The 60,948-nt window shown below is 39.6% G+C and overlaps 1 protein-coding gene across 1 annotated transcript; it reads right to left on the minus strand.

Annotated features, from left to right (window-relative positions):
* Positions 1-33,251: 33,251 nt before the first annotated feature.
* LOC123234979 (solute carrier family 4 member 1 adaptor protein) lies at positions 33,252-60,398 on the minus strand. The gene is made up of 14 exons (XM_044660986.1): positions 59,718-60,398; positions 59,321-59,516; positions 57,391-57,513; positions 56,382-56,442; positions 53,382-53,521; positions 52,659-52,819; positions 49,759-49,828; positions 45,250-45,436; positions 44,442-44,553; positions 40,961-41,186; positions 37,528-37,620; positions 36,567-36,628; positions 33,947-34,016; positions 33,252-33,667 (listed from the first exon to the last, which is right to left on the minus strand). The coding sequence occupies exons 1-14, from the start codon at positions 60,396-60,398 to the stop codon at positions 33,618-33,620; spliced, it is 2,232 nt and encodes a 743-aa protein (XP_044516921.1). The 3' UTR covers positions 33,252-33,617.
* Between the last annotated feature and the right edge of the window lie 550 nt (positions 60,399-60,948).

Consider the following 60,948-nt stretch of genomic DNA (forward strand, 5'->3'; position numbering starts at 1 on the left):
CCCAGGACTGACAAGCAATTGCACTGGATTATACATGTGTTATCACTTGATACCTATTTCTTTTCAAACCAAAACCCCCAGTCATATAACCAAATAAACAAGTGATAAACCATATGTTTTTCTTCTGCGTTCTACTCCCACAGTTCTTTCTCTCCGTGTGGATAGCTTCTTTCTCACAAGTCCCACAGGGTTGTCCTGGATCGTTGTGATGCTACTAGTAGCAAAGTCTGACTTTGACTATTAATATAAGTGTGACCTTGGGCAAGTCATTCATCTCCAGATGCTGATCTCCATTTCCTCTTATGTAAAATGAGATGGTTGGACTAGATGGCCTTAAGGTTCCTGCCAACTCTATAGCTATGATCCTATGGAAAAAGAAGATGGACTGGCTGCAGGGTGGAAGCAAGGGATCATTCTTTGACCTCCCCTGGTATTCTATATGTGACAAAAGGCTTCAAAGGAAGGCCATCAGCAAGTTGGATGGAACTTGTGGAGAGTTTATGGGAAGATTATGTGGACAAACCAGACAAAGCCAGATTAGCATGGATGGGATGGGATTGGCATTACTGGAGCTAATTTAGGGCTTAGCTGTAATAGGCTTGTTCAGAGTAGCTACTTAATAAATGACTTGGACCCACATCAATGAGCTTGAGAACCACTGGATTTCTGGAAATAAGATACCATGTGTTAAGTTTAGTGAAACATTTTGCATATATGATTTCATTTGACCTACACAAACAACCTTGTGAAGCAGATACTGGGGTTTCCCCCCCCCAACTCAATTTTACTAGTGTAAGTAGGAAATTATTCTTTTGCTAGAAATCAGCATCACTGCAATTTATAGTTTGAGAACATTGATTGGGGCATTAAAAGGCTAAGTGACTTGCCTAGGGTCACACAAACAATAAATGTCAAGAGACAGGATTCAGCCTCAAGTCTTCCTGACACAAAGACCATTATGCCTTCCCACCCACCCACCCACATATACACCCTGCTGCCCAGGGGGCACCTACAAGGGTCTCAGGTTCACATAGTTCTAGTTCAGACCAAGGGGCAAATCTCAACTCAAAGAGAGTACCTTTCTCTCTCTGACTCTGCTCCTACTCTCTTGTCTAGGGTCTCTCCAAAATATGAATGAGTCCCTTCTAGAAATGGTGCTCAATGTAAAAAATGGGTATCAGTTATAAGATGACTATTTTCTCCATTACAAGACACTAGACTCACAAATACAGAAGTGTAAATAATTTCAGATAGCCCATCATTTATACTCAGCTCCTGCCCTCCAAGGTAAAGGCCCTTTGAAGAAATATTGAACAGATATTTCTAATTCACCTGGTACCTCTTCGCTCTGAGCAACTCTTAGGGACTAGGTCCCCTGGTCAAGCAGACATGACTTTCTTTAGTCCTCCAGCTCCTAGATGAACCTGGTGGTGACCAGGCTTCTCTGTCACTTTTCTTAAAAGTCATAACTATGAATGACTTTTTAAAGCTATATGTACAAATTAGCATAGTGTGTACAACAGGATCGATCTTTAGATGGCTAGCTCAAATAGTTGTCCAAGGTCTAGTAAAATGGTCACTGTAGTCATCAGAGTAATCATCAAAATAAGAGCCATGGTGGCACATGTTCAGGCCATGTTGGTTAGAACAGATGTGGCAGAGACCCCTGACCGAATTTTTTCTTAGTCTTCTCTTCCAAAGATGTTAAGGAACTTCTTCTCCTGGCTGACGGATGCTCAAATCCCCAACACAGGAACCCTCAGATCTTGAGGTAACACACCAAGACTGGAAATATCCATTTCTCAGGTTTGCTAGTCACTGGCCTGAAGCCCAGAGAAGGAAACAGGAAGGCCAGAGAAGGCAGCTAAGGTGTGGGAATCCAGTCTCGGCCCTGACAAAGCAAGCACATGCCTCTCACAGATACGGCCTCTACTCCGACTTCAAGCAGCTATTGATTGACCTGGGAGGAAGAGGAGGGAAGAGAAGAAAGGAGGGGGTAGAATTTCTCCCCTCAAACCTGCTTGCCTTGCTATAAATTCAAAAGAAAAAAAAATACTGTAGAAGACTCCCCAACGAGGGTGTTTCAGTTTCTCCTCCAGAGAGTGGGAAGTCCATCGCCAAGACCACCAATCCTCTTTGACACCACCCTGGTTTCTGGGAACCAGCCAGAAGTCCCTCAAGTGCTCTCAGCAAAATTCAAGTCTCTCAGTAAAAAGCCAGAGTTCTTGTCCAGCTCCTTGGGAGGTGCCTCAGCCCAGCAAAATGCTGCTCCTACTCCTTTCCCCTCCAGACCAGCAGAGCTGTAGGAATCTCCTGTGATTTTAAGTTTTATGGATTAGTCTCCAAGGGGTTCACTGATAACATAGATCTGTAAATCTGGGGACCAGAACCTGAACCAGGTAGTGTCTGGCATATAGGGAGAACTCAGTCAAATTTTAATCTCTCTACCAAGGTAAACAGGTGCCCTGTTGGGAGGCAGCCTGCAATTATGGAAAGAAGGCTAGAATTTAATGCTGAGACATCTGGGTTTGAATCCTAGTCGAAGTACTTCGCTTGCCATAGGAATCTGCACAGGTTCTATCTCCTCCATGAACCTGTTTCCTCATCTGTAAACAGAACCTCAGAGTCATGGTGAGAAAAGTACTTTGTAAAGTGCTATTCAGGGGCAGCTAGGTAGCCCAGTGAAAAGGATGCCAGGCCTAGAGTTGGGAGGACCTGGGTTCAAATTTGACCCCATACCCTTCTTAGCTGTGTGTTATTGAGCAAGTCATCTAACCTCAATTGCCTAGCTCTTGCCCATCTTTCTTAGAGTTGCTACTAGGGCAGAAAGTAAGGGTTTTATTTTTTTACATTTTTTTCAACCCTTACCTTCTATCTCAGAATCAATACTACATATTGGTTCAAAGGCAGAAGAGTGGTCACACAGCTAGGAAAAGTCTGAAATCAGATTTGAACCCAGGACCTCCCTTTTTTTTCCCCCTAATTTCTGCATGGCACTTTATTATTATTTTTTAAATATTTATTTCTTAGAAAAGTTAACATGGTTACATGATTCATGCTCTTACTTTCCCCTTCACCTCCCTCACCTCCCCCCCATAGCCACTGCGCTGTTTCCAGGACCTCCCATTTTTAGGCCTCCCTCTGAGTCTCCTGAACCACCTACCTTGCCCCTGAAAGTATGAGTTTTTCAAAAAATAAAGTACTATCTAAGTGTGAGTTCATCATAACACCATTAATAATAATGAAAATAATAATGTTTCTTGACTTTAAAGGAAATAAGACTCTTAGTCCAGGAATCTGAGCAAAAGATGTGTTTCCTGTAAGGAAGTACATTGGGGTGATTAGGGACATTTCCACATTGCCGTATTTTTTCCTGACTTTGCCTGCCCCAGAGGAGGATCCTACCCATTCAACCCTGTTAGGCCTGTGCAGAGGAAACCATCATCCACATACAAAGGTGCTGACTTGGGTCAGTGAGTCAGCAACTCCTTTTCTTGAAGGGGGGTAGAGGAAGTGATTGTGGGACAGAAGGAAAGGACTGAGACAGAGACTGGAGATTCAGAGTACCCCTCCCAGGGTGTCTGCCTTCCTTTCCCTCGCTCTCTGTGGAGCTGGGCACTAGACTATTCCTTCACACAGCCTTTCTCCTGGTCCCTCTGGGCAGACAGTCACCTCCTTCCTTAATTCAATGAATAGAATTTGTCCTTCATTTTTTATCTACTTCTCTTATTTGATTTTTAAATCTTTTTTAAGTTTCTCCAGAAGTTCTTTTTGGGCCTGATACCATTTCACATTTTCCTTTGAGGCTTCACATGTCAGTTGGCATTGATGTCCTTTTCTGAATCTGTGTTTTGATCTTCTCTGTCACTAAAGTAACTTTCTATGTCAGTTTTTTTCTTTTGTCTTTTGCTCATTTTCCCAGCCTGTTTTTCGGACTTTGCCTGCCTGTTAAAGTCTGGCTCTATTCCTGGGGTGGAGAGAACACTTTCCCAAGCTTCTCGTACAAAGTGGGGCCTGCTTGGGCTTGAGAGGGCAGCCTGGCTGCCTTTGGGTCTTGCAGTGTTCAAGTCAGAGGGTGGCCTTGCTATGGGGAGGTTTGCAGCTGTTTTGCCCAGAAGCTGCCCATACTGGTTTGTTTTCCCCTCATTCTCCAGTGAGATGGGTCTTTCCTATTGATCTACATTGTCTTGGGATGGAAAACTATTTCACCCCATCTTTTGCTGTTTTTGGTGCTCCGCAATTCATTTTGTGGCATTTTTTATGGTTGTTTGGAGATGGGTTTGGGTGAGCTCAGAGTGCTTGTTCCTAATTCCCCCTTTTGGCTTTCCTTTCTAAGTTCTTCTCTTTTTCCCTAACAAGTGTCTGCCTTCATCAGAAGCTTTCTGATTTATTAGTCATTCTTTGTGTTGTGTGGATTTTATGGTCAGATAGGCAAGGGGGTCAGGGAACCCGGGTCCTCATCTTGGCTCTATCCCTTACCAACTATGGGTTCTTGGGCAAGATGCACTCCTTCTCTGGCTTTCCCAAGAGTCAGATCCAAGCTTCCAGCCTAGCTTTTCTGTCATAGGGTCCACCATCTTTCCATTGATACAATACCCCCAATAACCTAGTCCAATCATCTCCTGATCAAATCAGTGCTGCCATTGATACTGGAAAAAGTATCTGTCTATTCTCCTAAAGTTTCAGGAATTTTCCAAACTAAAGTGGCTTTCTGTGGGCTCCATTCTCCTAGGTGGGGTTGTCTCCTCCTATTAGAAGGAAAGCTCCCTGAGGGTAAGGACCACCTTCATTGTTTGCTTGCTTCCTAACACCTAATAAATGTTTTTTTCATTCAGAGGTAAACCCATCTTCCCAATTCTTGAACCCAAGTGTTCCTGCATGCAGGAGCACTGATACTTTAGATCATATAACACCAGGCAATGGCATCTTGCTTTCCCACAGTTCCACTACCTGCTAGCATAGGAGAGATTCCAGATGGCCAGACAAGGTCAGGAGCTTTAGCTGCTGCCCATCTAGCTTTTTTTTTTTTTAAACAGTTTTGCCTCAAGGCTTGAGATGTTTTTCTCCTATTCTGCACCCTCTCTCCCCATCACTGTCCTCATTCCTACATTCCCTCTAGAGAAGAAAAGACCTCCATCTAGTGAGAGAACTGGAAAATTCAAAGTCAAACATCTGATCACCAACCCCTGTGCCTCCTCCCCCCATTCCCCTGCCCTCACTTCCCTTTGGACTGAAGTCCTGTCTCTTCTTGTTAGCCTGACTTCCCATTCCAGGCCTCATTTCCCTCTGACAATGAGAGGGGACAAGGACAGACCCTTTGGGATCTGTTGACTCGGGAATTGCCATTGACTTTTCTTCTTTAAACACATAAATATATTCCAGCCTGTGTATAAATTATTAGTTTTGTGACCCTGGGCAAGTCACTTAACCCTGTTGGCCCCAGTTTCCTCATGTGTAAAATGAGTTGGAGAAGGAAATAGCAAACCACTCGAAGACCCCCAAATGGAATCATTAGGTCAGATATGACTGAAATATAACAAAAAAAAATAAATTTTTAGAATCATGGAATCATAAAGCTTAAAGCAATCTTAGAGGTCATCCTGTCCAATTGACATTTTACACATGAGGAAACCGAGGTCAAGAGAATGAGTCATAGAATTTTAGAACTGAAAAGGCCTTAGAGATGATCTCCTGTAGGGATTCTTAACTTGGGGTCTGTGAACTTGATAGTTAGATAAGTAGATAATTGTATCTCAATCTAATCGGTCTCCTTTGTAATAATAATAGTCACACACACATATATATTTAATTTTTTTTAAATGAACTTAAAAGCATGATTCTGAGACTTCACCAGCCAGCCAGAGGGGCCACAACAGAAACAAAAAGGTTGAGAACCTCTGTTACAGTCCAACCACTACATTTTACAGAAACAGGAATAGAGACCTGGAGTAGAGAAGGGACTTGCTTAAGGTTACAGAATGAGTCAGTAAAGGGGAGAATTGAGTCTAGAACCCTCATCTCCAGACTCTTACCCTTCTGTGCAGTGTCCAAACTGAAGTGGATCCCTTCATTCCTTCCCTCCTTAACACCCCCTTCTCCACACACACTTATTTTAGCCTTGGGGATCACTGGCTTCTCCCTGAGAGTCCCCTTTCCTTGCCCGCAGTTTGGGGACTCATAATTCTGAGAGCTCATTAACACACTACCCAACATGCTGGTCTTGACCTGTAGAGGTCAGGGCTGGAACCAGAGGCCTAAAATTTCTCTGGCCAGCTCTAAAAAACAAGAGTTACTTAACACTGTTATTGCTCAGTCATATCCAAGTTTTTTCTTGGCAAAGATAATAGAGTGGTTTGCCATTTCCTTCTCCAGCTCATTTTGCAGATGAGGAAACTGAGGTCAGCAGGGTTAAGTGACTTGCCTGGGAAGAACTGAGTTCAAATGTTGCCTCAGAATACTAATTTGTTGTATGATCCTGGGCAATTAACTTCACTTCTGTCGACCTCAGTTTCCTCAACTGTAAAATAGGGATGATAATCGCAACTACCTCCCAGGATTATTGTAAGGATATTATTATATTGTTTTTGTGTGAGATCATATTTGTAAAGCACTTAGCATAGTGCCTGGCCCATAGTAGACACAATAAATCCTTGTTTTCTCTTCTTCCTTCAATCACTGCTTATACTCACTCTGGAGTAACACATGATTGGTGTACATCACTCACCGTTGGTGTGGTCCCTCACGTTCAGGCACCATTCTCTCTCCATCGCCTCTCACCTTCACTCCTGGGAGTATAAATGGAGCACTCCCACTGGGGCTCCTCTCTCTGGCCCCTCTCCCCAACTCAGAGGTTGAGCCCGAAGCAGCATTTCCTTCAGCTTCATAACATCTGGTCACCTGTATTACCTGTCTCCCCTAAGTCCTATGATTTCATCGGTTGGGTGGGAAGGGAAGGAAATCATTTATTCCTTCTGTATTGCCTACCATATGCCAGGCTCTGTACCAACCACTTTTGATCAATATTACCACATTCAGTCTTCACAATAATCCTGGGAGATGGGTGCTATTTAGATCCCCCATTTATACAGTTGAAGAAACTGAGGGAGACAGTGAAGTGAGTTGCTCAAGGTCACACAGCTAGTAAGCATATGAGGCCAGATTTGAATTTGACTTTTCTTCACTCTGGACCCAACATTCTATCTGCCAAGCCCCTTTAAGTCTGAGGAAATCAATTGACCAGGGTGTCTCTCTTTATATCAAAACATCATAGGTCATAAAATCTAGAGCAGAAAGGGATTTTAGAGGCCATCTCTAGTCTTACCCTTTTATTTTAGTTAAGGAGGCCAAAGCCCCAGGGAGACTGGCAACTTGCCCAAATTCACACAAGGAGTAAGAATCAGAAATGGGATTTGAACCTAAGACCTCTGACCCCAGATGCTGGGCTCTTTCCTCTGTCCCACACACTTCATAATTGCACCCTGGCTCATCACAACCCCCCTGTGGTAGTTAGGGTGGGGCTCCATCTTATCACCATCACAGTCAACTGATTACTGGCCTCTGGAGGGAACGTGGAAGCTTTCTTATGATGTTGGGGGGAAGGGATGGGCAGGGGGAGACAGGATGCATTAATTAGCCATTGCAAACTGCTGTGCCAATGTCCCTTCCCCATGCAGCTGTCTGTCTTCCCCCTAGAATCTCCACATGGGTACCAGACCACATATGGTTAGAGGCAGAGCCAAATATAGAACTCAGTTCTCCTGACTTTCAATCCAGAGTCAGTTTGAGTCTGGCCTTGAACCACCCTCACCCCCCACTTCCCTTGTGCTCCCACCAAACAGAACCCTCCTCCGTCCATCCCCCTATACTTCTACCTGTGACAGCTCAGATCTCTGTTGGCACCATTCCCTGCACCTGGAATGTTCTTCCCTCCATCTCAAGCTACCGAAACTCCATCTGCCCTTCAAAACCCTCTCCAGGGCCCCCTCCTCAAGATGTTCTGCTCTGCCCTACAGTCATTTGTGTACAGGAAAGGGTTCTTGGCCATTTGGGGGCTATGGACCCCTCTGTCAGTTTAGCAAAGCCTATAGGATGAGTTTTTAAATGCATAAAATAAAATACACTGGATAACAAAGGAAGCCAATCCCGTTGCAAGAGAGGCTATAAATATTTGAAGAAACAAGTTCATGGACCTCAGGGGATAAAATCTGGTCCATGAAGGCAGGGACACCTTTTGTATCTTTCCCACTGCCCAGCACAGCACTCTGCGTGTACATAGTAGGTGCTTAATAAGAAAATTCCGTTTAGTTTTGAGTTTCCACTGTGCCACCTGGTTTCCCTTGTTTATTGGTGTCTGCAGGTTTTCTGCCAGCTGGGGAACAGCCTGTTCCCAGCCCTGGAAAATTTATGATGAGCACATTTGAAAAATCGTAGCAAGTAAGGAGTTGGATGGCCCTGAGAGCTGGGAGGAAGGAGGAAGGAGAAGATATCTGGGGTTGGAGCCAGAGGAGGAATTGGGGTTCATGCTTCAGTGCCCTCTGGCCCAGTCATCCCTGATGGATGGGAAGCCAAGGCGACTGCCTCCCTGCCCTTACTCCTTATCCCCCTTCCTCACAGCTCTCTTAGGGAAATTCAGACTGGGAAATGAGCTTTAAAAATTCCCTGTTCCCAGTCTCCATTCTCTTTAGCTCCACCCACGCATCCAGGCTTCTGCTTGGTTCCCCCTCCTAGGCAAGTTGGCTCCACCATCCTCACCATGCTGGAGGTGGTTGGGGGCTAGCCATGGATCACTGCTGGGGGAAAAAGAAAGAAGGCAATTCTTGCAAAAAGCAAGGTAATACAGGAACTCCAGGTCCAACTCACTGACTTTCATGGTAACCTGACATAGCACCATAGATTAGGGGAGACAATTTGTGATTGGGAGTTAGGAGACCCAAGTTCAAATTCTGCTTCTAAATCACTATGTATTGCTATTGAAAAATCATCTTACTTTTCTATGCTCTTATTTTATAGGATCGGAGATCTAGAATTAGAAAGGCCATTTAGTACTAGCTCTGCCCCCCCATTGTACAATTGAGACAACTGAGTCCTTGCCAGGGTAAGTTGCTTGATGTTACACAGATGTCAATCATCAAGGGTGGCATCTGAACCCAAGTGTGTTTACTTATCCATAAAATGACAGTAGTTGGTTTAGATGAGAGTCAGGACCCACTTCTACATCTACAATTCTACAATTCTAAATAGCTTCTTGAATTCTCTGTAGCATTTGACACTGATGATTGTTTTCTTCTAACTAGATTATCTTTTCTCTGGGTTTTTGCTATGAGTTTTCCTACCATTCTGAGAGCTTCTTCTAAGTCTTCTTTATTGAATCTTCATCCTTGACATCCCCCTGAACTGGAAATGACCCCTAAGGCTCTCTCATGGACCTGCTTCTCTTTGCTTTCAGTACTATCTCACCTGGTCATATTAGCTCCCATGGGTCCAATTATCATCTCTATGTAGATGACTTCCAGAGCTCTTGTCTGAGCCCCAATCCTGAATCTTTAATTGCTTACTGGACATTTTGAACTAGATGTCATGTAGGCGTCTGAAACTCAACATGTCCAAAGTAGAACTCATTATCTTTCCCCTAAACATGCCCCTCTTTCAAAAAACTTCAAAAAAAAATGTTTTTCAGTTACATGTAGAAACAATTTTTGACCATTGTTATCTGACATTTGATGACCCAGATTCTTTCTCTCCCTCTCTCTCCAGAGGCAATAAATAGTCTGAGATAGGTTATACCAGTGCTGTCATGCAATACATATTTCCATATTCCTCATGCTGTGAAAGAAGACGTGTATCTCACGTATGATAAAAAAGAGTCAGGAAGGAAATAAAGTAAAAAATGGCGTAAAGCTTTGACCTGCCATCAGATGCCAACCAGTTCCTTCTCTGGCTATGGATAGTATTTTTCATCATGAGTCTCTTGGAGTCTTGCTTTGCTGATAATGGTTTAGTTTCCCAGTTGATTGTTGTATAATATTCTGCATACACTGTTCTCCTGGTTCTGCTTACTTCACTCTGCATCAGATCATACAAGTCTTTCCAGGTTTTTTTGAGTTCATCCTTAAATTTACCCTTCTCCAGAGCTTCCCTCTTTTATTGAGAGAGGAACCATTCTCCCAGCCTCCGAGAGGTGGGACACTTGACTCCGCACTTACTGCTTTCTGAAGGCTTTCTCACTGAGGACAGAAAATGTTTTTTCTTTATATCCTCAGCTTGCCTGGCATATAGAAAGCATTTCATAAACATTTGTTGAGTGACTGATTTTCTCAGTTTTCCCACCTGGATTCCTCCAGGAACCACAAATTAATAGGATCATAGATGTAGGTCTGGAAGAGAATTCAAAGGTTACTAAGTCCCATTCCTTCATTTTACAGATCAGGAAAATGAGGCACAGAAGGGTGACTAGTCCAAGCAAGGTCACAAAGGTGGTATCAGAGGCAAGATTTGAAACGAGGACCAGACTGAATTCTAAAAACAGTGCTTTTTCCACTGTGCCATCCTGTATCTGAGAATTCCGTTAACTCAGCTCAAGGCAGCTTGGTAACTACAGTTATCCAAAACTGTATTATGGAAAATGTAGTAAATATTTATTTAGACAACAGCATTTTTGATAATGAAACCAAAGGGGTCTCAAGATCATCCACGATTATGTAAATGAATGTCACCTAGGACAAGGCTGAGTACTAAGCCCTTTCCAGACCAAACATCTCCTCTATTTTTTTGGTTGACATTCCCCAGGAATCAATTGTAGAGATGTTTGGGACCTAGTGGAGAAATGTCAAAAACCCTCTCGCCTACAGAGTAAGGAAGGCATCACTCTCTCCATTCCCATGATGAGCTCAGCCTTTGAAAAACTCAGCCCAGTGTTTGCTTCTCATATGCCAAGGAAAACAGACAATGTCAGAAACCTCCTTAGGTATCTGGAGGGAGACAGGCTGCCTGCTCTCTCCCACCCAAATATGAAGTCATCTGGCCATAATGACATGCTAAACAATGCCTTGGGATGGGAGTTGACTCTGGGCTGATGTCCTCCTCCCCTTGACTCCCCTACCCCCATTCTCACCACTTACCCTGAGATTTAATTCAATTCAGTCTAATTCAAGAAACATGTTTAAGCCCTTACTATGTATCAGATGGCACTCTCTGAGTTCCTTGACAGCAGAGACCTTTGAGTTCCCCATGGAGAGCAAAGATGGTTCTGGTATACAGCAAGTACTTAAGAAATGCTTCGTGACTTGAATCCCAAGCCAAAACCAAAACAGCCCTTGGCTTCACTGAGCTTAACTGCTGTGCTGGTGAGAAACAACTGGTAAACAGAGAAGCAAATGCCAAATGCATACCAAATAAATGTGAAGGGATTTCAGGGAGCGAGAGAGCACAAAGAACTCAGGAAATCATGAAAGATCTCTTGGAGAAGTGGCCCTGGAGCCAAGGCATGAGGCTAGCCAGAGCTTCCAAGAGGAAGCAATAAGGAAGGAGAGCAATCCAGGCATGGGAGAAACAGCCCTGGCAAAGGCATGCAGAAGTAGGAAAGGATTGGACAAGCTACTAAGTTAAGAGTCTTTGGAAAGAAGTAACGGTCTCGGGCCTCTAGCACATGCATGGGCATGGCTTGCCTGGGTTCCATTCAGGGGTATGCTGGTAAATGTTTGGAGGAAAACAAGTAGGATGGTTCAGTTGGACTGCAAAGCATAACGACAAGAGTAATGTGTATTTGGTTTGGGAAGGTTTGTAAGTTTCGAATGCAAAATAGAAGATATTTTGTCCCAGAAGCAATAAGGAGCTATTGAAACTTCTTGAGAAGGGGGTGGCATGGTCAGCCTGGAGATTTAGAAATATCTATTTGGCAGCTGTTTACAGAATAGATTGGACCTAAGGCATGAGGATGAAACAACTAAGAGACTATGGCAAGGGGGCAGTTGGATGGCTCAGTGGATTCAGAGCCAGGTCTAGAAACAGGAGGTCCTGAGTTCAAATCTGGCCTCAGATACTTCCTAAAGGTGTGACCCAAGGCAAGACATTTAATCTCTGTTGCCTAGCCCTAATCACTCTTCTGCCTTGGAACCAAAAAACAATATCCAAGGCAGAAGGTAAGGGTTTAAAAAAGAGAGAGAGACTATTGCAATAAACTAAAGGAGAAGTGATGAATGCATGAACTAGGATGTTGTCTGTGGTTGGGGAGAAGATGAGAAATGAAAGAGATGTTGGAAGAATAGAGCCTCTGGGAGTAGCAGCCTAAGTCTGCAATGTCTCTGCCTTAGATTCTGGGAGACCAGGGAGCCTTCTAACTGGAGCTTACGAAGAGGAGGAGCTGGCATGAAAGAGCAGGAGGAGCAAAGGAGATGGATGCCTTCACCTTCTGGTCCATGTTCCCATCTCATACCACAGGGGAGGGCCAGGGGAATGGATCTGTGCAGACAATTATAGAGGCTGGCTGAAATCACACTAAATGAGCTGATGTTGTATTATTACAGGGTAACTATGGGCTATTATTGGTCCTATTACAACCAAGCTTTTAATTCACATGGTATTAAAACTAGAAGAGATCTTAAAAATTATCTACTCCACCCATCTCATACCTCCTCAGGTTTATGATAAGGGTGTGGGGAGACAGTCTAGAAGATGCTAGATGGCAGAAAGAAGCCAGCTGTTATAATCATTAATCTGGGATAGAATGGATGCCACCTTGACTGACAGGATGGCAGTTGAGAGTTTGGAATGTTCCCAGGTGCTGTCAGCCAGGGGTTACAGCTACAGTAGAGGAAGTCTCTGGACACAGAGGCTCAAAACTGGAGATCTCAGATCTCTGAGTTGAGACTTGAGCAAACCTCTGTGGATCAAACAGGGCAAAGGATGGTTGAAGGGTGGCTGAAGGGTGGTTGAAGAAGAAGAGGGTAGGCCAAAGCCTGAACCTATTTCTTTGCTAGACTGTGAGAGCTAGTGAACCATCAATACTATTGGTAGGAGAGCTGAGAGAATACACAGATCATCAATATCTATATACATCAATAGCCTTCCCTATTGTCTGGCTTGGCTGTGGCTAGGTCCAGTCAGAGATAGAGAAAGGGTGAAGACCTCAAGCCTCCACCAACCTAGCAGCCTTCAGTCCTGATTATCAATTAGATTAATAGTCAATAGAGCAATAGGGTTACCAATCCCCAATCCTGTACCTGGTTTCCTTTCCCTATCAATAAATAAAGTGTTTAATAACAAGTACCTTCCTGAGTGGTCATTCTATCACAGCCTTAGGAAGAGAGATCAATTACACGGTCAGATCCTAATCATTATCCAAAGCTAATCAATAGCCCATTACCAATCAATCAAACCCAGGTTGGGCCTAGAGAGGTTAACTATCCACCTAATCTCTCAAGGGGTCCTCACTTGAGCAGCTGTTAGAAGGAGTCACTGACAGGTTAATCAACCAAACCTGTCAGGGAGAAGAGGGATAATTTGTAGCAGCAGCCAGGGTGAAAGGAGTAGGTGTTCCTCCCACCAACTGCAGTTATTATACATATATATCCATCTCCCTATCTACATTCTTTTAACACAGCCTAGTATTTAAAATTTTTCCAAACATTGGTAAATTCAGATTTTTGTGACATTATTACTTTAAGGATTTAGGCCTGGAGAAGGTAAATGATTTGCCCAAGGTCACACAGATAATAAGTACTGTTGTTCAGTCATTTCAGTGATGTCCAATTCTTTGTGACCCCATTTGGGGTAAGTGGTTTGCCATTTCCTCCTCTAGTTAATTTTGCAGATGAGGAAACTGAGGCAAACAAGGTAAAGTGATTTGCGCAGGGTCACATAGCTACTAAGTGTCTTGTTCAGATTTGAACTCAAGAAGATGAGTCTTCTTGACTCCAGGACCAGCACTCTATCTACTATACCACCTCGATGCCAGTTCCTTTGCCTTAAGTCCCTTTGGAAAGGGATAAGCCAAGATCTCAAGCCTCTAGCACACGTATGCCCATGGCTTGCCTGGGTTCCATTCAGCTTTACAACTAGCTCTCTGAAAAGAAATGTGAATTGGACATTAAAAAACACTTAAGTTTAATTTGCATTATTAACATTTTCTACATAGATTTTTTAAAAAACCTTTATTTCCTGTCTTAGAATCAATAGTAAGTATCCATCTAATGCAGAAGAGTACCAAGAACTAGGCAACTGAGGCTAAATGACTTGCCCAGGGTCACACAACTAGAAAGTGTCTGAGGCCACATTTGAGCCTAGGACCTTCAGTTTCCAGGTTCAGCGCTCTATCCGTGGAGTCACCTAGCTGCCCTCTCCTAGCTTTCTGAAGTTCAGATAATCAATAAAACAAAAAACCAAAAGCCCCAAGATATACTTTACTAATTTCTCAGGTAGAAATGCTCCTATTGAAAATTAACACTCAGATGGGCTCAAGATAGCTCTTGAATACCCCTGGTTCTATGGTTTTCTTTTTTCCTTTTAGTGCCCTATAAAACTCAAATTCCCTTTCAACTTGTGTAGTGAAGGGGATAAAATATGTCCCAACAATTTATCATTTGTCAAAATTGCTCATGCCCTCTTCAATCCTTTTAAAATTCTAATCTCCTTCTCAGCTTTGCACAATCCAAAATACTCACAATATAAAACAGTCAGCAAGCACCAGGCTAGGTTGTAGGGTTGCCAAAAAAAAAAAGCAAGACAGTCCCTGGCCTTAAGGAGTTTACATTCTAATAGAAACTATATGTATATATGTAGTTTTGGGGTAGATAGGAACACAAGATAGCCTTGGAAGGAAAGACAATAAATAGCCCATGAGGGGATTAAAAAGGCCTGATGCTTTTGTATGTTTGGGGGCAACTGGGTAGCTCAGTGGATTGAGAGCCAGGCCTAGAGACAGGAGGTCCAAAGCTAACCTCAGACACTTCCTAGCTGTGTGACCCTGGGCAAGTCACCTCACCCCCATTGCCTAGCCCTTAACTGCTCTTCCATCTTGGAACCAATTCACAGTAGTGTGGATTTTAAAATTAATATCCAATAACTAAGTATTCTATTTTATAAATTTTTATTAATAATAAACTAACATAAAAAGCTAACTAAAAAGGTACTAACCAGCCTGCTCCCAAGAGCAAAAGAGAAAGAGGGAGGAGTTACAGCCAACTATAAAACAATACTGGTGACCATGCAAACATGAAGGCCCAGGAGAGATTAAAGGGAATTTGGGGAAATAATACGGGACTTATGGGGGATGCAGTCCAAAGTTCAAAATCTCTATTTATACAGTATTGACTCCAAGACAGAAGGTAAGGGTTTAAAAAAAACAAAAACAAAACCCTAATGCAGAAAGTGGTACTTGGACTGTCTTAAAGGAGACCAAGGATTTCAGAATGTAGAAGAAGAAGAGCATGGGAGACCTAGAAGTGCAAAGGCATGGAGATTGGAGAGTGAGTGGTATGCACAAGGAACAGCAAAAAAGACAGTTTGGCTGGACCATGGATTGTGTGAAAGAGAGTAATGTTATATAAAAAGTCTGGAGATAGTTTGGGATAAAGTTGTAAAGAGCTTTAAATGCCAAAGAGAAGAATTTATATTTGCTCCTAGAGATCATTGGGAGTCACTAGAATATATTGAATAAGGGATGGCATGGTCATAATTGTGCTTTAGAAAAATCATTTTGGTAGCTGTCTGGAGGCTGGTCTAGTGTAGAAGGAAAGGGAAATCAATTAGGAACCTTCTGCAATAGTTCAAACTGATTGGAATCCAACACGAGGTGAGGCTGAGCCGGCCGCTCCCAGGAGATCGGAAATTCCAAAAGCCCCTCTCCCTGTCATAAGCAGGGTATATTCTGGGCACACTTCAAAACCATGTTGGATACAGGGTAAATGACCTCAGCAACCCGGTGTTTGATAAACCCTAAGTCCTTGGCTTTTGGAATAAGAACTGCTTAACAAAAACTGCTGGGAAAATTGGAAAACAGTATGGCAGAAACTAGATCTAGATCAATATCTCACATCCTATACCAAGCTAAGTTCAAAACGGATATATGATTTAGATACAAAGAGTGATACCACAAGTAAATTAGGGGAACATAGAATAATTTACCTGACAGGTCTATAGAAAAGGGAAGAATTTATGACTAAATAAGGGTTAGCATTATAAGATGTGAAATGCATTATTTTGATTATGCTACGTTAAAAAGTTTTTATACAGACAAAACTCATGTAACCAAGATTAGAAGGAAAACAAGAAACTGGGAGGAAAATTTTATGACAAATTTCGCCAGAAGAGATCTAATGTCTTAAATCTGTTAAGAACTAAGTCAAATTTATAAGAATACAAGCCATTCCTCAATAGACAAATGGTCAAAGGATATGAACAAGCAATTTTCAGATGAAGAAATCAAAGCTATCAAAGACCATATGACAAAATGTTCTAAAACACTCTTGATTAGAGAAATGCAAATTAAAACAACTCTGAGATACCATCTCATACCTATTGGATTGGCCAATATAACAATAAAGAAAAGTGATAAATGTTGGAAGTTATGTGGTAAAATTGGGACACTAATGCATTATTGATGGAGTTATGAACTGATCCAGCCATTCTGGAGGGCAATTTGGAACTATGGCCAAAGGGTTATAAAACTATGCATACCTTTTGATCCAGTAATACCACTCCTAGGTCTGTATCCCAAAGAGATAATAAAAAAGGGGAAAAGACCTACTTGTACAAAAATATTTATAGCTTCTCTTTTTTTGTGGTGGCAAAGAATTGGAAACTGAGAGGATGTTTCTCAATTGGGGAATGGATAAACAAACTGTTGTAGGAGTTGGTGATGGAATACTTTTGTGCTATAAGAAATGATAAATAAGATGATTTCAGAAAAAAGCTGGAAAGATCTGTACGAACTGATGCAGAGTGAAATAAGTAGAACCAGGAGAACATTGTATACAATAACAGCAATATTGTACGATGATCAACTGTGAAAACTTGGCTGCTCTCAAAAATGCAATGTTGTGGGACAATCCTGAAAAACTTACCACAGGGAATGCTATCCACCTCCAGTGAAAGAACTGTTGAAGTTGAATGGATGCAGATCAAAGCATACTATCTTTTACATCAGCGCATTTATGGTTTTATTTAGGGGTTTTGGTTTTGTATCAGTGATCTTAAAACAATGACATATGACTCAGATCAAATTGCTTACCACCCCTGAATCTGAGGAGGGAAGGGAGAGAATACAACAGTTTGGATCTTATAATTTTGGAAACCATATATGTTGAAAATTATTAATACATGTAATTGGATATTGGAGAGGTCAGCTGGGTGGTTCAGTGGATTAGTGACAGGCAGTCATGGGTTCAAATCTAGATTCACATGCTTTCTAGCTGTGTGAACCTGGGTGAGTCACTTAAACCTCATTGCCTAACCCTTACCTCTTTTATGCCTTGGAACCAATGCACAGTATTGATTCTAAGATGGAAGATAAGGTTTTTAACAACAACAACAAAAAAACCAATTATATTGGAAGAAGTACCTCTCAAGTACTCAAAAATTAAAAGGGGAGAGGGGAACTCTCAATACACCCCAATTCTATGTTTGGTAGGTAAGGATCATCCAGATTCCTATACGGATGGCATTTGCCTCCTGGATTATCTCCAGGCATGGGCATCCATGGGGATCACCAGGCAGGGGTCCAGTGAATCAGCTCTCAAGTCATTGGAGGGTCCAAGGTGTGCCTCTTGCATCACACTTTCACTTTCACACTAAAATTTCACCATTTATTCTACTTTTCACCCAGTTCTGATGCATTCTGCTCAAGAAACTTACACCTCTCTTCCTTTGTTTCTGTAAGAAGGTTTCTAACAAAGCCCGGGGCATCTTTCACACCACTGTGATTACAAACAGAGCTGTGACTCCTAATTGGTGGAGACAATATTGATGGTGCAGACCTGAGTGAGGGGTATAATTGATGCTAGTTTCTGGGGGAAGAGAGACACCAGTGACTTGAGACACTCTTTGGGAGCGCTGTGGAAAAGCTTTGGAAGCTGCCAACATGCAGGAAAGGCTGGCTTCTCAACATTTTCCAACTTCCAGCTTGGCTCTCTAAACTTCAGAAAGATAACTTCCTTGTCTTCTCAAAGGGTGGGCAAGGGTTGGAAGGAGAGAATTTGGAATAAATAAGATAAAACAAAACTGAATAACTGAATAATAATTTTTAAAAGGAAAGATAATTTCCCTTTGGGTGAGATTAGTTTCTCTCTCTAGATTTGACCTGAAATCCCATTTTGCTTCCTTCTAAAGAGTTCACTGATGTATTTTCTGGTAATTTTTTATTGGCTGCTTCCTTGGATAAAAGTGGGCTTACTTGCTATTTGCTATTATGTTGTTTCGCACGCATATAATAACTGTTTGACATACATATTAAGTACTTAATAAATGCCTTTTCCTTACTCCACCCCTATTTGTCTGGGTGCATTTGTGGGGCAACAGTTGGCAGACTCGGGCTGTGTCTAGAGCGGCAGCATGGTGGCTTGGTGTAGAAATAACACTGGATTTAGCAGGAAAGGACATGAGTGCAAACCTTAACTCTCCTCCTTATTATCTGTGTGATCTGAAAGCTTTCTAGCTCTTTGCATTTTGATGGATTCCATGCAGTATGTGGGCTGTCCAAATGTGGTCTCTCTTATTACCTGCCCTGCTCACCTCTTTTTTCAGTCAAACCGTACATGTCCTTGACCAGGTCTTTTATGTAGCTTCTTTAAGAGCTATAGTACATGGGACAACTAGGTGGCTCAGTGGATTGAGAGCCAGGCCTGAAAACAGGAGGTTCTGAGTTTAAATTTGGCATAGCTGTGTGACCCTGGGCAAGTCATTTAAGCCCCATTGCCTACTGCTTACCTCCCTTTTGCCCTGGAACCAATACACAATATTGATTCTAAGATGGAAGGTAAGGGCTATATAATAGCAGAAGTACTGGACTGAGAGTCGGGACACCTGAATTCCAGTCCCTGGCCTACCATTAATTTGTCAAATTTCTCAGCCTCGGTTTCTCATCTTTAACGTGAGGAGGGGGTTGGACTATTTTGATGTTTAAGGTCCCTTCTGCCTCCAAATTGTGTAATTGTGAATCATTCCTAAATATCCAAAGCCAATATTTGTCTCTTTTAGCATCTACATTTTTCCCACCCAGAAGTGCCAAAGGAACCATAAATGTGTAGCTTCTAAAACCCCAGGAAGATTCATGTAAATGGAATCGCCTAGGATCAACAGACACAAATCTCAATACACAGTGAAAGGTTCACATTTGTTTATTATAAAAAAGAAATATTAAAAAGAAATACAATAATTACAAACTTCACAGAGTCAATAATAAAGGTAATGAAAAGGGACATAGCATCGAAGTGTGGACAATGAATTTGCTGCATGTTGCAATGTGGGAGCCACTTGGCCTTTTAATTAGGGGCTCTCCCCAAGTACCCACATATCTCTGAGTCAATGCTGTCTGCTTTCAACAGCCTGGGAAACTGAGGCTGGTCAAACGGCAAATACACAAGGGAGGCCCAGAGGACCCACAGGGAGCCACCTTGAGATGCAACATGGGCAGAAAGATTATTTGTGAATTTGAGAGGACCCTGGAACTACAAAGGTCACTTGTGATGATTTTAGAGATATCAAAAGGACCCATCAGTAGACCACTGGAAGCAGAGGGCGCCATCCTGGCAATCAAAATTTATTAAAAGGTTACTGCATTGTGCTAAGTGCTAGAAATTCAGAGGGGTTAAAAAACAGATTCTGCCTTCAATGGGCTTATATTCTAATGAGGAAGACAACATGGAAATGCAGTAACTATGTACATAGATGATAGATAGGTGGAAGGTACTCTCTAAGGGAGAAAGACCTTTTGCACTAGCTGGGTCTTGAGGGAAGTCAGAAAGCTGAGAAATACAGATGAGGACAGAGAGAATATGCTGGGTTTAGGGACTAAACCATGCAAAGGCTAGGAGCCAGAAGATGGAGTGTCTTGAAGACAAATGTGGCTGGATCATAAAGGGGAGGAAAGGGAAAGAAGACTGTCAAGTAGGAAAGAGTTAGGAATCAGAGTAAGGTTTCTACTCACTATGAGGTGAAGTTCTCCCATTCTCTAATTTATGATTATAATATTGGGATGATATCTAATAGATCTACTCTACAAATAACCTCTGGATATGACTGTCCCCTTGGCAAAAATGAATCTGAGAGGTCATGGAAAGATAAATATCTTAAAAGAAAAAACAAAAAAAACCCTTACCTTCTGTCTTAGAATCAATGCTTTGTATCAGTTCCAAAGCAGAAGAGTGGGAAGGGCTAAGCAATGAGGATTAAGTAACTCACCCAAGGTCACACAGCTAAAAAGTATCTGAGGCCAGATTTGAACCCAGGACCTCCTGTGTCTAGGCCTGGCTTTCAATCCACTGATCCACCTACCTATCCCAAAGATAAGCATCTTAATGTACTGTTGGTAGAACTGTGAATTAGTCAAACATGCTAGGAAGCAATTTGGAATTAAGTTAAGATGATGACTGAAAGATCCATACCCTTTGGCCCAAGAGATCTCGCTGCTCAGCCATATATCCCAAAGAAGTCAAAGATAGAAAGGTCCCATGTATATAATAAAAATATTTTTTGTAGCAGCACATTTTGTAGTAATAAAGAATTAGAGTGATTGGAGAATGACTAAACAAATGTTGATATATGAAAGCAATGGAATATTATAGCACAGAAAGAAATGACGACTATGTAGAATTCAGAGAAGCATGGGAAGAGTTATATGACCTGAGGCAGAATGAAATAAGCAGAACCATGAAAACCATATACGTGAGGACAAAACAATATAGATGAAAAGAACTGGAACACCCACCCCCTTAACAAACCCTTAAAAAACCACTAGTGATTATAAGGACCAGGCTTAGCTCCAAAAAAGAGATTAAAAAAAAAATTCCTTCCTTCCTTCTTTGCAAAGTGGGGAACTGTAGGTGTGCAATATTGTACCTATTGTCAGACTCAGTTGATGGTTTGGTTGGTTTGGTTGAATTGCTTTTTGTTCCATGTTCTTCTAAATTCATTGTTGCAAATTGTTACTGAAATTGTTACAAGAGATAGTTTACCAGAGCAAGGAGAATAATCCATTAAGGAATTTGAAGGTTATATAAAAACAAAAGTTATCCATTAGTTATTGTTAACTTTAATGAAAGTTTAAGATCTTGAAACTTAAAAAAAAAGAAAAAGGTGAAGCTGAGATTTTAGACCTTTACCCAGAATGGTACAGTTACTCAGGAGTTTAAATGTACTTTTCTAAAGTCTCATTTCAGTCAGAAATAATAGATAGCATTTACATAGCACTTACTAGATGCCAGGCACTGTATTAAGCACCTTACAAACCTTATCTGATTTGATCAGTTAGTAAATATGATCTAATCTCTAATGTGAGTGGTAATTCCTTTGGGTCACATGAAGTTGAGAAGGAGATTAAAATCTTAATGGGAATGGGGGTACAAGCCAATTTCGATAAACATGAATTATTACATCATAATGATCTCTCCATCTTAAAACCCAGATGAAATGAGATAGGATGCAGGGAAGCTGGGAACACTCTCTGTGCTCCTACAGAAAACCAAGCAGGTAATATGGATGTGCCCATACCATGAGGGATGGAGGCAAGTGGACACTGTTTCCTCACTCTCCTATCTTAACCTCTTTAATAGAAGCCTATCCCCATGAAGGTAGGTGCATTTATAAAGAGAAAAATGGTTCCCTTCCAGATCCCCTGGACATTGGCAACATGATGCTGGATACTTACCACAACTATGAATCTTTCCACTGTGTTCTGGGTTACCTGAAATTCTGATTCTTTAGAGATGTTTCATGTTCTGTAGCCACCTAGCACCAGCAGGGATAGAGATAAGACCTGTGTGGACATTGGGAGACACTGAGGTTTCTGTAACCTACCCTCTTAGAGAGCTGCTCTGGACGCTGAGAGATTAAATGATCACAGAGACTGGAGTAGGTAGGTGTCAGAGGCAGGACTTGAACTCAAGTCTCTCTGACTCCAAGGCCAACTTTCTATCCATCATGCCATGCTGTATAGAGAAGATGGGTTTAGCAGTAGCTCTGGTTCATTAAAATAACATGCAGTTTACCATGTGTGTAATCCAGCACATAAATAAATTAAAATATTCATCTTATTTTTGCACCCAGACTATAACATTATTCATATGGCTAACTCCCTGTGTGGAAACTCCCTCCACTGAGGCAGACAGTAATTTGTCTGCAACTTATAATCTTAGAGAGCTATCTGGAGGCACTGAGAAATTAAATGACTCACCAAGAGTTGCACAGCCAGTATGTCTACCTGATTCCCAAGTCAGCCCTCTATTTACTAAATCATGCTTATATCAATTCAAATACAGATTTTGAAATTTAAAAGATCCAAAGAGGTATGTCGAGACATTCGTATTGGGCCATACAGGTCCAGGAAGGATTACTTGTATGCTACAGTAGGGAAATAGAGGGACAAGGATGAAAGGGGCTGTTGTATAAGTTAGAATCAGTAACAAAAAGGAAACTGAAGTATCTAGAACAGTGGCGTGCATGCTTTTTCTGTTTTCTGGATAAATACTCCTCCCTGGGCAAAATTAGGAACTGAAATTTGCCTTTGAATTTTCATAGTCACTCTTCTTCTGGCTAATACCTGATGGCTGATAACGACTTTATACTTTCTGTGAAAAAGTCCTAAACAAAGGAATGGATTTCTAATGATAAAATATAAGCAGAAAGAGAGGGGGAATATTTTTTCCCTATTTTTTATTTTATTTTTTCAGTTACATATAGAAATACTTTTTGACATGTTAAAATTCAGATTTTCTCCATTCCTACCTACTTGCCCCTCCCCAGGCGGTGAATAATCTGATATAGGTTATATGTGTACTTTCATACAATACGTATTTCCATATCATGTCATACCATACATAGAAATCTCATGAAGGAAAAATAGTGAAAGATGGCATGCTTCAATCTGCACTCAGATTCCAACTGTCCTTTCTTTGGTTGAGGATAGCATTTTCATCAGGAGTCACTTGTGGGTATTGTAAGGACTCTATTATTATAGTATCTTGGAGACTTGCTTTGCTAATAATGGTTTTAGTCCTTCACAGTTGATCATTGTATAATATTTCTGTTACTGTATACACTGTTCTCCTGGCTCTGTTCACTTCATTTTGCATCAGTTCATAGAAGTCTTTCCAGGTTTTTCTGAACTCATCCTGTTCATCATTCCCCATGGTGCAATAATATTCCGTTACAACCATACACCACAACTTGTTCATCCAATCCCCAAGTGATAAGCAGCCCCTCAGTTCCCAATTCTTTGCAACTATAAAAAGAGATACTAAAAATATTTTGGTACAGAGCAGTTCTTTTCCCTTATCTTGGATCTTTTGGGATAAAAGCCCAGGAGTGGTGGCCCACTGAACCTGGTTCCGTATTGCTCTCCAGCATAGTTATATCAGTTTGCAGTTTCACCAACAGTGTATTAGTGTTGCAATTTTCCCACATCCCCTCCAACATTTATCATTTTCCTTTTTGGCCATGTTAGCCAATCTGGTAGGCGTGAAGTGTTATCTCAGAGTTATTTTAATTTGTATTCCTCTAATCCAGTGATGGGCAAACTTTTTAAAGAGGGGGCCAAAGGAAAGGAAATGTTCATCTGTCAGTCTGTTTCTAAGGTAACTCTTTCCAAGTTTCATTGTATTGTGTCCTACTCGTTGTATTTGTCAGATTAGGAATAGTGTCATGGCCAGATAGAACATTTCGGGGGGTGGGGGACTGCATCTGGCCCCGCAGGCCATAGTTTGCCCATCACTGCTCTAATCAATTGTGATTTGGAGCATTTTTTCATATGACTATGGATAGCTTTATTTTTTTTCCTATGAGAATTGCCTATTCAAATCCTTTGACCATTCATCAATTGCGGAATGCTTTGTATTCTTATAAATTTGACTCAGTTCTCTATCTATTTGAGAGGAGAGGGAATATTTTGAAGGAGAGAAGGCCTCTCTCTTTTCATGCCATTGTCTCCACTTGCCAGTATGTCTAAGACTAGCTGCATCACCATGGCCTGTGAGCTTGCTGGTTGCCCTTCACACCCCTAAGATTCTGCTTGCCTTAGCTTCAGTTTCCCTTCCTCACTCTCAGAAGGATGTTTCTATTTTCTAACTGCCACATCAAATGTGGGGTACCAGTGGGACTTTACTGCCACCTAGTGGCATGACTACTTTGTCTTTAGCCCTTCAGTGGAGGCAATTCCATTGATAGAGATGCTGTATTTATAAAGGAGTGAAAGGATTATTTCTCCTCATTTTATAGCTGAGCATAATCAAAGGCTCAGGGAAGCTTGTTTAGCAACTTGTCCTTCCAATTCAGCATTCTTCCCTCCTGCACTATGATGCTGTCTCTCCACTGCCTTCATTAGCCAGAGAGAGGGGAATGGAGGGGAACTATCCTCTCCCAGGCCTTCAGTCTATTAAGGCTGGCTCTTCTCCCACTGAAAGTACCCTCTTCCCTCAGTCTCTTCCTCTGCTTGACTGGTTAGTCCCAGATTCTCTCTTCTAAGGAAGACCAGCAAGCCAGCCATGGCTTCATTCTTCTTCAGACTTTCTCTACCACGTACCCATACGAGTACGCAACCTCTCTTCTTGTCCTTCCATCCTTGTTCAGCTTCGATTTATGTTGTCTTCTCCCATTAGAATGAAAGCTCTCTAGGACAGGGCCTTTGTCCTTGTATTTGTATTCTCAGCTTAGCATAGTGCCCGACACACAGTAAACATTTAATAAATGCTTGTTGATGTGATTATACCAGGATTCTTAACCTTTACTTATTTACTCTATTTATTGATTTTTATCACAGACTCCCTACTTTGGTAGTCTGGTGTAGCCTATGGACCCTTTCTCAGAATGTTTCTAAATGAATAAAACAAAATTCCTAGAATTACAAAGAAAATTAATAATTGCCTTGAAATGCAGTTATAAAAATATTTTAAAAGCCAAATTCATATCCCCATGAATTCTATCCTCTGGCCCTTTGGTAGTACTATCTTCCATCAAACACTAAAATCTACTCCGTCTCCTTTCATCTTTTTTTTCCTTTAAATCAGAGCCTTTGACAAAGAAATAAAATGATTGGAGTTCCCCCTCTTCCCTGCACCCACCCACTCTCTGGTGGGAGCCTTGTGGTAGATGAGTAAGAAGATTTGGGCCGAGGTTTCAACAGTTATCAAAAAACCCAAAGTTTATGAATTAATGAAGGAGGAAGCCCAGGGACTAAGGCCAGAGTCCCCAGAAGTAGCCAGGACAGGAAGCAGATCTGTGGTTCAGCAAAGCCTACAGACCAGGGTGGATCCTTTACAAGTCACTGAGCCCACACCCCTGGTGGCTGGATTGGTTCCAGGGCTGTGCTAGGAAGTTCTAGATCTATTCTAAGGCAGTTTGGGAGAATTATTCTGGACCTGCACCCCTTAGTGGAATCTCCTAAACCCTTTGGAAAGATAAAAATTGATTCCTGTCTTCTAGACCATGGGCTCCAAAGTAGAGACTCATGCCCACTGATGTAGGCTAATTAGAGGGTGGGAAAATGAGCCACATCTCATCTTTCCCAGCAGAGCCATCATGGGGTTCATCTCCAACACAACCACACCCTCCTCTGTACCCCAAATCTTCCAACATTCCAACTTCTCCACTCCATCCTTTAGCTGTGCAAACTCCTAACCTCTCTTCAGCACTGGGTGTTGGCCCCTCAGGGAAGTTACAAGCAGCTGGCTAAGTGCTACAAATTCCTACCCCCACCTTACTCAAGCCCTGCCCCCAGATTATCTTGGGGCTCTAAGAGGCACACCCAAGGCTCTGTACTCCTAGGCAGTAGCTACTAAAAGCCTCCTTCACTTTCAGTGGGACAGAGTAACAGGATGAATAGGAATGGATGGGTTCAGGTCTGTGCCCAGATCTGCCTTACAGATCTCATTACATTAGCTCTTCCTCAAAACTCACCTCCTATTACTGTCAAAGGCACCAAACATCCTTCACCACTCCACAGGTGCAGTTTCCAAGGCTCATCATTTGTGCCTCCATGCTATCTCCCACATATCTCCCTTTCTCTCCACTCCCGCAGCCACCATTCTAGCTCAGGTTTCTCATTACCTCCCCCTGGACTATGGAACTATAGTCATAATTGTTTTTCCATCTTGAAGTCTTTCCTGTCTCCAATTTATCAAGCTGACAAAGATGACTCCCCTACTCAATAATCTCTAGTGGCTCCCTATTGACTCAATATTATTTCATCCTTTTGAAATTTATTTTTCCTGTAAGCATATAGAAGTATTTTAGCATGATAGTCTGTTATATAATTTATAAATTAGTAAATTTACCTATAGGGTAGTTAGGTGGTAGAATGGGTAGAGCACTGGGTTTACAATCAGTGTACAAATTCATCTTCAAGAGTTCAAATTCTGTCTCAGACACTTACTAGCTGTGTGACCCTTGGCAAGTCACTTAACCCTATTTGCCTCAGTTCCTCATCTATAAAATGAACTGGAGAAAGAAATGGCAAACCACTCCAGTATCTTTGCCAAGAAAAATTTCAAAATAGGGCCACAAAGAGTCAGACACGACTGAAATGACTGAACAACAAATATACCCATATTGGGTGAAAGTTGTAGGAAGCAGATTTCAGTTAGATTTAAGAAAAAAGCTGAATGTCAGGATTATTCAAAAGTAGTACAGTTGTATCTGCAGGTAATGAGGTCCCTATCTTCATGGTTTTCAAACAGAAAATGGAAGGCCGTGTACCATTTAAATAGCCTTGATTATACCTTTCAACCCTGAGATCTCTGAGATTATATGACTTCAACAAGGGCCCTGACCTCAAAAACTTTTGACAGTCTAAGCATGGCTTAAAACAGGAATTCTTACCCTTTTTTGTGCCATGGAACTCTTTGGTAAGCTGATGAAGCCTATGGATGACTTCTTAGAATTTTTAAAATAACAAAGTAATTTCTAAATATTAATAAGACATTAATGAAAATAAAGATAATTTTTCCATCAAAAAAAAACACACAAAACCCCCAAATATACCCATATTGAGGGGTGAGCTAAACATTTTTTTTTTACTGATAGATCAAAAAAGTTTGGAGACCACAGATTTGGGCATGGTTTGGAGTATGACCCCAATATATTCCAAAGGATAGACAGAGGAAGAGGAGACATGATAAAAGCAGTGTTTCATGAAGATTAATGTACACAGATCAGATCAGGGAGAAAATGGGAGGTCCATTAGATTACTACTATAAATTGAATTCTGAATTCCCTTTGTCAGATCATAATCTGTTGTCATTCTACTTTCCTCTCTACCTTTTAATCTTCTCTATAACCTGCAGACCGTCTGCCCCTCAGTTCTTTCCCAGATTATCACCCCAACACTGGCTATAATCTTCTCTCAATCCCATCTTGCCCAGTTAGTAGCTCAGTTCAATTCTAAATTATCCTCTTCTTTGGAGTCTCTTATCCTCTTATCCAATTGCATGAAAAAGGTGTTTATTAAGGTGTTTACTATGTGCCAACCACTGTGCCCTAAGTATATGAATATAAGCAAAAAGTCCCTGTCCTGAAAGGGCTTTTACATAAGACAAAACACAAAAAGGAGCTGAAGGTGAGGAAATGGGGGACACAAGATGGAAAGAGAGGAAGAAGGGAATGATATTGAATTCTAGAAAGTCAGAAGCACAGCTGGCCAGTGTTATAAAAAATTAGAGAAAGGTATCTATTATACTGCTACTATTAATTACTAATACTACTACTATGGCTAGTTATTATAGTTATTACTCTGGGAAGCTGTGGTTTGGTTCCCCTTGATGGCTGGTGCAGGGACACCCGAATCCTGCCACTCAGCTGGATGTTATAATAACTGCCCTTCTTTATAACAGTCCCCAGGCAGGATCCCTAAAGGTCAGTGGATGGGTAACCCTTTCAGGTCCCACCTGGGGTTGATTGATTATTAGTATTGGGCTCTATCAGCCTTGGATAACGTTCATCTGACTGCGTTGCTCCCTCCCCAGAGTGGTGATGGAATAACTACTCCAGGAAGGTACTTAATAACTTTAACTATGTTGTTAATAAGGGAAAGGAAGGATCCGGAACAGATTGGGTATAGGAGACCCTGTCACTAAATCTATGACCCTAATCCCTCAGGACTGTAGGCTGTTCAGTAATGCTGGGCTCTTGTTCTTCACCTCCTCTGGCTCAGCCTGGCCACAGCCAAACCAGAGTAAGCAATCTGTTTGGTTGCCACAGATATTGATTTCTCTCTAAGCTTCTTACTGCTAGTTGTTGTGCCTGTCCTACAGCCTTCAGGAAATTCCACCCTTTACCACCCTCTTCTTCTTCTACCCACTTCCCAGATCTCCCCTCCCCGCCTCCCCCCCTGGGCCCAGGATACCTAAATATCTAGAGATGGTTTAGATGCCTAAATATCTAGGGGGATTCAGATAGAAACAGAGGATCCACGGTCAGACCCACAGGTCAATCAGTGTTCAAGATCAATTGGTATTTAAGCAAGGGTTTCAGGTCAGGGCTCTTAAGCCAAAAGCCAAAAAGGTCCAAAAGGTTCCTCGTCAGGGGGCTGCCAGGGTATTTATACCTCTCTGGCCAACTGCCTTTCCTCTTGTCCTCACAGCCTCTGGGAACATTCCGATGTCTCCAACTGTCTTCACCTGTCAATCAAGGTGAGACTCTCAACTCCCAGAGTTTGAATATGACACCAGGGAATGAAAGTTGATTTGGCCTGAGACCCTCCTCAAAATGGAATCCCCAAGAGGAATTCACCAATGGGAGAGGGGGCCAGCACAATAAGAAGGCCAAAGGGTCAAATGGATGCTACAGCATGAGAAGGCCACGAGTGCGGCTGAGGCATTGTTTTGAAGTCCAGAAGTCAGAAGTTTACCCTACCAAACATTTTGATCGGACTCTGCCTCACATCTCTCCGGACTCTAATCCATCCTCCATTCAGCTGTCAAATGTCCCTTCTAAACTACTATGTCATCCCTTTATTCAGCAAGGTTCAATGGCTCCCTATTGCCCCCAGAATCAAATTCCAGATCCTGTTTGGCTTTTGAAGCCCTTCATAATCTGGCCTCTTCCTCTCTTTCATCTACATAATATCCCACCTCCTAACTCTGCACTTTCTTCTTTTCAAACATTCCAGAGAACCTGGTGGGCAGTAAGTCTTGAGGGGGGAGGCACCATCATGTGATGTTATCCAGAGGGATTTTATGTAATTTCCTCAGGAGAGGAGCTAGCTGGGCCACATGCCAGATCTGGTCCTCTGTGGGCTTGGGTTCCTGCCCTTGACTGGAATGGGTCGGTCTGGCAGAAGGGCTCTCCGGAGGTTCGGCCAGGGTTATTGACCTGTTATTACATTCCAAACCCACAGATGTTGTCGTGGGGTCTTGCTGCGCTATAACAGAAAAGGCCACGAGGGAGCAGCAAAGGGCCATCGCTCAGTATCTAGTTGGGAGCCATGGGAAGAGAAATTTCTCTCCCCAAAATGAGGAAACGGAAGAGAAGTGAATTCCAAGTGGGTTCAAGGCAGAAGGATGCTCTTTTCATAGTTTCAGGAGGAGAAAGCTTGTTTGAATCAGTTAGCTCTGGTAGGACCCAACACCTTCCCCCCATTTCTGCTCCTGGATTTATTAGGAATGGCAAAGGTGGGTAGAAGCGTTGACGTTTTTTACCCAGTTGCATGGCTTCTGAATATTTCCACAGGGCTAGTACAGGGCAGAAGACTGAGCTTGGCAGGAATAAGATCATTTCATCTCAAAATGTTAAATTCCATTATTGCTAATGAGAGAAGCAAACCACCAAAAATGTTCCTAAGGCTGTGCTGAAAGGTTTGGATTTACTGCGAGGGATAATTGCTGGACTATCCTTGAACCATTCCAGGACAGTAACAATAGCCGAAGGGAGAAACCTGAACTGGCTCCTCTCCACCAGCGTTCTGGGCCTGAACCACTTTTATTGTGCCCAAGGAAACAAATGGTAATTGCTCGTATTTACTAGTATTTTGGGACTCTTCAAAATATTTTCCTCACTAGCATTGTGAACCAGGTAGTACAAATAGCTCCATTTTATAGAGGAGAAAACTGAAGTGGAGCGATAAAGTAATTTGCCCAACATCCCAAAATGATATTTATGTAACACTTTAAAGTTTACAAAATGTTTTGCATAAATCTCATTTAAGTTTCACAACCCCAAGGGGAAAATTATTGTTATCCCCAACTTACAGATGAGGAAACTGAGATTTAAAGAGGCTAAGTAATTTGTCCAGGGTCATAGAGTGTCAGGAGTTCAAGACAAGTCTTCTGATCTAATATATGGAGAAATCTTATAACAAAACAGTAAAATTAAGCCTCCTTTCATACTGAAAATTACCAGACTAATATTTTTAAACATAATTTCATTTGTAATATTTGAAAGATCTCTAATGCTGTCATTTTTCATGGATTCCCTAGACACATTGTGTCGAACACTTGGGTTTCCAGAAGCAGTCTGGGAAACTCTTTTGGCAATGTCTTCTAAACAGCCCACTGAAATAGCACAAATACAATGATATAATTATAAGGCAGCACATCTTACCTCTGGATAAAATGGGGTACTTGGGTCAAAGGCTAGGTCCTGCTGCCCTCAGCAATCTCAATGGCTCCTGTCACTTGTAAGGGGAAAAAAGGGGTTTTATGGGTTCAATATATTAAAAGGTGGTTGCCAGGGGAAATTTCCCCAATTAAGGAATAATCTCAAGTCAAAATTGACTTTTATGGTGATTTATTTACAATTAGGAAGGTTGAAGGTAGGGAAATTGAGAGGGAAAAACTCTGGCCCAGACCAGAGGCCCGGACCAGGTAGGAATTTAGAGGCTCAGTAGTTGAGGCACAAAGGTTAATTAAACAAGGCTTCTAGCCACAAGGCCTTTTTATAATTAGAGAGGCAAGAGAGGCCTCCTTGAGGGTAGAGCCTCCAGAAACGCCAAGAGAGAAGAAAGGAAGTCAGCCTAACTTGCCCACATGGAACAGTCTTGGTCACGAACCAGCAAAGCTCCCTCAGGTCTCCTTCACCACACCAGTCGCAGCCTCACTCCCCCTCCTCTTGGGAAGGGCTCACATATATGTCACTTCCAGGGCCTTCCCTTAACCTGCGTGTCCAATCACAATAGAAGCTTCTCATAGAAAGCATAGGGGGCGGTGAATTGATTCTGATTGGTTACTCACTCTAGCACAGGTAGGTTGGGACCTCCCAGAATTGGAAGGTGCTCTCACCTTTGTGTAGACTTAATTTAATTATCACACACTTCTTTCCTTCTTTTTTCAAAAAAGGCTTACTTTCTGTCTTGGACTTGATACTAAGTATTGATTCTAAGGCAGAAGTGCAGTAAGGTGTAGGCAGTTGGGCCTTGCCCGGTCACACAGCTACTGTCACTTCTTTCTATGGCTACAAAGGACCAAGAAAGCCAGATATGTCTTCTCAGGGATCACTTCTAGGCAGCCTAAAGAGTATGTAAAAATGTACCAACATCTGGAGGGTGCTGGGAAGAAACATTAACTTCAAGTCACAGCCAATGCCAGTCAAAGGCTCCCTGAAGTAATGAAAAAGTGGGGAGAGAATAAACTGGGACAGGACAGAAAAAAGCACAAGATCATTCAGTTCCATGATTACATCCCCTAAAGTAAGACTTCTGACAATCTTAATCCTCAGCAACCGGGTCCATAACTTCTAACTGGAAATTTTAAAAAAGGAAAGCCTTGGAATACTGGTCATAAAGCCACTATGCTCGTTAGCAACTTAACTCCTGGCCCGTTTCAGTTTAGCCCATTCCCCTTTGCACTTTTACTTCAATAGATCTATGACTTTGCTGATGGGGCACTCCTTGCAACAATGCAGGTCACAACCCCTCCACTCCTCCTCATCCTATGACATCCATCTTTGTCCAAGCTCTTTCATAATCCTAGAGTTAGGATGTACTCTCTCTTATGTGCTAGAGGTCTTCCAACATGTCACAGGGAGGCAGCACTGAAGCCAATAATCCTTGATCTTCCTCTGTGATTTGAGCCCTAAAAATGAAATTACCTTCTGACTAAAGGACATTCCCAAAGGATGACAACAGAACTTTAAAATCTTGAAAACCCTTTAAAATAGCATCTCATTCATTTCTCACAACAATCCTGTGGGCAGGTATTGTTATCTTCATTTTAAAGAGAAAGGAATGATCTGTCCTTGGTCAATACACCTATAAAGGGTCAAAAAGTGGCTTTGACTCCAGGTTGTTCTGATTTCAAGTCCAGAACTCTAATCACTATACAATAACTAGAGAAGTATTTTTTAATCTTATATTTAATGATGCTATTTGTCTTTTATTTTCAAAGAGGTCCAGTGACATCACAGGTGATGTCTTGACTTGCCTGTGAATTGAGTGTGAAGTAGAGTTGCAGAAAGTTGTCAGCCTTTTCCAGAATCATCCATATCCAGTAGCATGGCAAAAGTCAGGAAAACTGGTGATGGCCCAGGACTCAATGGATGACCTCAGTGTTTTTGATGTCTGACCAAACTCTAAGCATTCCAAAGTGTCTGCTTCAGCTATCTTCATGACCATTGGAACAAATTATTCTCATCCACCCATTTAGCTGGGGAAAGTCTTCACATGCTTGGGGTAGGCATTTCCATAGATCACTGTTAGGTTTGAGACCTATCAGTTATCCTCCATCTGGTTCAGCTCATCTGTTGAAAAGGTTTTACCAGAGTGTGGTCACTGCATATACACTAGTTTCTTGAAACCACAAGTGAGAGTTGGGTGACAAGTGGAGGAACAGTCTGAAAAGGGATCAGCAAGTCCTCACAATGGAGGTACTAGTCTTCCCTGAACACTCCATACAGCTAGGTGGCCCAGAGGATAGAGCACTGGGCTTGGAATCAGAAGGCTTATCTTCATGAGTTCAAATCTGGATTGAGACACTTACCAGCCACATGATCTTGGGCAAGTCACTTAACCCTTTTGGCCTGTTTCCTCATCTGTAAAATGAGCTGCAGAAGAAAATGGCAAACCACTCCTTGCCAAGAAAACTCCCAAATAGGGTCACGAAGAGACATGAATCAACAACTTTTTTTTTTAATGATGTAGAAAATTCTTGAAAACATTTTTCTCCTGCTTTACTAAGCCTGGAAGTATACAGTTCTTATCTTATATACATACATAAACTTTCACTTTGAAAAATGAACATCATGCACGTGAATCATTTCAGAAGGGAGACAAAGATCAAAGATCATCAGTTCAAAAGTCAAGAATCTGGGTGAAAAGATCAAGACACCCAATTTTATACAAAAGGTCGCCCAAATGTCTCATCCTTGGTTATTCAACTTGAAATGGTGACAAGTTGCACTGGTTAATGGTGCTTGCCACACTGCGTCTTCTTGAGCAGTACTGAATAAAAGGAGCTCGCAGCAACTTTTGAGGTGGCAGCTTGCAGAAATCAATAGCCATATTTTTCATTAAGATGGGTCCTGCCATCACCACTCTGGCCTGGTTCAAAATAAAGGAACATATTTACTTTTCCAAAATTAGGGAGCAAGAGAAGCTATTAAGCAGTCTGCCAAAAAAGGAGAAGACAATGGAAAGAAAGTAAAGACAGGAAGGGAAACTGTTGCTTGATGGAAAGGATACTTTATAAATACACATGCAAGTCCTGGGCATTTTTTGTCCTTACCCTGGTCTTCGCTAACAGAAAATCTTCAGTGCCAGAGAGCTGAACTTCTAATTATTCACACATCTATAACCTGGTCTATAAAAAAATCAACCCACCTTCAGGTGGTACCCAAACGCAATAGTCTGGATCATCTTCTGGATACTTTGAGGAAAGTATTTGTGGCAACTGCAAGAAAAAAAATGGGCTAATTAATCCCAAAATCCAAGTATCATTGGTCTGAGTGCTTGATTAATAAAGATGAACAATTTCTAGGAGCTCTTTCTTTGCTTCTTCTTTTTATTTTCCATAAACTGTCCTTACTTTCCCCACCTCAAGTAAGTAGTTGTTCTATTCTGATTGTGATAAAGATCACTGGCTCCTCAAACTGAAAATAGAATTGCATTATGGAGAAAATTAACTTTGAAAAATGTAAAACTCTGATCAATGGAATAAGCCAAAAGAGTAAAGAATCCAAAAGAATGAAAATGACTTCCTTTATTTTTTTATTTATCTTCAATTCACAGAAACTTATTTATTTAATTTAGAATATTTTTCCATGGTTACATAATTCATATTCTTTCCCTCCCTTCTTTTCTCCCCCCCTCCCATAGCCAACAAGCAATTCAACTGGGTTTTACATGTATCACTGATCAAGCTGTATTATTAATATTTCCAATAGAATGATCAGAAAATGACTTCCTTTAAAAAGTGAAAATTGAAGAGGCAAATATTTTTAGTCATATCCAGTGTGGGAATTTGTTTTGCCAGATTACACATGTATGAACTCAGAAAAAGAATTTGCTCAGAGGGAAGTTAGTGGAAGTGGCAAAATTAAAGAAAAAATAAAGAGCAAGCAGTTGAAAAATAATTATAAATAGCAATGTCAAAGATACCACATTTTGAGAAATTGCACCAAAAAACAAGCTCACCTAACACATGAATATGTTACTAATGATTATTTATTATATTTACATATTATACTTATTATAGTAATTACATTATTTGTTTTATTACAATTCAGTATATTAATAGTGTCATTATGATTGTAAGTTATAAACACCTACATATATTCAATTATTTTATATTGGTTTGTATGTTAAATTTGAAACCAAGTCTTCCTGATTTCAAGATTTGGCTCTATCTTAAAAAAAAATTTTGAGTTTCAAATTCCTTCACACCAGCCTCATTCTCACCCTTTGGGAAGACAAGCAATATATCAATTCTACATGAGAAGTCATATAAAAATATTTCCATATTAGCCATGTTGTTAAAAAAAAAGGTTAAAAACTGTTTTAATTTGCACTCAAAGTTCATCAGTACTCTCTCAAAAAAGTGGACAGCATTTTTCATCATGAGTTCTTTAGAACTGTCATGAAACACTGTACTGATCAAAGCCAAGTCTTTCACAATTGATCATCCTTACAATATTGCTCTTACTCTGTAAAATGGTCTCCTGATTCTGCTTGCTTCTCTTTACATCAGTTCATATAATTCTTCCCAGGTTTTTCTGAAACCATCTCCCTTGTCATTTCTTATAACACAAAGGTATTACATCAAAATCATATACCATAACTTGTTCAGCCATTCCCTAATTAAATGACATCCCTCAACTTCCAATTCTTTGCCACCACAAAGAATTGCTACAAATGTTTGTATATATAGATCTTTTCCCTTTTTCTTTGATCTTTTTGGGATACGGACATAGCAGTAGTAGTGCTGGGTCAATAGCACCAAGAATTTAGAAATGCTTGACTTCATAATTGTGAAGCAGGCACAGCAATTACATATTCCTTTCTTCATTTTATAAAAGAGAAAGCAGACTTATGGATTTAAGACTGATTTCTTTAAGGTAGAGAGGATGGAGTTAAGACCAGATGTAGATTTTCTGACACCTAGGTTCACTTCTTTCTCCATTAAATAATTAACAGTGATGATAATGAGGTATGTAGCATTTTCAAAAACACTAAATGCCTACAGTATGAACAGTGGGAAAGATACCACACCAAAAAAGAAATGAATACCAATAAAATACAAAACCAAATATGCATGTGTAAGAGGTACAAAAAGATTTTTTGGGAGAAAAGGATCAACGATGTCTAAAGGGTTCAAGAAATACTTCCTGGAGAAGGATAACATTTGAACTGGATTTTGAAAAACAGGTAGGATTTTAGTAGCCAAGAAATGGCAGGGAAGGCATTCCAGATGTGGTACAAGCAAAAGCATGGAAAGAAGAGCATGTGGCATGTGTTCTCAGTAAAGCATAGCCTAGTTTATTTGAGGTCCAGAATACATAAGGGAGTAGTGAGAGAGAAGACTGAAAAGGTAGTTTGCAGCAAGTCTTTGGAATTTTAGGCTAAGGAGTATAGCCGTATCTTCTTTTAGGAAATGGGGAGCCACTGAAAGATTTTAAAGTGTTCTCCTGACATAATCACAACAGTATATTGATGTTTCTAGTGGCTGTGTGATAAATAAGATGGATCACCAAGAGGGAGGGTGCAGGGAGGATATATAGGGACAGACAGACAAAGAAAGAGACAGACAGACAGACAGACAGACAGAGAGAGGGAGAGAGGAAGAGAGAAGGAGAGAAAGAGTAAGAGCAGCAGAAGAGTAATACTAGAATCCTAATGAGAGATGAGCGTAAGAGTTGTTAAAGGCTGATGCAGCCATAGCTAAGGGAATAGAAAGCAGCCAAGACAAGATGCCAACCAGCCAAAGCAGCAATACAGGACTTACTCTGCTTGGACCAGCAGCTATCTTCAGTACTTCCTTTCTCTGCTTGCAGTTATCCTTTGACTCTGGTGAAAAAGCAAAGTTCCATCACTCCACTAAGTAAGAATTAAACACACTAATTCTTACTCCATCAAAGTCACAGTCTTTTGGTCCAATTTACTTTAAAGAATATATACTTTCAGAACTGTGCAGTTAATTCTAGTCAGTTAAGACAGGAGGGAAGCAAAAATCTTGAGTTGAGTGTAACTTAATAACTCATCTGGGGAAGGCTTTCTGTGTCATTTTTACAAGTTCATTCATCCAGGAAAAAATAAAATATAGAAGGTAATCTTCTAAACCAAAGGCACTCAGTGATTCTGTGAAATAGTTAAGCATAATTCACACTACTGGAATAGTAACATGCAAAAACAGTCATAATAGAATTCTGGAGTCTGGATTTGCAACACTTAAGAGGCAAAATTAATTGTAAATTATCAATCCTTTTTGCTTCATCACAGTATCAGATCACACTACTGTAACATCTTGAGGTTTACAAAATGCTTTCCCTCCTATAGCACTCTGGGTTGTTGTATAGTTGAAGGATTACTATACCTTTCTTTATAATGATGAGGAAACTCTGGATCAAAGTAGTAAAATTAGAGCTGGAGAAGGGCAGATCCAGAGAAACATTCTTTGTCTCCTGACCCAATTCTGGTGCCTGCCCTTCTAGCTAGTCTTTCTTGTCAATTCTGAACTCACTTGTGCCACTCTGGTTCACATGAAGAATTCAGGCACTTCAAGAGCCAGAGAAAAGATGCTAGTTTAGAGGAGGACAGAAAGGCAGGGAAGAAGAACGACCAAAACCCTTCAGCAGTCCCTTTAAGTCTGCTCTGGTCTCTTGATGGACACCACCACCACCACCCTATCACTTTGCTGCCTTATGGCTACTGCTCAGTGTCAAGACTGAGGCTATTATGTTGCTCACCTGAGGACTCCCCTTGTACCAGGGCCATTCCTTCATCCTCTAGACATCCTTTATTCAACTCTTCCTGGCTGGGCTGAGTCAGAGGCCCTGTTTCTGAAAAAAGAAACATCAAAGCACATAGTCAGGTTAGCACCAGCAGCTTCAACCAACAATCATATGGAATTTGCCTAATGCCTGTATTTAATAAACAGATCAATTTGGTTTTTCTTTTCAGTCATCCTTCATTTTTATTCTAGGGATGGAAAGCAGTACATTTTTGTATGATAAGTCCTAAAAGAAACTTTATAGGTCATCTGGTTCAATTTGTTAATTTTACAGATGAGAAGACTGAAACCTGGAAAAGAAAGGTGATTTACCTAGTGACACCTAGTTGGTTACTGCTAGAGTTGGGACTAGGTATCTTGACTTGTCCAAAGTTTCTTTTCCTTCTGGACAGTGTCCCTGACATACCTCAAGATGTTTCTGGGCCCTAGATAAGGTTGCTAGCTTGAGTCCTAAATCTCACAATTATCAATTTCTGGCACCTGCAGAAATAAAATTATACAGGGGGAAGATGGGAAGAGGGCTAAGGAAACTTATAAAAGTATAATGGCACCCTGGATAAGCTAAAACTATTTCTACTGAATTAAATTTAAAAGTGCCTAGGAAATACTAGGCCCTGGATCTAAAGTTCAAGCTTGACTTGTTTAGACTTGCAGGGGAAAATCATTTTTTAATGCCATGTAACACTTTGGCAATCTAATGAAGTCATGGACCTCTGAGAAAACTGTTTTTTTAAATGCATAAAATAAAATACACAGCAGTCCTTGAATGTTATACATGATCTCTATAGTATTCGTTTGTTCAAACATCTAACCTTTCTTCATGTAGAAAAAGAAATGAAGAAAAGAGTCTACATGTTGTTACTATATGTTATACTGTTATAATGAATCAAACAAGAAAACTGAATAACAAAGTCTCATGAAGGATGTTTTGTGGAGGAACACAGGAAGAGAAAGAGAAATAAGTGCCTTCATGGTCAAGAGAATGGAAAAAGTATAGAGGACAAGAATAATATTTATATATTCTAGTCATTAAAAAGAAGTCTTAGTTTATAATGTACCAATTTGGAAATAATAATCTAGAAAAGGTATGTTAGATGTTTTTGACTTTTTTTTTTTAAACCCTTACCTTCCATCTTGGAGTCAATACTGTGTATTGGCTCCAAGGCAGAAAAGTGGTAAGGGTAGGCAATGGGGGTCAAGTGACTTTCCCAGGGTCACACAGCTGGGAAGTGTCTGAGGCCAGATCTGAACCTAGGACCTCCCATCTCTAGGCCTGACTCCCAATCCACTGAGCTACCCAGCTGCCCCCTGTTTTTGACTTTTGATGGACAGAAGGGAACCTTTAGTAAGAGAAAGTGAGGTCTGCTAACCAAGGGGACTATTACATATTCATGTAATTTAAGATAAAATTTGTATAGAACCTCTATATTCCAGGAAGGGGATAACAGAAAACCTCAGAAGCCCCCCTAGTTCAACCTGCATCTGAACAACAATCTCCTCAATAACAAACTCAATAAGCAGTCAAGCAGCCTTTGCTTAACTCCTAGAGTGAAAGGAAACCTACCACCTCTTGAAACAACACAATCCACTTCTGGTCTTTCTGCTGACATCAAGCCTAAATTTGCCCTTCTGGAATTTCTTTTTTTTTTTTTTTTTAAACCCTTACCTTCCATCTTAGAATCAATACTGTGTATTGGTTCTAAGGCAGAAGAATGGTAAGGGCTAGGCAATAGGGGTTAAGTGACTTGCCCAGGGTCCCACAGCTAGGAAGTGTCTGAGGCCAGATTTGAACCTAGGACCTCCCGTCTCTAGGCCTGGCTCTCAATCCACTGAGTCACCCAGCTGCCCCTCCTTCTGGAATTTCTATCCAATGCTCTTAGTCCTCATCTCTGGGACAATGAGGGGAATGAATCTAATTCCTGTTCTATATCACAACCTCTACATAGCCAAGGATAGTCATCATGTCTACTCTAAATCTGATCTTTTCTCTTTTTTAGGGATGACACTTGAGTCTATAACTAGGAGGAGAGAAATAACTAGCAGGACCAAGACTACAAATTATCAAAAGACTGAGCATTCTGTGGCCTGGAGGGAAATATGTCTCTCTCAATGGGTAAATTCTCTTGATTTGCCCCTAGAAAAGAAATAACTGCTACTACCCAGGCTACATCTTAACAAAGGTCTCTTCCTATTCACTGGTCCTAACAGAAACCAAGTAAAAGGAATGGGATGATTGCCTCAGAGGACTGCACATGGCATTCCTGGTGTTCCTAAGTATATGAGTGAACAAGACACTAGAAGAAACTGAGTTTCCAAGTTTACTCTAAGGGTAAATTATAAACAGAATTAAAAGAAAGAGAAAGCAGTTTGAGGTGTTTTCCAACTAGGAAGCAGTTACCCAACTAGAGGGTTAGGATCTATCCTAGATTTTCAAAGTGTGATTCAGGTAGTCCTAGGGTCACCAAAGAGTGGGCACAGTGTCTATGAGGCCAAAATTATTTCTTATAATAATATTAAGACATCTGACTTTCTAATATGATAAATATCATGCAATAGGTGGTAGAGTGGATAAAATGCCAGGTCTGGAATCAAGAAGACTCATCTTCTAATTTCAGAAAAAGCTGGAAAGATCTGCATGAACTGATGCAGACTGAAATAAGTAGAACCAAGAGAATACTGTACACAATAACAGCAATATTGTACAATGATCAACTGTGAAAACTTGACTACTCTCAGCAATGCAAGGATCTGGGACAATCCTGAAAGACTTATGACAGGGAATCTATCCATCTCCAGAGAAAAAATTATTGCAGTTGGATAGATGCAGATCAAACCATACTATCTTTCACAGCAGTATATTTATGGTTTTATTTTGGGGTTTTGGTCTTGGGTAAGTGGTCTTATAACAATGACAGGTCTTATAACCTGTTATAAGTGGTCTTATAACAATATGAATGTATGTTTTGCATGATAATAAAAATTAAATTAAAAAATAAAAAAGTAGGCTCATCTGTCTGAGTTTGCCTCAGTTTCCTCATCTGTAAAATGAGCTAGAGAAGGAATGGCAAATCATTCCAGTATCTCTGCCAAGAAAACCTTAAATGAGATCATGAATAGTCAGATATGATTAAAAAATGACTCAACAATGACAAATGTCAAATATCAACAGATATGACCCACAAAAGTAAAAGCTCTCCAGGGGTAGGGCAAGGAGTCCTCAATAATTTTTAAGAGTATAAAAGGGTCCGGAGACCCAAAAATTTGAGAACCATTGCTTTAACACATGCATAAAAAGTCAACACAGAAATAATCATATTTCTTTTTATAAACCCATCAGCTTGTAACATTAGGAAAAATTTTCTCACTAGGATAGGAGAAATGAAAGTTACCATGTCTGATAGCTATCGGTTTGTTTTGATTTGAAAGTTCTGGAGTTGGACAAGTTTCTTGCATTGCTTCTTCTGCCTGCATCTCCATCTGAAGAGGTCCATGATCCACTGATCTTATTTCTTCTTTGTGCTCTTCTTCTTCGTCCTCCTCTTCTTCCTCTTCTTCAGGCTCATCCTTCATTTTTATTAAATTTGGAGGGAGTGTTGGACGCTTAGGGGGTAACTTCTAGGATGGAAGAAAAATGACAGTAGGTAAATTTACATAACTAAAAGTCAATTTCTCTAAAAGGGGTTGTTTAAAGACAAAGGAGACGGGAAATCACATTGTTGGAAGGATCATTTGCATGTGCCCCACCTGCCAAACATATAACCAGCACTCATTTCATAGCAAAGCATTTGGTGGGCACTCTCTGCCTTACATACCTTTTGAACATCTACAAATTGATTTCAATACAATGCCAAAGGCTGGACATTATAAATTTTGTCTAGTCATAGTGGATCAGCTAACCAGATGGCTAGGAGTGTTTCCTACCACTTGAGCCACAAAGGCTTTTGTTGCCAAGGTACTTTTAAAAGAGATTATTCTTCGCTTTAGCTTGCCAGCACGAATTGATTTGGACAGGAGAACTCATTTTACCGACTCAGTTGGTCCTGTCCCAAATTTATTCCTGTTTGGGGATAACGCCTAAATTCCAGGTACCATATCATCCCCAGAGCTCAAGCCAAGTTGAAAGAATGAACAGAGAGCTTAAAACTATGATTGGCAAATATGCACTGAGATGCATTTAAAATGACCTGAAGCTCTTCCTCTAGCTTTATTTTATCTATGAAGCAGGCCCAAGGGAGAGCTACACATCTCACAGTTTGAAATGCTTTTTGGATATCTCCCTATACAGGCTAAACCTTTTTCTCCTGCATATACATTACTACTGGGGGGGGGGGGGGGAGGGCACTTCTATTACTTCCTATATACAGGAATTGCAGAGCAAATTGCGTGAACTCCATGAATCCAGAGCTACATTATAAGCAGGACCTATAGATTTTTCACTTCATGACCTGAACCCAGGAGACAAGGTATACATAAAGAACTTCCAGTGCACTTGAGCAACTCAGCCTGCCTGGGAACCTTCATTTCAAGTACTGTTAACCACTCCAACAGCTATAAAAATGGGAGAAAAGGACTCTTGGATTCATTGCTCACATGTAAAGAGAATACCTCCATTTACACTGATTGACTGTTTCCTGTCACATGCACTGGAGATAAAAGTCCATAAACAAGTAGACATTGTTTTGTGAACACACTTGAATTCCTGAATTTTTATTTTATTATTGCTTTTCTTTTTAATTTTTAATAGAATATTTGATCTTTTCCCCTTTCTTATACTTAAAGTACATATAATCAATATTAATCTTTTTTTGATTTTGCAGTAGAATAACTTTAAAATATACATTTGTTCTAATATTGATGCATATTCAAAAGCTTTAGACTATGGAAACCAGCCATTGATTGATAAATGTTATGGAACTGTGATTAATGATTGTGCCTGATTCCAGGAGAAGGGATTACAGAAGAGCCACTGCACAGTGCCAAGAAAGCCCAAAGTTAATCTGCAGAGTGCCTTATGAGCACAAGGTCAAGGAGACCAACCAATCCCAGTGAGTTTTGTTTTTTTTAAATAACCCTTACCTTCCATCTTGGAGTCAATACTGTGTATTGGCTCCAAGGCAAAAGAGTGGTAAGGGCTAGGGAATGGAGTTAAGTGACTTGCCCAGGGTCACACAGCTGGAAAGTATCTGAGGCCAGATTTGAACCTAAGACCTCCCATCTGTAGGCCTGGTTCACAATCCACTGAGCTACCCAGCTGCCCCTGCCAGTGGGATTGATGAGATTCTGCAACAAAACAAAAGGACTTATTGGAGGTTCGAGGTTGCAGCTATTTGACATACGTCAGATACAGGTCTTCCCCAAGACATATTCCAACAAGTACTAAAGTTTGGCTACCATGCTGGTTCACCTATTCCTGAGAGTAAAGGTAAAATCAGACCTTACTTATTTTACCTTACTAAAGGTAAAATCAGGGGAAAATACTTTCCTTTTACTTCAAAATCTAGTCCTTTTTTCTCTCTCATACTATGGCAACTTCCTATAGTCCTGGCTACCAATGGGTAAGTGCAATATTACTGCATTTGTTCTACTGACTCATGGGACAGAAATAATTTTAAATGGACCCTGATTTAAGAATCTGTTATGGATTTATCCTTGTTTACTCAGAAATTTATACATATATAGATCTTCTTATTTTAGTTTTAATTTTAAATTTTTTCTTTTCTCCCAAAGTTTAATTTTTTCTTCTATTTGTATTTTTTTATGATTTTGATTTTCTTTTAACATGATTTATACACCCCATAACTCAACCACGTATCCTGAGTTGATCTGGGTGTTGGTCAACACCCTCTTCAAGGGGATTAATTTTGTGAAAATTTAAAATTTTTGTTTGAGAAAAATTTCAGGAACAGAAGGATGCTAACTTCTTGAATCAAGAAAATGAACTGTTTGGAGAAGGTGCCATAAAGAAACCTCTATTGCATCAGAAGATCCAGAATGAAGTTTGGGATGTTACTGATTGAACTGAAGGGGGTTAAATACATTTATTCTGAATGTAAACTTGTAGCCAAAGGGGACTGCCCCCTAATTGGCTTTTTGTCAGTGCACCTAGCAAACATTGGTTTTCTCTCTCTTATAAAATGATAATGAATATCCATTTACTAATCAACAGTTATCTATCATCTATCCACCAAGAAGGAATTACCTACTGAATATAATCTCTTCCCATTTAGAGAGTAAAGCCTATCTCCCATTGTAAGTCTGGTTAGCATCAATCAATTCACCATGACTGGGGCAGCTAGGTAGCATAGTAGATGGAGATCCAGGTGAGGAGATGAGAGGACCTGGGTTCAAATCTGGCCTTAGACACTTCCTAGTTGTGTGATGCTGGGTAAATCACTTAAACCCCATTTGGCTAGCCCTTGACCTTTTGTCTTACAGTTGTTACTAGGACAGAAAGTAAGAGTTTTTAAAATATTCATCATGGACTAATCTCCCCAAGATGAACTGAATAAAAAGAGTCTCTGGCTGGCTGGATTGAGAATTAGGTGGAAAGGGAGCAGAATACATTGGGAATAATAACATTGGCTCCCAGAGAATCTGGATTCAAATTCTAGTTCTATGGTGACTGTGTGGGAAAGTGTCTGAACATTCTTTTTTTTTTTTAATTAAAAAATAAAAGGGTTAGACAAGAGGGCTTTCTTTTAGATCTAAATCCTATGACAGAGATAAACTCACCAAAGGCATTGCAGTTCCCCCATAAACAATCACTCTAAACACTATGAGAGAATGTTTATCTCTCAGTAAGAAGGTGAACAGAAAGCAGCATAGAAATGACTCAAGGACCAAAACTTTACACTTTCTTCCACAACTTACCCCTACTGTTCCAGTTTTTAATTTAAATTTGCTTCCTCCTTTCATGGCACCAAAAAGAGGCAATACTAGCTTTTTAGGCTTGTTTTCCAGATTTTCAGCTTGGTTTTCAGTCCTATTAAGAAAGAGCCATTATTACTTTTAAACAGCAAGTCACTGCAACAAATGCCTAAGTATTGCTATGATATAACACAATAACTTTTTTAAAGCAAAAAGTGGTACTACTAGAAACTTGATCGTATAGTATAAATGTATTCCACGTGATTCACTCTCATCTACCTTCCCCTGGTATCTTCTATGTGTTTGCACCTCCTAGATATGTACATGTTGCCTCCTTCACAGGAAAGTAATCTCCTTAGAGGCAGGAACTGTTTAGATTTTATCTTCATATCCCTGATCTCTAACATATTGCCTAGAACAGATCCTTAACAAATGCTTCATGACTGAAGATTCACATTTAAATAGTGCTTTAAAGTTTCCAAAGTGTAGGAAAGAGAGAGAAGGTGAATTTTTGTTGATTTAAAAATAAAATTTCATTAAGATAGACAGATAGACAAAAGGCTTGCAAAGTGCTTTCTCTATAATAATCCTGTACCATTTTACAGACAGTAAACAAGTTGTGAGAAAAGAAACAAGTTGCTGTGCTTGCAAAGCTAAACCACATCAGAGCTAGCATTTGAAACAATTCTCTCAAGTCTACCACTCTTTCCACTATATCATACATCTTATCTCAAAATTCCAAACATCATATACCAACTTTTGGTTTTTTTGAATTCCATTTCAAGCTCCGAATACTATTAATAACACTCACTTTTTAAGCTCTGGCATCTCTGTTGGTTTCACAAGTTTAATCAGCCCTTTCAGTCTCTGCTGTTCTTTCCTCAGTTCAAAGGTTCTTAAATGAAGCTTTTTCCGAGACACACCATCTAATGTGCTCCCTGATTTGATTTCTGTCATGAATGCATCCAAAGAATCCTGGGGTGCAGACTCTGACAGGGCTAGCAAAAAAAAAAAGATAATATTTAATATGTCAGAAAATATGAACCCCAAACAATTTTAAATTCACTCAAAAGGTCAACAGAGACAACTGTGATGCAGGGCTTAATAGTAAGACATCAGGTCATAGAACTGGATCTCAAGTAATCACTATGATCAAAACAAATGTAAATTCCACTAAGATTGGCACCAAAGTACATCACTGCCAAAGACCAATGGAATATATTTAATAAAGAACACATTGAAAGATAACAGAATGAGAGTTGCTAAGCAAGGTCATAGTCAAGATCCTCACATTCCCTTCAAAAAAATGTTACCAGATATATTATTAAAGAAAAATGGCCCAAAATCCAAAATATAATTTGAATATAGCCCCCCCCCCCACGAACAAAGCAAGAGTACTGATATAATTTTTAAATACTGTTTTAAAGTAACTGAACTATCTAATGAACCAAAAATTCATTAGATGGGAAAAGAAATAACACAGAATTATTTATTATATAGGCCAATATCATTAATCTAGTTTCAATGAACTTTCAATGGCCAGAATGTACTGGGGGTGGGGCTTAAAGCCAGGTCTTCCTGATTCTGGGGCCAGCATTCTACCCACTATACCATATATTGCCCTTATATTTGATGTACATTGATAAAAAAGAAAAATTAAGTAAAATAATGAGAAGTAGAACATAATAGGACATACAGGATTCAATTGTTAAAAACACTGGAAGGGACCTCACTCCAATTCTTTCATTTTACAGAGGAGGAAACTGAAACAGAAAGATCCTTCCTAAATATGATAAAAAGCTTTTGAAATCACCATCTGATGTCAAGAAATGGCAAAATGTGTGAGGTATTCCCACTAAACTAGGTGTAAGGCGGAGTGGCTATTACCTGTCACCAGTCCCATGACAATCTTAGACATGTTGGCTTAGCAATAAAGGTTGAAAAGCGGGAAAGGAAAGGAAAGGAAAGGAATAAGCATTTATTAAGCTCTTACTTTGTGCCAGGCACTGTGCTAAGCACTTTACAATCATCATCTCACTGATCCTCACAACCCTGGAAAATAAGTACCTATTATTATCCCCATTTTGGAGTTGAGAAAACTGAGGCAAACAGAGGTTAAGTGATTTGGCCAGGGTCATACAGTTAGTTAAGTACCTGAGGCTGGAATTGAACTTAGATTTTCTTACGTCTACACCCAGCACTCTATCCACTAAACTACCCGGCAAAAGTCCCTGGCAAGGAAAAAGTTAAAATATATATTTACAGATGATGTGACTATCATGATACTAAATAAAACTCAAGATACTAAATAAAAATCTTGAGGTAATAAATGACAATAACAAAAGAAGCCAGGTATGAAATAACTCCATGAAATTTAAATGCATTTCTATATACTGGCACCAAAAAAATTAATGAAAAAATATTATTTATAACAATAAGAAAATATGCAAAATATTGTGGGGTTAACATACCATACATGAGCACTATATAAAAGTAACTAAAATTATTTAGACAGGGAATTCAAGAATTGAGCAACAGAGGGATATGTTTCCTGTTTATAGTGAGATAAAAGAAACATATTAAGAATGGAAGTATTTCTGAAATTAACTTATATATTTAATGTAATATTAAGAGGCCAATTCTTAGAATTAGAGAAGACCATAAAAAAGTTAATCCAGGACACAGACAGCCAAGAATATCAAAAGATATTAGGAACATTAGAAATGTAACAAGGCATTTGCCATAACAGATTTCAAAATGTATTCTAAAGCAATTATAAAACTTTCTAGTAATAATGGAATTTAAAAAAAGCAGAGAAACAATCAAATATAGCTATTCAAAAATAAAACTTGAAATATATAAGAAACTAGCATTTAATAAAACTCATGATTAAAAATTACAAGGAAATGGAATCACTAATAAAAACTTCTGGGAAAAACTGGATGGCTACATGGCAAAAAGATTAAGATCTATAACTCATATTAATAATATGATACTTTTAACTAGATGAATTATGTACATATAATTTCTTGTTATAACAATTTTTCCATAACAAAAACTGGAAGGAAAAGTAATGATATCTTTAATTCAATTTTCAAAAGTAAAAAAAACTTTTTATTTAGTAATCCAATAAAATGAGAAGCAGAATGATGAAAACCAGCTTCAGAGTCAGGAAGCCCTGGCCAGGTCAAGTCCTGCTTCTGACATAATCATGACTAGGTGATCCTGAGCATGGCACATTAACTCTCAGTGTCCTAGGAAATTCTCTAAGACTGTAAGGCATAAAACAGCTACAGATTAGTATTGGTGAAAGTTTCTTTATGGGAAAATTACAGTTCCAATTCAAAACAAAATTAATGGAGATCAAATTTAGGAGTATGATCAAAGATAGATTAAAAAGAATTTTACAATGCGGAAAAGAAGATCTCTAAAATAAAAAGGGAATGGAGCCAAGATGGCAGCTCAGTAGCAATGAAAGTTGAACCCAATCTGACAATCCTTCCAAATCAAACTAAAGTAATCAATCTAATCCAAATCAATCTAAAATAAAAAGAAACGAAACAAGACTAGGAAAAAATAGCTGCAGCAAATTTATCAGATATACATGATATTGAGAACTGATAGGGAACTAAGGTAACCCAGCACAGCAGAAATTGCACAGAATCTTAAGCTTTGATTTGATTGGTTTGATTCCTGATTCTGTCACTTTTACCTGTGTTGTGTGACTTTGAGCAAGTCATTTATCCTTTATGCCCTTAACTTTCCTCATCTGTAAAGTGAGGAAGTTGGACTAGATGATCTCTAAAATCCTTTCGAATTCTATAATTCTAGGACATATCTCTAGCAGAGTAATTACATATCCTCCAATGAAAAAGTGGTCAAAAGACATGAATAGTCAACTTTTTTTTTAAATTTTTAACCCTTAACTTCTGTGTATTGACTTATAGGTGGAAGAGTGGTAAGGGTGGGCAATGGGGGTCAAGTGACTTGCCCAGGGTCACACAGCTGTGAAGTGTCTGAGGCCGGATTTGAACCTAGGACCTCCCATCTCTAGGCCTGGCTCTCAATCCACTGAGCTACCCAGCTGCCCCAATAGTCAACTTTTAAAGGAAGAAATGTGAACTTATATATAACACACAAAAAGTTAGTCAAATTGTAAAAAATAAACAAATCAAGACAATATTTATATCATTTATCTAGTTAAGAGCATATCATGCTACATAGTGTTCAATTATGAATCTTAATCTATTTTTGCCATATAGCAACCCAAGAGTCCCAAGTTTTCATAGAATGATTCCATTTCCTTGTGTTCTTTTGTCATAAGTTTTTTAAAATACTAGTTTCTTAAGTGTTTTGGGTTTTATTTTTGAATAGCTGTATTGATATATTTTTCTGCCCCTTTATTTCATTATTACTAAAAAGTTTTTTATAATTGCTTGTTAATACATTTTGAAATGTGTCATTGACCACCTTGAGATATCACCTGCCTGTTAAATTGACAAAAATTTCTTCCACACTACTCCTTCTCCCACAACTCCATCTTCTATCCCCACACCCCCAAAAAGGAAGGTTCAATGTTAGAGACATAGAGAAACAAACTATTACACTGTTGGTAAGAACACAGACTGGTACAAACTTTCAAAAACAACTTAATCATATGCAATAAGAATTATAAAATGGATCATACCATTTCACCTGGCAATCTCACTGATCAAAATATATTTTAAAGATATTAACAGAAGTAATAAAGAATCTAACTTTAGAAAAATATTCATAGTTTATTTGTATCAACAAAAAATGGAAAAGACCTTTGTGTTTTTTGGGTAATGGCTAAATTATGATATATAATGATACCAATGAAAATGATTTAATATGATGAATAACAAGGAATTATGAGAAAATCTATAGGAAATGATGCAAAGTGAGAATCATAAAATGCTAAATAAAGATTTTATGGAGGAAGAAACTGAGGCCTAGTGAAAGAGACTTTTCTAAGTTCGCACACAGATGTTTTTGCTTTTATTTTAAAATTAGGATTGAAATCCAAGTCATCTGAATCTAGATATAATGTGATCTTTCTATTATATCATACTGCCTGCTATTCAAGTATATAGGAACTCTCTTCAGTTTATTAAAAAAACACAATAGGCACTCAATAAATGATTGCTGAATGACCACATGATGAGTCACCGATTCTTTCATTTCTATGTCTATACCTATGCTTCCAAATTAACCTAAGCAAGAAGAAAACCATTGAAAAATTGGTGGAAGGGAATATCTAGACTAGTATTCACAGATTGCTAGAAATAATGAGTCTTACCTTTGCCTGAGACTTTCAATTTCTCAGTAATCTCAGCAAGCTCTTTCTCTACATTATTTAACTTCCCAATCTAAAAAAAAAAAAATTAAAATAAAAAACTTTAGCAAACCAATCAACATTTTTTTGAGCACCAAGGTTACTAAATTGTGCGTGCCCTAGGCTTATACTCCCAAAGAGATCAAAGAAATTGGGAAAAGTACCTACGTGTACAAAAATATGTATAGCAGCTCTTTTGATGAGAGCAAAGAATTGGAGACTAAGGAAGTGCCCATCAATTGGGAAATAGTCAAACAAATTGTGTTATGTAAATGTAATGGACTAACTACTCTTGTGTTGTATGAAATGTAAAAAAGGATAATTTTAGAGGAAACTAGATCAGACTTTTATGAGCCATGCAGAGTAAAGTGAGGAGAACTAGGAGAACAATTTATACAACAACATTTTAAAGAAATACAACTTTGAAAGATTTTAGAATGCTGATTGATACAATGACCATTCTGGAGGATCAAAGATGAAGCATGCTACCCACCAAAATAAATGACAGGCTTAAAATGCATGAGACATACATTTTTTAACATAAGGCATTTGTTTTGCTTGACTACTCATAGTTGTCACAAGAGTTTTTCTTTTCTTTTTAATTGTTCACCTGTAGGTGAGGGTAGTAGGAGGGAAAGAAAATACTTAGAAAAAAATACATATATATGCATACATACATACACACACAGAAAATAATTAAATAGAAGGTAGTATGGGAAGCAGGATATGAATACTTGGGAGAAGAGGGGGGAGGAAAAGCTACTTGTAGAAGATGGAATCTAAGCAGCATCTTAAAGTAAGAGATTCTTGAGATAGAGGTAAGGAGAAAGTGAATTCCTCTAATAGGGGGCTGCCAAAGCAAAGACACAGAAGGCAGAAGATAATGTCATGTGAGAAAAAGAAAGAAGGGCAATTTGGTTGGGTCTCAGAGAACAGGAGAAAGAGTAATATCCAACAAGGCTAGAAAGGTAGGTTGGGGACAGGTTGTATATGACTTTAAAAGTTAAACAGAAGCCACTGGAGTTAAACGTGTAAGAAAATAGCTTAGATTTTCACTTTTAAAAAATTACTTTGGCAACAATATGTGGGATGCCTAGAGTGGTAAAAGGCTTGAGTTAGGGCAAATAATTAAGATGCTATTAAAATAATCTGGGTGACAAGTGATAAGGGCCTGAACTAAGGTAAACAGCTGTGTGAGTGGAGAGAAAGGAGTCAATGCAAAATGTGTTAAACAGAAATGACAAGATTTGGCAACTGATTAGTTACATGAAGTGAGATAAGAGTGAGGAGTCCAGGATAAGGCTAACACTGGGTACCTGAGATCCTGGAAGGTGATGTTTTAGATAGAAATAGAGAAGTTTGGAAAAGGATTAGATTTAATGGCAAAAGATAATGAGTTCAGATTTAGGAATATTGAGTTTTAAGATATCTCTGGGCATCCAGTTTGAAATATCCAATAGGCAATAGATGATTTGGGATTGGGGGGGGGAGGGGAGATACTAGGGCTAGATATATAGATCTGAGTTATCAGCAGAGATAACAGTTAAAATTCAAGGGAACTGATAAAGATACCAACAGAGAAAGTATGAAGGGAAAAGAGAATGGAGTCCAGTAGAGAACTATGGTAAACACTCATAATTAAGGGAAGTGATTGGGAAAAACTAAGAAGGAATGAATAAACAGAGAGAGGCAAATCAAGTGTCGCAAAAACCCAAGAAGAGTATCTTCTAAACAGTCATCAACAGTGTCAAAATGCAATAGGCAGGTCAAGAAGCATTAGATCTGAGAAAAGATCATCAAATCTGAGAATTAAAGAAATAACTAGTAACTTTGGAGAAAACCATTTCAGTTGAGTGATTAGGTCAAAAACAAAATGGCAAAGGATTAAAGAATAAGGAAAAAAAAAAGCAAAGGCATGGAGTGTACATAGCTTTTTTTTTTTTTTTTTTTTTAAACCCTTACCTTAAAATCAATACTAAGCAGTAAGGGCTAGGCAATTGGGGTTAAGTGACTTACCCAGAGTCATACAGCTAGGAAGTGTCTGAGGCTATATTTGAACCCAGGTCCTCCCAACTCCAGGCCTGACTCTCTATCTACTAAGCCACTTGGTTGCCCCTATATACCACTTTTTAAAAAAAGTTTCAAGGAATTTGGCTAAGAAAGGAAGAACAAATATAGGACAAAAATGTAAGAGGATAGTAGGGTCTAGTAAGGTTTTTATTTTCTGATTTTTTTTAATTTAGAGAGTAAGTCTAAAGACAGTAGGGAGGGAACCAGTTAACAGAGAGAGGCTGAAGGTTTAAGAAATAATGAGGATGCTTGAGGATTAAGTCTGATGGAGAAGACCAAAAGGGATGGAATTAAATGCATATAACCATGGAAAAAAGAAGGGTTGTCCCTTTGTTAGAGACTGGGAGAAAGGAGAAGAAAGAGATGTAAAGGACATCAAAACTGAATAGGATTGAAAGCCCAAGGCAGACTTCCAATTTTATTTCACTCTAAAAAGCTTTGGTTAGTGGCATTTTTTTTTTCACTATAGGTCCATGGAAGAAGAATTAGATATTGTCTACAGTCAGTACACTGCCTGGGAGACTGCTGGCTATCAATATATGCAGTGTAATGCTATAGAAGTTTACAATGTTACATTTTGGAATCTAATGTTAATATACCCTCAAAATCCGTTTCACTTTTACTTGTTAGTCCATGCTAAGGGCTCTTTTATTTGCCCTTCATCCTGATTTGGAAGATTTTTTTCTTCTGTTTTAAAATTGAAGCTCTACTTAGTTTTCTATTTCAAAGCATTAAAATTTGATATAATAAATTTAAATAAAATAATAGTGTTATATAGATGTTTCCATATTCACCAGTGAATCATAGGTCTCAGGCTTATCATCAATCTTTCCAGCTTTTTTCATCCTGTTAAGACGCTTCTTCTCAACCAAGCCAGTTCGATCAAGAAATGTATCATCATCGCTGTCATAATAATCTTCTTCCTCCCAGTTCTTAGCTTTCCTTTTTCGAGATACTAAAGTATGCACAACAGATAAAAAGCAAAAAGTAAGAAACTTAAAAAAAATTTGTTCCTATCTTTTGTTTCTGTATCAGTTATTTCTGGGAATACTCTCCCTCTTCACTAGATCAAACCCTCTCTTGTAACAAAGAAAATAGCTGAACAAACACATATCTGACAGTGTCAATAACAATTCTGTCCTATTAGTATTTCTCCTCCCTGCTGAGAAGAGGAAGAGCTATTTTGTATTCTTCAGTACCATCACTGATTTTTCAATTATTCATAGTTCAGCTTCCTTTTCGTGATATCCTTATTTGAATAGTATATTGTTCTGAGGGTTATTTCATTATGCTTCAATTCACAGGAATTTCCCCATCTTTCTCTTAGTTCTTCATTCCTCATTTCTTATTGCACCAGGATATTCCATTACATTCATACACTGCAGCTTTTTCAAAAGGATGAAGGATATTAAGTACAAGATATCTAGGATAATATAGATTATTAAAGTTTCATCCTCAATTGTCTTCATAAGACAGAGGTCCCAAGGTGCTGCCAGATGCTTTGCCTGTCTACTGACCTGCCTCCTGGCGCAGTAAACCCAAGGCATCAAGCATACGACAAGCTTCCAGGGAGCACTGAACCATTGCTTCCTTTTTCTTTCCTGAGTGAATGGCCTCAGCCACCAGTTGTTTTCCTGATGAATCATCCACAGGCAACCTGCAATAGTTTGGAGGAAATAATAGCACAAATATCAACAATGAAAAGGAGCTAATATGTGAAGCATTTATATGGCTTGATTGAAGTAAACAATTCAACACATTTATTAAATGCTAATTATGTACCAGGCCCTGTGCAACACAAGGCAAAAATAAAACAGTTCCTTCTCTCAAGTACTTATTGTTTGTTAGATTTTAGGTTCCTTGAGGGCAGGGACTGATTTTTGCCTTTTTGTGACTCCAGTGCTTAGGAGAGTACCTGGCACACAGTGGGTGATAATAAATGTCTACTGATTGATTCATTCTAGGAAGGGGACAAATAAAGACAAAAAGTATTGAGAATCCTGTGATAATTGGTGGAATGAAAGGTATTCTAGATTGTAGTTCTTCCCCCATTACGAAAAAAGCTAAAGAGCCATTAGTTTAGCAAAACCAGCAATAAAAGGAAAAGGAAAATAGAAATAATTTGGGGAAAATGCATTATTAAAAAAAAAAAAACTAAAGACCAGTTCACCAGTCATTGAATCTCATTTTTCCCCTGTGTCCACCCCTGTGCTAGCCTGGAGACTGTCTTTGGAGTTAACTCTGATAACCTTCCAGAAGGAAACTGATCCCTGAGGTTGAAGCTTATGAATCAGATCACTCCCAAGGGCTTCAAAGGACTATTGGAACAGGGAGAACCACACAACATTATAGAAGAGAAAGGGAGTCAAAAGTATAGCACTTGTTAAAACTATTTAGTATTATCCAGAAAGGAAGAGGTAACCAGCAGAGAGTTCTAGAGAAGAGAGTGAGGGCCACAGATTGCTTTGACCTTGATGCTCTGAGAGAAACTAGAACAAGGGGGAAAGGAACAAAAGAATAAGAAGTACCTTTTACTACAGAGATACCAATGAAGAAAACCAGCAGTGATAGATTAAAAAAAAAAAAAAGACACAAGTTTACCAAAGACTGTGGGGAAATTTGTTATTACATGTAATTGGTAAAAAAATTTTAATTTTTAAAAAGTTTACTGAAGAAAATAAGCAAATATTTGAAGACTCAATCAGCATTTATTAAGCACTTACTAGCTGGGGATACAAAAAAAAAAGAAGCTCAAAATCTGATGGAGGAAACAAGCAAACAATTTTTATCAAAGAAAACTATACAAGAACTAGGAAATAATTAAAAGGGAGAATGCACTAAATCAGTGATTACCAAAGTGGGTGCTACCGCCCCCTGGTGGGTGCTGCAGCAATCCAGGGGAGGCGGTGATGGCCACAGGTTCATTTATCTTTCCTATTAATTGCTATTAAAATTTTAAAAAAAATTAACTTTCGGGGGCTAAGTAATATTTTTTCTGGAAAGGGGGGGGTGGTAGCCCAAAAAAGTTTGGGAACCACTGCACTAAATTAAGAAAGGTTAGGGAAGACTTCCAGGAAAAGATGGGATTTTACTTGGGTCTTAAAGGAAGCCAGGGAAGTCAGTAGACAGAACCTAAGAGGGAGAGCATTCCAGGCATGCAGGACAGCCAGAAAAAAACCCAGACTCAAGGTATGTAGTGTCTTGTTCATGGCATAGCCAGGAAGCCAATATTACTGAATCAAAGAATACATGGTCTGGTAATAAGGTATAAGAAGACTGGAAAGGAAGGAGGGGGCTACATTATGAAAACAGCATTTTGCATACAGAGTAACTTTCAGATAAATACTTTACAACAAAGAAAACAATCAAAATCTTGTGATGGTAAAGATCATACAAACAGTTCTATAAGGCCCTCAGAAATAACAATAAGAAAACCCTAACAACCTTTAGAATGATTCAGAAGAGCAATCAATGAATTAGGTGAAAATACTGAAGAAATAATGACAGGGGGAAGATAAGTGGCTCAATCAATTGAGAGCCAGGACTAGAGGTCTTGGGTTCAAATTTGGCCTCTAGACACTTCTTAGCTGTGTGACCCTGAGCAAGTCACTTAACCCCCATTGCCTAGCCCTTACCACTTTTCTGCCTTAGAATCAAAACACCATATTGATTCTAAGATGAAAGGATTAAAGAAAAACCCGAATGACAGAAATTAGAACTCTTAATGAAGGAACCAGCAAATCCAAAGAAAGACTTTGAGGATTTGAGATATTAATTACATAACTAGATAGTATATAACTAAATCTCTGAAAAAGACAACAACAGAATTGTTGAGGCAAAAGAAAAATTAACTTAACAAAATCAAAATATATACCCCAAGTTACACAAAATTATTTTAAGAGGGAAAGCATGTTAATAATGTTCTAGAAGATCAAGAAAGGTTTACTAAATCAAGTAGCTGCTGAGTTTTTCAAAAGAAATTAGGAATTTGATAAACAGGAAGTGAGGAGAGAATACATTTCAAACATGGGGACCATCAGTGTGATTACATGGAGGTGAAAGATCAAAAGTCAAATATAGGAAACAACTAGCCCAATAGTTTGACTAGAAAGATTTGTGAAAGGAAATGTCATAAAATAAGCATGGAAAGCTAAGTAGGAAAAGGGGTTGATATGATGTTGAATTTATCTTAGAAGTAATAGGAATCACTAAAGATATTTGAGTAGGGGAGCTACCTGGTCAGATCTATAGTTTAGGAATATCAATTTGGTAGCTATGTGGAAGATCAATCAAAGAAGGGACAAATTGCTTTGCCCTTCTTTTCATTATAATGCTTCAAATTCTCAAGAAAGAAAAGTACATACACTGGAGTAAAATCCAATAAATGTCTATCAAATTCCAAAAGCTAAATTTAGAACTTCATTTATAAATCGAGTAATATTAACACTCTCATTTAGGCCTATAAATGAAGCTTAAAATCAATTAGCCTATAAAGGGAGAATGAAAAGAACACATACCTAACTCTGCAAAGCCAAGTGCTATGTCCCTGTTCATCATATTCATATTCTAATTCTTCTCCTACAGAGGAGAAAAGAAAAAAAGAGATTTGTAATAACAACTGAAAGTCACTCTCTCAATTAAATAGCTAATGTTGAATTCTACATACTCAGAGAAGAAAACCAGAATTAAACAATCCTATGTAAAATATATTTTTAACTTTATGAAATTATCATGTACAATAGGAATTATAGAATATTACATGAATAAGGAACAGAAAGTTATAAGAACTTGATTCAAATTCCCCAATATCAAAGTTTTCTGTTAAGGATCTAAGCCAAATCAAGTGAAATATGTCCTTTGTTTCAGGGCAAGAAGAATGTCAAAGCTTTTTACTTCACCACTAAATTCCTTTTGTGATGCCTCATATAGTCGCAAAGGTGATTGAATTTTCAAAAAAATGATGCCAGAAGAATGTAATTTCTAACAGGTGGCTTAAATAGGCTTGGCAATAGTTATATAAATGTTATCTAAGAGTCTAGCTAACTCTGAAAGGTTCATTACTAAAAGAATGGCCACTACTAGCAATACTACAAAATAAATTTGGTTTTGGCTACAGCAATTAGTGAAAATGGTCTGGTAAGGCATGAAGAAGTTGAGTGGATGAGCATTGATGTAAATCTTTTGGAATACTGAAAAAAACATAGGCACCATATTCCCCTTTTTAACTGCAAGACCTTTGAGGGCAGGGTTCTCATCTTATCTAAACTTTGTATATTTCCCAGTACTTAGCAAAATGCTAGGTGCACAGTAGGCACATAAATGTTTGTTGAAATGAATTACTGGCAAACCCAGAAAGAGTACACTTTTACAGAAGAAGCACGTAAAAGTTGAACTATTAAGTTGAATCTGAAAATTTATATAGCATACAGAGGGGAAATTAGATTTTATAATATTTTAAAGTGTAGCCATAGATAAAGAATCTATGGCATAGAAAATATTCAATTTCTAATATCAAAGTCTACAGACCTTCTCTGTCAAAAAATCCCTGTAGAGCCTTTTTGGGATCCTTTATATAAAATGCCTCACGTTCCTGCTGAAATTCTATGACAATAGGGTTCTCTTCAATTTCATCTTCAATAGCATCTTCTCCTGTAGGAGTAGGGCGAAGGGAGGAAATCAAAGAGAATGTTATACATGTGATTTAGAAAGGGAGAAGGAAAAAAAAGAGGAAAATCTCACCAAATAATATTCACTACCTTATTTCAATAAAGAATGTTAGGCTATACAAAATAGAGATAATAAATGATCACCACAAATCCCAAGTGTGCCATTCATCAATATCTTAACAAAACCAGGATGAAAATGGGAAAATGGACTAGCCAGAGAAATCTAGTCTTAGGTATAATAGCTAAGTGCTATGAAGAAAATCACACCCATTTGGGGAAGTGGAAGGTGGAAACCACTCACCAATTTATCTTGAGGGGGGAAAAGTCTAAATTCTTCAGTTTGGCAATCTTGGGTCTATCTCTACAACTTTCCTAAAATAAGAGTTTACTGGAGCAAAGTCTAGTGTAAACTCCAGAATTGTCAGTGTCCTCTGAAAGTTCTTCAGCTTGGAATGCCCTCACATCCTCTCATGTTTTAAGTCCTACTTTAACTTTAAAGCCCTGCTCTCCTTTGAAGCATTCTCCAACTGTTCAAGCCCTTGGTGACTAACTGTTCCATTCCCTGACCTCCTGAAACATACTGTCTATATTATTTATTTGGCATGAAATCTTATATTAATATTCATCATTTTAAGCATATACATGCTTTAAATATCCCCAGTGCCTAGTAGAGTGCCATGATACAGTAAGTATTGGATAGTTCCTTGTTGACACTGTTCAGGGATGAAAAGCATTAAATAATTTCTCTAAATCCCAGGTTCCTCATCTGTAAGATGAAGGGTTCAGTCTAAATTATCTTTAAGTTCTAAGATCTTTCTAACTCTATGATTCCATGAGATATGCTGTTTTCCTCTCCAAAATTGGAATGTATATACCTCTATATATAAGTAAATGCAAAGGAAAGTTTTAGTATTTTAATTGATCCTTTTTTGCACATATTCAATGGTGACATATAAAAAGCTCCATTATAGAAAAAATGTTGGTAGAGGATCCCTAAATTCATAGAATCCAAGCTGAAAGAGAATCCTCTCACGTTATAGATGAGAAGGCTGAGGATCAGAAAAATGGCAGTCAGGCTTTGAGCCTAAGTCTTCTAACTTCCAACTTCAAAGCTCTTTCCAATATAACATACTGCTTCTCCATGTTTTTAAACTGCCAAGAACAAGGACCAAGGAGGACATATGGAATTTTTTTCATAATGTGCTATTTACTTTATAGTCATAAAATCTTTCATTTGACAATTTCCCATACTTTATTGTATTATATGTAAATAAGGGCATTCTCCTAAGAAGAGAAAGTGATCATTTAGACCTGGGTTAGAGTTTAAATAACTTTCATTAAGTGCTTTGCCTATATCTCAGGGGAGGATTTTTAAGGTCACTTAGATTGACCCTCTCATTGTAAAAAAGAAACTGAGGCCCAAAGAGATTAGGTGACTTGATGGGAGAAGTGTGTTCAATCAAAATCCTGTTGACAGTATTGATAATATAACTGAATTCCTAAGCAAAGTTTTATTCATAGCAGAATTATAATAAAGAGTAGAAACTCTTTAATAGTCCGGGATCTGTTGATAGTTCTGTGACCTCCAGCAAGCAATTTCAACCTTGGAACTCAGTTTTCTGGTTTTAAAAATGGGAATAGTAATTGTCACTCCCTCTATACTTCATAGAATTGTTATGAGGCCCAAGTAGATGTTAAGACCCTTTGAGACATAAGGCAAGTATAAAATACAATAAATGATATGCTAAAAAAAAGTCTGATTTCCTCTCTTAGTATCTTCCATTTCTTACCCATTCCCCAAGTACACCCCATCTCAACATCCTGACTACTAGTATTTCTCTTCTCTTCTGTGGCATCTGTCTCTTCTTCCTCATCTGAGTCTTCACCCAACATCTTCTTCTCTAATTTCATCTGCTGCTGCTTTCGCAAAGCCTTCAACTGAGTTACCGTTAGTTCGGATTCTGCCTCCTTATCATCTTCTGGTCCCTGTTGAGTCAAGTAAAACAATCCCTTTAAGAAGTGGGGGCAGAAGCCGTAAGGAAGTCTATCTAAGAACCAGAAGGTATAATAACCCTCAACTTTGGGAAAAGCTGATAGGGAAGCTGCCCAGATACAAAATGATAACCCAATTTAGGGAGCTGGGGGTGAGGCTCCGGGAAGGTCTAGATTTTCAGGACTTTTCTTTACCTGCAGGATAAAGAGCCGGGTGCTGCCGCCGAAGCGGAGGACGTGGCCCACGTGGACGCGGCAGTAGGTGCGGGGAGGGACGCGGGCCTTGTTCAGAAAGGTGCCGTGGGTGCTCCCCAGGTCATACAGGTAGAAGCCGGGTCCGCGGGGGTCGTCGTCCACCTCCGGGCCCCTCACCCGGTGCTGCAGCACGGCGTGGAAGCGGGAGACTGAAGGGTGCTCCAGGACCACGTCGCAGCTAGGCAGGCGCCCGAACACGCAGCGGCTTCGGCCCTCCAGACTGCGGCTACCCAGGATAGTACCGCCCTTCAGCGTCTCCAGACTGTAGGGGACGTCAGGGGCCCCCCCCCACGGCGGCTCCTGATACGGGGGAGCTGGAGCCGGGCTTCCAGCCCGAGAGGTCGCCGCCCTCGATGGCCGTGGCTTTTCCTCGGCTGAGGACCCGGGTCCAGGCTCCTCCGTGACGTCTCGCCGCCGGACAGGCCTGGCTCTTTGCTCCCCAGAACCTCCAGCCAGTGGTGTATCCTCCTCCCCCTCCTTCTCTTCCTCTCGCTCCTGGGGAGCGGGTCCCAGGGCAAGGTCCCGCGGAGCCGAGGACAGCGGCAGGACCGGCTTTTTGAAGTCACCCTCGGGAGGCTCGGGGCTGGACCCCTGCCCCACCTCGGAAGAGAGCGCCGCCATCTTCGCGAGGTCCAGGGTCTTACAAGGTCCGCCGGAAACCGGACTCCGAGAATTCCAAGTTCCCCATTTCAGCTTCAAGCCTTCTCCGGGGAAAGGCGGCGCAGGAGCTTGTCGACTTCAATTATCTCACCTCACCTCTGCAATTTCGCCAACGAGACCAAATTACTGTTCGAAAATTACCGAATAAAGGAAGCTTGGTGTCTTGGAAAAGGAGGATAAATTAATGGGTTGCACCATTTAGTGACGACTTCCGGAGGCCACTTCCGACCCGAGGAGGGATCTCTAGTCAGCCGCCGAGTTCTGGGGTATCTGCTCTTAATTTACGCGCTATTCTCCTGCAGCCCCTCGCCGGACTGGCGTTTCTGGAGGTTCCGAGGCCGGTCTCAGACGTCACTCTCTCCCAGCAGCGCCCCCGCAAGCCGGTAAGTACTCTCCTAACCTTTACTTAGTCTCTCCCCACTCCTCTCTCACACATTCTCGATAGAGTTTAGACATAGAACTCGGAGGAGACCACCGAAGTCATCTAAGGTCAACCCCTGAAAAAAAACTA

The sequence above is a fragment of the Gracilinanus agilis genome, chromosome 2, assembly GCF_016433145.1.
Source record: "Gracilinanus agilis isolate LMUSP501 chromosome 2, AgileGrace, whole genome shotgun sequence".
In the NCBI taxonomy this organism is placed as follows: Eukaryota; Metazoa; Chordata; class Mammalia; order Didelphimorphia; family Didelphidae; genus Gracilinanus; species Gracilinanus agilis.

What these genes read in the sequence shown, in the direction of transcription:
- LOC123234979 (XM_044660986.1), bottom strand. Translation starts at nt 60,398, where the DNA reads ATGGCGGCGCTCTCTTCCGAGGTGGGGCAGGGGTCCAGCCCCGAGCCT. An exon ending in GGGATTTTTTGACAGAGAAG is followed by an intron (nt 56,443 to 57,390) that starts GTCTGTAGACTT and finishes TCTCCTCTGTAG; the next exon opens with GAGAAGAATTAGAATATGAA. An exon ending in CTGAGACCTATGATTCACTG is followed by an intron (nt 49,829 to 52,658) that starts GTGAATATGGAA and finishes TTTTTTTTTTAG; the next exon opens with ATTGGGAAGTTAAATAATGT.